At 37.6% G+C, this 72089-nt stretch overlaps 2 long non-coding RNA genes across 2 annotated transcripts; one reads left to right on the forward strand and one right to left on the reverse strand.

Moving 5' to 3' along the window:
• The first annotated feature begins 25130 nt into the window (after window positions 1–25130).
• LOC144984104 (uncharacterized) lies at window positions 25131–27278 on the forward strand. Its single transcript, XR_013647761.1, has 4 exons — window positions 25131–25283; window positions 26007–26196; window positions 26276–26405; window positions 26581–27278. It is a non-coding gene; the product is annotated as an uncharacterized LOC144984104 (long non-coding RNA).
• A 9092-nt stretch (window positions 27279–36370) lies between these two features.
• On the reverse strand, window positions 36371–42907 carry LOC144984045 (uncharacterized). The gene is made up of 2 exons (XR_013647655.1): window positions 42313–42907; window positions 36371–38815 (listed from the first exon to the last, which is right to left on the reverse strand). It is a non-coding gene; the product is annotated as an uncharacterized LOC144984045 (long non-coding RNA).
• Window positions 42908–72089: the final 29182 nt, after the last annotated feature.

Consider the following 72089-nt stretch of genomic DNA (forward strand, 5'->3'; position numbering starts at 1 on the left):
TCTCACCAGAATATGACGAAACTACAGGACTTCTGCGTATCGGAGGTAGACTGCGACATGCAACTGATCTAGAAGTGGACACAATCCATCCAGTTATTCTGGACCCAGTGCACCAGATAACTAAGCTACTGATCCAGGACTTCGATCACAAGCTTCTCCATCCAGGACCAGAAAGGGTGTTAGCTGAAATGCGACGCCAGTACTGGGTACTGCGAGGCCGAGAGGCAATTCGTAGACATCAGCGCACCTGCAGAGATTGCCAGTTCTGGCGGGCCAAGCCAGAAGTTCCCAAGATGGCAGATCTCCCACCGTCTAGACTGCGCATTTATAAGCCACCATTCTATTCCACAGGGGTGGACTGTTTTGGCCCTTTCAGCATTCGAATTGGCCGTAGAAACGAGAGGCGATGGGGGATTTTGTACAAATGCCTAACTACTAGGTGTGTCCACCTAGACCTACTTGAAAGCCTTGACAAAGATGCCTTCCTGCTGTCCTTACGTCGATTCATAGCCAGGCGGGGCACGCCATTTGAGCTCCTGTGTGATAACGGTACCAACTTTGTTGGAGGAGAACGGGAATTACGGGAAGCCTTCAATATCATGGCACCAGAATTGCAAGAGCAGCTGGCAAAACAGAAGATATCCTTTCGGTTCAACCCCCCAAGTGCTCCACATTTTGGTGGGGCATGGGAGCGAGAGATCAAATCAGTGAAAACAGCACTCAGAGTCATCCTCAAAGAGCAGTCAGTGCCAGAACCTGTTCTGGCAACCGTTCTCGCTGAGGTAGAGGGGATTTTAAATGCAAAACCACTCGGATATGTTTCAGCCGACGCAGCCGACCCTGACCCAATTACACCTCATATCTTGCTTATGGGACGCCATGACTCCTCACTGCCACAAGCCTTGTATGATTCCAGCAGTATTTTGGGGACACGGCGTTGGAGGCACAGCCAGGTGCTAGCTGACAACTTCTGGTCAACCTTCATCCGACGCTACCTGCCAAGCCTCCAGAGGCGGACAAAATGGCAAACCGATGGACATCAGATTACGGTGGACCAGGTGGTGCTAATAGTCGATCCTCAACTTCCACGAGCGCTCTGGCCAGTTGGCAAAGTAATTGATGTTTACCCTGGAGCGGATGGACGCATCCGGTCAGCATCTGTCAAGGTCAAAAACAAAACCTATGTCCGGCCTGTGGCCCGACTAATCCGACTACCCAAGATCAGTGATTCAGAGGATAATGCCAACTGATGGTCTTTCTCCGATGTTTCAAATGTCAGTGCTGACATTTGGGGGCGGCTATGTGAGAAAGCCCTAGTGGTCAAGGCAGAAGAGCACCATCTACTGGCGTACAGAAGAAAAGCGACATCTGTTGAACTTGCCTGGACATGCCCCTTACACTCACAAGCAGCAGAGAAGCAGTTGCCAGAGGTGTGAAGCTGTAAGGATTCACTGTGTGTTTTTCCTCTCTTTGTGTGCGTTCTTGAGGAAATGTAAGTTGTTTCTGCTTCTCATTTATCAATAATTTTTGTGATTTGTTTCATATTATAAGATTTATATGGCAACATGCTGTGGGGAAGTTTGAGTTAGTTAAATATCTGTCTTTAGTTCTGCTTCTATGAACAATTCAGCTAAATTTGAGTGTTTAAAGAGGATTATTGGCTTTATTAATGTTTATGTTACTTACCTCATTGGTGAATTTATGTTATGTGCTCATACAGCAGTTTTGTTTAGTAAATGTGTAAGCTTTGCTCACTGTCATACAGACTTTGTGGTAACACATTTCATATCTTTGTTTCGTTTCCAGACCACACACACACACACACATACACACACAGAGACACACATCATCCTACACACACGGATGAAGGCAACAGCTGCTGTAGTTCATCATCTTCCAACGTTGTTCAATAAAGAAGAAACTTCAGTCTCTCTCTCCAAGTGCCGTGATTCTCTGACCGGAATCCTAGTCCATAATCTGCCGCCTCAACCAGAAATCTTTCAGCGAGGCTCAACCCCCCTCGCACAGTAGAACCACATGTTCCTGTTTCTCTCAGCTCTGATGATTTTCTTACATTTTTCGACAGTAAAATCTCAAATATTAGACATAAGTTAAATCAAGTTATTCCTTCTATCAGCCCAGAGCAGGCTGAAGCGGTAGAAGTGGAGGCATCCATAGAAACCTCTGTAACATTGGACTGCTTCACTGCTGTGGATCAAGCGGAAATAACATCAATTATTACGTCCTCCAAATCCTCAACGTGTCTGTTAGACCCAATTCCCACTAGACTTTTTAAAGAAACTTTTCCCCTAATTAATGATCCCATATTAACAATGATAAATACCTCTCTGGAAACGGGTTACGTGCCACAGTCTTTTAAATATGCAGTTGTTAAACCTCTTCTGAAAAAGCCCAGTTTGGATCCTAGCATCTTGGCCAACTATAGACCGATATCAAACCTGCCCTTTATTTCTAAAATCCTAGAAAGAGTTGTAGTTAAGCAGCTTTACTGCCACCTACAGGACAACAGCCACTTTGAAGACTTTCAGTCGGGGTTTAGACCTCACCACAGTACGGAAACTGCACTAGTTAGAGTCTCTAATGACTTGTTATTGGCCTCAGAAAAGGGACTACTTTCTATTCTGGTCCTGTTGGACCTCAGTGCAGCCTTTGACACTATCGACCACGGTATTTTACTCCATAGATTAGAGCAGGACATAAGGATCAGGGGCCTCATTTATAAAACTTTGCGTAGGATTTGCGTCAGAAGTGGCGTACGGATGAAACATAGGATGTGCGTACGCACAGAAATATTCGGATTTAATAAACCGTGCGCACGCACATCCTACGCATCTTTCCCTTTATAAATCACAACCGATTCTAAATGCAGCGCAGCTTTTGCGGCTACATGACACGCCCATAGTTGCCCATAAATAGTCCGTGAAACGCCCACAAATTAATATTCATGGCTTGCTAAATCATGGCAAACACAGAGGGGAAATCAAAAAAACGTAACTTCACTCAATGTGAAGTAGAAGTTATCGTTGGCGAGGTGGAAAAGAGGAGAAAAGTGTTGTTTGGAGGGCACAGTGTGGGCATTACTAATGCCAAAAAGGCACGTGAGCGGCAAACGGTGGCAGACGCCGAAAATGCTGTAGCCTCACAACCTCGGACGTGGCCGAAATAAAAAAGAAATGATCGGACATCAAAGTCGAGGCAAAAAAACGTCTAGCGCTGCATCGGCAGAGTGTGTCCGCCACGTGGGGGGGTGGGGGGGGACCGGAGCTGACCCCTCTTGATGAGAAACTGGCCGCTGTTATTGGGGAATCCCTATTAAGTCCCCCTTATCGGCGTCCTCCTCCGCCTCAGTCACCTGACTGAGACGGAGGGGACGCCGACGCGCCAGGGTCAGGGTGACACAGGTAAGAGAAATAATTAAAATGAATGCAGTCAAGTCACATGTATGCAGGCTACACAATTACAGATTATTAATATAGAACAATTTTATTTTAGTTGCTGGGTGTTCCAGCGGGGCCAGTGGTTACGATGCTGCAGCTGAGCAGCCGTCTGCCCCCAGCGTCTCCACGGCACGCGGCTCTCAACCCTCCAGCAGTGGACGTTTCCTCACCGATGCAGTCCTTGAAATGCAGAGGGAAGTCAGTAGTTCAATCAGAGAGGTGGCCAAGGAGTTGGGCGAAATCAAGATCGCCCTGACTGAAATAAACTGCACGATGAGGGAATTCTTAAATAAATAATATTTTCCACACCTCTTTTTCTTTACAAGCGACGCATCACTTCCAAACGCTGGCGCACAGCAGCAGCAAATGGCTCAAATGCGTGGGGATGGGGTTCAGGGTCGGGGCCAACACAGCAATCAGCGCCAGGGGGTAGAGGCACGTTTTTAAGCTGTGCCACATTGTGTAGCACAGCACATGCCAGCACGATTTGGCACACACTGTCACTTTCACGTGTTTCTTCCATCTGCCGACGGTGTCGCCGTTTCTCATTTCACCCGTTTTTGTGCGTACGCCTGGGTCAGAGCTTGCGTGAAGGACCGCACATTTTCCCGTCAAGTTTGCTTTTTATAAATCTCAACTATTGCGTAGAGAGTGGCGTACGCCTTCTTTTGTGCGTACGCAACGTTTATAAATGAGGCCCCAGAGGATCTGCTCTCCAGTGGTTTAAATCCTATCTGTCCGATAGGTATCAGTTCGTTAATGTAAATGGCCATTCCTCTCAGTGCACTCGAGTCAACTATGGAGTCCCACAGGGCTCAGTCTTGGGACCGATCCTGTTTACGCTTTATATGCTACCCCTAGGAAACATAATCAGGAAACACAGCATTAATTTTCATTGTTATGCCGACGATACGCAGTTGTATTTATACATTAAGCCTGACCAGAATGACCAGATAGAGAAACTGAACGCCTGCATCAGTGACATCAAGACCTGGATGACAATTAATTACCTCCTCTTGAACCCAGAAAAAACTGAGGTCATTATACTTGGTCCTAAAAACCTCAGAGATACTCTGTCTGCTCAGATAGTCTCCCTGGATGGCATAAGTATAGCCCCCAATTCCACAGTTAGAAACCTTGGGGTTTTACTTGACCAGGATTTATCATTTAAGGCTCACATATCTCAGGCGTGCAGAACTGCCTTTTTTCACCTGCGGAATATTGCTAAGATCAGAAATATACTTTCTAAGAGTGATGCTGAAAAACTCATCCATGCATTTGTTACGTCGAGGCTGGATTACTGTAACTCCTTGTTAGCAGCGTGTCCTAAGAGTTCCTTAAGAAGTCTCCAGCTTGTTCAGAACGCAGCTGCTAGATTGTTAGCTGGAACTAGCAGAAGAGATCACATCACTCCTGTGTTAGTTTCGCTCCATTGGCTCCCAGTTGATTCCAGAATCAAGTTCAAGATCCTCCTGTTAACCTATAAGGCCTTACATGGAATGGCCCCGTCCTATATTAAGGACCTCATAGTCCTTTACCATCCAATGAGAACACTTCGCTCGCAAAATGCAGGACTGCTTGTGGTTCCTAGAATTAGTAAAAGTACGGTTGGAGGTAGAGCGTTTAGTCACCAAGCCCCTGTCTTATGGAATAAACTCCCAGCTCATGTAAGAGAGGCCGACTCAGTTTTTACATTCAAAGCTAGACTGAAAACATTCCTCTTTGGACAGGCTTATTGTCAGACTAGTTAGTATTCAGAGATTATTTAACTTAATGTTAATTTGTTTAAATTAAACTTAATAATAACTATTTCTTTTAAAAGGCTGCTAGAAGTTGAAGCTGGGGTAACTATGGTGCACTGGAGTTCTGTCCTCTTTTCTCTTCTACTTCTACCCTTCCTCTCCTCTATTCTTGATCATAATTTATCATTTAGTTCTCCATGCCTCTGTTTGGTGCAGTGCGATTCATGTATTGTCCCTCTTTTCCTCTCCCCTCCTGGGGAGTGGGAGTGCTTCCAGACTCCAGTTGGCTCATCCGTGCTCCAGTTCCTGACCATTTACCTCGCCTTTGTTCCCGCTCCTACACCTGGCTGTGGATCCTGCCTCTGGCTCATCTCTGGCTCGTCTCTGCTCTGTACCTGACCGAGTACCTCGCCTCTGCTCCTGCTCCTACACCTGGCTGTGGTTCCTGTCTCCGGCTCGACTCGCGCCTTTGACTGTCCCCCCAACCACGGCTGGATGAAGCTCGTCTGCTGGACTTTTATATATGTAGTTGTAGATTTAGATAAGTTAATTCTTCTCTAAGATTTCTGGTAAATCGCCTGTCCGTCCTGGGGGAGGATCCCTCCTTCATGTGGGCACCCCTGAGGTTTCTTCGTTTTTTCCGGAATCCGGTTTTTTTGGGAGTTTTTCCTTACCGCGAAGGGGGGTCTAAGGGCAGGGATGCCAGTATAGCTTAGTCAGTTTGTTAGTTCATTTTAGTATTTTTCTATTGAACTCTTTGTATTCGTGATACTTTTGATTTCATGTTTTACTTCGAAGCCCATCGAGACGACTGTTGTTGTGATTTTGGGCTATACAAATAAAATTGAATTGAATTGAATTGAATTGTCCAAGTTCATGCCTTCTGATTTCTATCCAGATGCAGCTTCTGGGTCAATGTCAATGAGTGAAAGCTAGAAGAAATATCTATGCCACCACAAGACATTTGATAGACAGATGTGGTTTTTTTTTGTGCAGTGAAGGATGTGTCATTTGGAACAGAAATGTAATAAAATGTATGCTAGCTGCAGATGTTAGGATGTTAGGATGGTTGCTTGGAAAAACAGGGAACGAAAACATTAACAAACAAGCTCCATCCAATCATCTTTTTACATTTAAACAGCCTCTGTGGTCAGACAGGCTAACCCCCAAACTAGTGTAGAGGAGTTAGTCCATGTGATATTATTCAAAAAATTCAGTCTAAAGGGTTCTTGAATTGAAGTTAGAAGCAGTGGTTGGGAGGTTCTGGTGGCAGATTCTGGGAAAGCTGACCGAGCTCTGAGATTTCAAAAGAAATGAATAGCAGTACACAGTGGAAAAAGTGACCTCATTAGTCAATACATCTAATTATCATTCATAGAGTCCATATTGATGTGATAATCCTCCTACTTGAAGACAGATTTAAAATCTGTTTTTGGTTTGAGTTCATCTTGGGCATCTTCACCGAAACCATTGTGTTAAGAAACAAACTTAACAATGAAGCAAGACGTTCAAATAATAAGTTCTGGAAACATTGTTAACAGTCCGTTTAAACCTTTTAACAGATCTGGAGCATAGTTTGGCTGAAAATCAGGATAAATTATGTGGAATATCTCAAACCCAACGGGAACATGGAACATGGAACATGTAATTGGAGTAATTAACGTATCAACTAATTAGAGTAAGTTATGCATTCACACCAGAGCTGTTGGATGCAGGTCAAAGGTTATTTTGTTCAAGCAGATGTGAAAGATCACCGGAAATCGGGTGCAGACCCCAAAAAGTCAACTCTGAGCTGCATAAAAATGATCCTGGCTTGTTGAATGTAAAACCTGCTATGGTTACTATGATTTGACCACAAGTAGACAATCCAATAAACAAAGAAACCAAATAATGCAAGGAAAGCAGCTGTTGTATGCATTTGTATAAAACAAAAAAAAGTGCAATCTTTATAAGACTAGAAAAAGTTAAAAAAAAAAAAAGGCAGAGGAGTGACACATTTAATATCAGGGTGTACTTAAAAAATGAAAAATATTTTTCAAGCATGTGCTCATAAAAGTAACTATAACTGTATTTTTGTCAATAATTTTTGTTCTCAAACAAAATCTAGGTCCAACAAAAGTCCCTGACTCCAGAATAATAAACACAATATATTTAAACTGAGAGGGCTCTTTGAGCACTTTCATTATAACAATGACAAAAAAACATCAAACTGGGAATTAAGTAATCATTCATGCTTTTGTGAGTTAACCCCTTAGGAGACTTTTTTTAGCTCCATAATGTTACTGAATAAAAGCACAACAATAATGGAAGAAAAAGTTACGGCGTACATAAAAATTGAAAGTTTCCATTTACCTTTCAGTTCAGGATTTTTCAGAAAGCAGGCTTTACGTTTACCATGTCACTTTTACAAAATTGATTTGGATCCTTTTTGCAGCTGGAGTTTGCAACAGTGCTGTTAAACAGGAAAGATGCTGTCTTCTTGTTCTTCCTTTCTTTTCATAAAACACTTTTTGGATCTCAGTGATTGAAGCACAGACACAATACCAACCCTGCACAATGTTATCATGCATCTATAACGCGATATGAGTTTCAGCAGGTCCCACATATACAGAAAAGCAGGGCGGAATGTCTGAAAGGACAAAACTGTCATTCCTCTGCTGTATTTTCTTCAGCCAGAGGTAGCTTTGCAAGATATGAAATGAAACTCCCTCTCTCTTGCATCAATATAGCACAATTACTGGCAATGGAGAAATTGCTCATGCAACCAGGCAATCCATATTTCTGTCACTTGCCACAACTCAAATGCAATCAGAGAGACAATAGAGAGGCTTGTCACCCGCTAATACATTGTGACTTTGTTGAAGAAGAATTCAATACCCACACTCTGTATATGCCACAAAGGAGCTGATGTCCTTCGCCTTACGTGAACAGCCATGGCTGCACGATACTCATAACTAATGGCATTAATTCAATGGGCAGTAATGCTGGAAACAAATGTGATGTAAGGAGTTAGATGGAGTGAATGAAAGTGCTGCTGGCAGCTTCTCTTTTCATGGTTCCTCAAAAATCATACACAAGAGTGTAATGAAGTCAAGGCTTCATCAAAAATTTGGAGAGAGGTGAAATGGAGCAGAACTAAGCATCTGGAAACAGCGAAGAATAGTTCTCTCAAGGTGCTCTGTATATCCACCAGAGAGCAGGGCCAGTTTGCATGATCTCTCCCTGGGAAAGTATCTATGATTAATGTCCGCTATTTAAGGGCCTGTTTGTTTTGTTTGTGAGCACACCCATGTGACCGCACAATGTGTTGGAAAATCTGGTATGTTTATTAGTGTTTGTTACAAAGTTTTAAAAGACACAACCCCTATGTAGATGAAATGCCAAAATGAGGATTGTTTTTGTTTCCTTACTTTATATTTCATTTATTCACATCACTAAATCCCTGGGTCTAAAAATAATCGCCAAATTATTACTAGAAATAACACTAAATAAACACAGGCATCTTAGGAGACACAAAAGAATGCTTTATAATAACAAAAAGGTAGATTTCTTTTTCCAATCTGCAGTTCCATTTCCAATAAAATAAACATGTACGAAGTTTTAAATAAGCATTATAATCAAATCCTTTTTTTTTTACCTGTATTGTGGAGCAACCACTCACCACCAATTAGGTCTTGATGTTTTAATTTTATTTCTTTAAGATTTATTTTTATTAATAAAAAATACACAATAATAAAAATAAATATCAATATCACAAATAAACCACAAATAAACCACAGTAAACTAAGCACATTGGGAGTTGGGTCATCTTGACCCACTAGACAGAGCGCTGAACCTTTTTTCTTCAATGATTTGTGATCTTCACTGGTGTCCATGGATTACTTGAAATCTTTCCACCTTTATCCACCTTTGTCATGGTAGGGAGAACACATCATTGTAAGGGTGGGGTCATCTAAAATAGCACAAGGGTTAAAACCACAGAAGTACGCATAAACCACAATAATATATATATATATATATATATATAATTTTAACATATATACATATGTATAATTTTAACATATATACATATATATAATTTTAACATATATACATATATATAATTTTAACATAAAGTGTGCGCTGTATACATGTTATAAAAGTTCTCCATTAGTTCTGGGCGCGTGAAAAGTCAGTTAGACATACGTGGACATTGAGGCACTGCCGTGGTAAGTCAAACATTTGCATATGCATCGTACTAAAAAGAAAAAAAATCACACAATCACGTAAGATTTACGCAATATACTATGTAAAATACACGTAAACTGTGTATCACTCAACCGACAAAAATTTTTAAACAGCTTGAAACCAAATTCAATAAATAACTGTCTAGCAAAACTCTCGACGGACATTTTTGCCCATCGACAGATGAGGAACCCAAGAAACACACGAATTAAGTATATCACGCATGTTTCATGAACAATTGAAATTTCATACCTGAAAAGTGTGGAAAATGTACGTTGTGGCTGTGTGACACGGCCGTAACCACTTTAAGAATATGACTGCGGGTGTCATCATTCACTCAAAGAACCTAGCCAAACATAATGAGAAATAAAGCGAATCTGAACAACACATTTGAATTGATTTTTTGCTAGAAAAAATATGTTTATTTGCTTGCCTAAAGCATGCCACCCACATAATTTCCTCATCGAAAATAATCGATTGTTGAAGCAACTTATTATGAACTAAGCTGCAGTTCTGCAAGGAGTACAATAAATAGATAAAGCATTTATAGTCCTGGTTAGATTGCATGTGTTTTTTGAAATTTTCAGTCCCACATGAGGAGAAAAAGGAAAGGTTATCCATTTAACAACTGATAAAAAGATGAAAAAAGCACTTGATTATTTATCTGCTCGTCAATACTAATTGTGATCTAATTTGTCAGCAGTAAAACAGTCACTTCGTTAGAATCACAACCAATCCACTCTCAACTTGGTTGTCAAATTTTCCTTGTGGTGTAAAGATCCACTCCAAGGAAAATGGGGTTTCCGTTGTTTTTAACATGTTTGTGTGGCCTTTAGCTGATGATGGAGGACACATTTATAAAGAACTGCTGGTGGTGGTGTTGCTTCATGTCAACTATCAGTGGTGAATTTCCAATGAACGCCTGTCGCTCTGCAGAAACTATTCTAGAAAATAACAGGTTTTTTGATTTAGGCTAAAAACGGCTTAATCACAATTAAAAGTCCGCTGGGAACACTTTTACAATAGATCAAAAGATGAATGGAATAGGTCTTTGAACAAAAATAAAAGGATTACCTGCCGTGTCTGTAGGAACTCCACTGGTTTTCAGTATTTCATAGTACAAAGAATTATCGGTTAACTTTTTTAACCCTTATCTGATTTATTTTCTTTAATAATCCCAAATCCAGTTGAAGGTATCCCCTCTTGGAAAACTCCTTTTTACCAGGAGCACTTTATTTACAACTACAAACTCAAGTGTTATTGGCACACTGCACAAAGCTGAGCATCATTCCTGTGGCTCTGTGTTGCTTAAATGTAAGTGTGAGTCAACGGCAGGGAAATGTGGAGGAGTAGCGTGGGGCCTTTGATGTCTGTTCCATGGAGGGATGCTGTGAGAGACAGGACCTGGTGCCGTTTCACAGTGTCTGCTTGCTGGCTTGCTTTCCAAGGCAGGTGTTTCCTCTCTCCTGTCTCGCTCATCAATGTCTTGGCGGCTTGTTTGATGCTAATCTCTGCTAATTTGCTGCTGGCTAAAGCATTTAACAGGCAGACATGAGAGTGATACCAATCTACTCATTAGCTTTATACTTGTAAGCCGTATAATTAAGTTCTAAAAAATGTGCAATTTCTTTAAAATGAAGCTTTAACCTGTGGATTGCAGTTTTATTGGGGGGCTGAGTTAAAGCATGGAGCAAATTTAAAAGCAGATCCAAACTCACTTGAAGTCTTTCTAGTGTGACATCCGTGAATGACAGCTGGCAAGAGCAGATATGCCTGCATAAATCTTGCCTGAAGAGCAGAATTTGAGCCCATAACACTGGCTTGTCATTACATTCAAGTGTTAATTATTAATTTTCCTTTCCTCATCCATTTTAACTGCAAGCTTTTGTGATTAAAATAAAATATCTCCACAGGAGAGTCCTTCGGGAGCTGGCATCCCTTTAAGAATGGTGAGTAATGATGGTGTTCTCATAAAAATGATCCCCGGAGGATCCCATCTATTTTTTACTCTTTCCTGAAACTCTCAGATGAACTGTTGTGTTAAACCGAAACCCATTTGGGCCAAGGAAGAAGGAACAAACAATCTGTGGGCTCACCAAATGAACAGCAACTGAACTGTCATAAAATATGCTGCTGCCTCTGGGAGCTCTAATTGCCTAATGAACAAGTTAGTCTACATTATATGGGCTCCATCAGGTGGAGGCGTACATACTGCAATTTCCCCTTAATTAGTTTTGAGGATAGCTAATTTGATGGTTATTCAAAGACACTAATAATGGAATGTTTCACACTGCTTAGCTCCAAACGAGAAAAAAAAAAAAATCTTTCTACTTTCTGTGTCACAAACCTTCAAACTTTTCAAATTTCATAATCTTATGTATGTCCGTAAAGACTTCTGTAAATAAGTGGCTGCAACTAGATGTCACAGTCTTAACATCATGCAACGTTTACTTTTCTGCAGGATAAATTACCAATTTCTAAAGTTTAATTCTACATTGTGTATTTTTTTTCAAAGAAAGACTATTTATATGTCCTTATCTCCATTTTTTTTCCTTTTAACACAGATTTTTTGTTGTTGTTATATTAAATGTGGAGCCACAAGTTTTTCGTTAAAAACAGAATGGAATAAGTGCGACAAAGCACATCCTTGATTCATTTACAGCCACCACATAAAATGTCAGTCGCTTGAAGCCGGTTTGATGAATGACTCAATGATAATTCTGTGCTGCTGTTTTAACAGCAGCTGAATCTATCCAGAAACGAACCCCCTTTTGGTTAAATACATGCTTGAAATAGAAACATAGCCAGCTTTCCTTTTTGGAGCCTATGCACAGAGGAAAAAGAGATGCCTTTTTGTCAGCGTGAGTTTGAGGTGACTATCCTGCGCTGAATTCCATGCCGTCAAAGCTTTCCCTCTGCACTACAGGGGTTTCTGAGAGGTTATATGGAGCCATGTGGGAGATAACACACTGGTCTAAGTCTTTTTTGTGTGCAAGATGTTAGTGAAATGTTCCTTTTTAAATAAATAAACGAAGACTGGATCATTGCTGGATAGAAATTTAGAATGTTTCTGTCAGATGTGCAGACGGCATAATTATCTAAAGATTTAATGCACCTCTGAATCATATTTCAAAATAAAAACTCTGTGATCTGACAGGCTGCATACGCTTTATGGTATTTGTGAGCCAGTAAACTTCCAGCAGTGAAATGCCTCTAACCTAATTTCTCCATTTGATTTTCACAGTTGAGATCTTGGTCAGGACATAACAACCATGCTGCTGCTGCGTGCCTGAGGGAAATTATTTAAATTTCTCATTTTATACATTCTTCTAAATCTCCTCACATTGTGCCTTTCTTTTCCTTGTACCCACTCCAGGTCTGCCTCTCTGTCCGATTGATGTGACCTAAGAAAAAACAGATGCATGGATTTCTAAAACAAAGATGTGAATTCTGTATAATCTTACGTGTTAACTGACATCTTTCTAATGAGAGACTATCTTCTTGGTTTGACTGAAGGAAACAAAAATTACTGCAAATCTGCTGCTGTGAGAAAATTCACAAAAAGGATTAGACCACATCCTGCTGTGCACAATCCATGACACATCATACATTACCATTGCGTCTTAGCAGTGTACAATAGAACTACATTAATCCATGTCAGCAGTAACAAAAAAAAGCTTAAAAAACCCTTTTTGTTCAAAGACCCACTCCAATGAAAATCATGTTTTGGGTGTTTTTAACATGCTCTTGTAGGATTTTCTCAAAAGAATTCAGGATTAAAACTGCATTTTTGAGTATTTCTTCATTCAAAGCATAATGATCAAAGGAGCAGTTAAAAATCCACCTAACTAAAAGGGGCGGGGCCAAAGCCTCCCTGCTCTGCTCTATTTTGATGCATCCACTTGGAGTAAAAAAAAATCCACGTACGTCTTTGTTTTCCTCGTCCGAGCTGGCATCTGGCTCAAAAATATAAAGCTTTAGCTACAATGTTGATCGCCTTTTTTGTTTCACTTCTAATGTTAGCTCGGGGTTGTGAGGGGCTGTAAACTAACGGGAGAGAGTGTAAACAAAGGAATGATGGGAAAGCGGCAGAGGTTTACAACACTCCTGCCAAAAACCCAAAGGCGAATTTCTGATGACAACTGGCACTCTGCAGAAAATATATCTTGAAACGACACAGGCTGTTTGATTTTGGATAAAAACTGCATAATCATCATTAAAAGACCACTGGGAACACTTTTACAATACATAAGATACAGTTAGAATATGACTTAAAGTGAAATTTATATTTTTTAGACTCTTTTCTTGACCAAAAAAAAAGATAAACCTAAATAAAAATGCCTAAACATTTCAGCGCATGTTTAAAAACAGGAAATCTGTGACAGTGTGCTTAATTAGAGTTGAGTAAATTGTATCTAAGGCACTTGTCATTCAGCTTCTCATTTACTAATCTGATGTGCAAACTGCAGCTCCTGTGTTTGTAGATACTCCTACATAATTAATTATAAAGCACTGATAATCACATTCATGTCTCAATACATCACCAGGAAGCACAGGTCACCTGAACTCACTCTAATTTTAATATCTGTATTACTAATGGAAAGGTATTCTCCATGATATAGCTTTGTAAATGGACCTGACTGAATAGTAAATGAACCACATCCATCTCTGTGACACCGCGTTGCAGAGCACTTCCCCGCAGAATCATCTCTTGATGACCTTGCTATTTAAAGTTTTCTGTTGATACAGTGCTTCGTGTTACGAGGGAAGCTCATTTGATCACCCATATTTCATTCACTTCATATATTTCTGCAGCATAAATACAGCTTCTAATGGAGTGAAATCGTAAAACAGACATTAATGAAATTAGTCTTTTTTTCTAACTTCTAGTCAAATTAACTTATTTCTCTTGCTATAAGATGGAATAACAATCACTCATTGATGACAAAATAATCTTAATTTTTAGGACAAACTGCATCACTGTCAAGAACAGAGGGCTGCTCACTATTAATTTTTTTTTTCCAGAGGAACTGAATGCTGTTGATAGATTCATATACAGTCTTTAGCACATAAATATTCATACTTTTAATAAGAAATGATCCCCTTCAGCTGCTCAGAAATTATGAGATATCAGTCAGTTTCTGAAATGGGCCTCAGAATGTTTTTCTATCGCTTCTCGACAAAATACCAGGTTTCCACAAGAGACTCATGTCCTTAAGGGACATGCATTTCCCCCAACCGCTTTGGTTAGTTTGCTATAAAATCAGAAGACGCATCAAAGGCACAACTGTAAATAACACTGCAGAGTACTTTTTCCCAAAGAGGGTTTGACTCTGTGCATATACAGTATGCAACTTTACTGATACACAACATCTAGGCGCGTATTTACTTAATATCATAACTATTTTTTTTCTATAATTTCTGCAGCACACTTATGGAATAAAAAGTAGGTCATTCTGAGTGTCAGAGCACCCGCAAATTCTGAATTAGAAAAAAACATCTTTGAAAACAAAAAAGCAAATAATATTTGATAATGCAAGGATTGAAATGTAAGTTTTGTGTCATTGAACTGCAACCTATTCTCAGTTTTAGTATTAAATGGTTTAAGTGATAAACACAGACTTTTGTAATCACTGACATGCAAAAAAAAAAAATCTGTTTCCATGAGGTAATTAAATGCACACTTTACATTTTCTATTAATATCATTGCAATTCCCACTTTCATAGGCTCATAGATCTCTCCCTGGGCTGTACTCTCTGCTGTATTTTGCCATAAAATGTTTTAACTGTTATTAAGTGTAAATTGAGTCCAAGACTGTGTTCATATGTTTCTGCAAAGCTGTCGCACTGATCCCTAAAGTGGCTCATGCCACCTGAAATCAGACGCTCTGACCTGTCAAGCTGTCAAGAGGGGCATAAGAAAAATGTTGCATTTGTTTATGTCTGCAGTAGTTTGACCAGAACATGACTCAATACGTCAAACTCGTGTCAGGCTGTTAAAATAAATAAGACATTGTAGAGTAGGAATCTTTAGACAGTGGGTAATCTTTGCTACGTTCACACCAAATGCAATTTGTGGGTCAAAATCTCCTCTGTTGCTTCCTTTTTGAATTCGCTGATGAACCCTCCAAAAATGTATTCATAAACTTGACACATAAGTAGCGTGTGGGAGGAGCTACCATCAAAAGTTTAAGGCCTCATTGCTACATGGAAGCATTGACAATATCTCAATAACGGTCAATGCATGGAGGACACAGATGCTGTTGAAGGATCAGAGGTACTTCTGTCTCTCTGTGACCCAGATTGATGACTTCCTGTTCAGCATTAGTCCGAGGAGGAGTTTAGATATATGAACTCTGAAAACATTGCGCAGGACACTCAAAACCAACCGCTCTAATTGCATCTGTACATTGACCTAAAAAACATTGCACCAATCATGGTTGGTGTGATCGCAGCTTCAGGCATCGCTGTATTCCAAGTCTGCATTGATGGTTTCCTTATTAATTTCATGGCCTTGAATCCTGTGTGATTCCTCCACTTATTACAAAAAAACATTAATCATAAGCTCTGCACTTTCAGGATTTTTTTTTAGCTCCAACAACAGCAATACATAAGATTCACATCAGTTATGTATGGACTTGATGCAGTGTCAATAAGAGCTGCATCACAGGTCACAGATGCTTTCCTGATAAAGTGCTTATCCATGTAAGACAGACTAAAGAAAAGCAGGTCAGGTCAGCAACTTCCCAGCAGAGGAGTTTATTTTTTAGCTCCAAAAACTAGTACAAACAGCAAGTGAACATAGTGCTAGCCTGCTCACCATTTTCTAAAACAATATTTATCAAAAACTTAGATGTTTAGAGCCTCAAACCAGCATTTTTATTTCTACATGTTTGCCACACATTAAAATATCATTTTTTTGTTAAGGGTTTAAATTCATTTCACTAGGGCATCAAGATATGATAAGTATTGTAATAATTAGGACGTGAATGGTGGCTTCATTCAAAACATGGGACCCAGGTCTGCCCCTTTCTACTTTGTCTTCAAAGCTCAAAACAGTGATGGCTAATAATACTAATAACCTCTAAATGATCTTTATTTCACTTTAAACATTCAGCTTATTGTAGTGCAGACAAATGAAAACACTCATTTACACTTCTTTGAAATTCTACACATATTAAATTACAAGCATTCATTAGAAACTAGCATAAAAGTCTGTGTACTGATCAAATCTGCTTCGTTTGTCTTACTGCATCGTCCTCACTTTGCCTTTATTACAAAATGAATTCTTATCTTGCTTACATGCTTCAAATGTAAATCAGACTCACAGCAAATCAGACTTTGCCCGACACCAACGAGGTCTGACAATTAACATTTGATAAGACCGTTAAAAAGCAGGAGACCATGGCAAGCAACTAATCTTAACAGGAAATTGCAGGTGTCAAAAAACAAAGAGATATTTTAATAAGCTATGAAGCGTAAGTTCACTTCCTCACACATTTTGTCTCCATAATTAAAAAGGGTCAGTCCATGATACAGATACTGCTAAAGTGAAATTGCATTATGGTCCAATACTCAATTAGGCATGATGAAATTTTAGTTCATTAGGGAATGAGCGCAGAAAGCTGTTTTAATATAAAGTGACCCCTTTGGCATTGATCACACAGACATTAGAAAGACACCATTTTTTAAAATGTCCTTAGTTATCAATGATGAGTAAATACTGAGCTTTTATCAAGAATGGCACCAAACTTGTGAAATATTTAACATGTAAGAAACCAACTCAAATTTCTCAGATACATTATCACAATGTTGCAATTCATTTGCACCCCAGTAAATTAAGGCTGTTCAATGCTGCTTTTTAAATTATTTTTATCCAATTTTTTAATCAATTTCTTTATCCATCAATCCATCCATCTATCCATCCATGATTTTTTTAATCTAGTGAGCATTATAGTGATACATGACAATGCTACTGTTAATTAGCTAAAGAAAAGAAAAAAACAACTAAAAACATTTTAACAAAGACGGCAACATATATCACAGGTAATGCTGACATAAACCGGCGATCCTGTGAAAGCATTGGTACTGGGATATTCAAATCAGGTTTTATTGCCCCCCCGATCCAGCTGTGAGACTTTCCATTTTTAGTATCTGTTGGTGTTGAGTCCTGATCTAATACTTTCCCATCACATTAAAAGCATTGAGCAGCAGCAATTCTCATTGAAAAGGGAAACAATTCTTTTTCTTGTGAAATGTCTTTGTGGGTGATTGTGTTAAGACAAACCAATATAGACAATTGGGTAGCGTTTAAATTCCCTCAGCACTAAAAAGGGCTTTTGCCATTTTGAATCTATGATTCCAAAATCCAGTGCTCTAGAAATTTCTTTATATTATTGACATATATTAGTTGTCAAAATTTTCATCATCAAAACACACTGGATTCATCAATTGTCTCTATAAAAATTGTTGATATTTATTAGGTTTTCATTTTGGCAAAGTGGTGAGTAGTAGTTGTTGTCGTCCGAATTATTAGGGGTGTCAAATTATTGCTTTAGTTGTGGTTAGTGACAGACAAATTAATGGAATATTTTTGATTGCGCTAATCTCATTGTAATTCTTTAACTATTCTCACATTCTTAAATATAAAAAAAAAGGTCCAAAACACATTTTAGATCGTTAGATCTAGGTGCATGTCTCCATGTTCCTGCACGCATGCTGTTGGTTCATTGGTACTGTGACATCATCAGTGTGTGGACTATGTAGTTCTTAACAGAAATAACCTAAAACAAAGCCACAACACCATAACTATCATCTATTGTATAAAGGATAAAATCCAACGAGGTGCTCGACATCATAAATTAATGGGGTAAGTGGCAAGCTGATTGCATATATAAATATATAAAATTTGGAATAAGGTATGTCAACATGTATTATGGTATTAAATAAGTTTGTGGTCAATTTCTTTTTGGATTGCTCAGAAAAGTGGTCCTACTTTTTATGTGTTAAGTTATAGCAATCTGGATGTTTTGTTCTCATATTTGTGTATGTTATTTATTTATTTTTTTCTTACTCGTTGGAGATCTTAGGAGGTGATCTTTCACTGTGCCACAATGTCCCAAAGTTAAATGGAAATATCTCAAAATTAGGCTTTTTAACAGCAATTATTATGTTAGATTAAAATAGATTAACTGGTTTGAATAATTAAAGATCATGATTCATTAATCACACCAACAAATGTAGTACATGACACCACTATGAATTATGTTAAAATAATGGATTGGACTTATCCAGGACACTGAATATTCCCGCACTATATAGTCTTTCAGGGGTTAGAGAGACGTGAGGGAATTTCGAACACAGCCTTGCTGTCACTTTTAAACATTTTTTACAAGAGTATTTGAGCCCAGAAGTCAGAATCTGTGAATATCTTGCTAACTCTACCGAACGGAGTGGTGTTGATTTAGTAAACACTGTTTAGTGTGCAGGCGTTTGTTTTTGAGATGCGTAATGAGGTTTATGTATTAAACACACCTTTGTATTCACCCCCACTCAAAATGCCAATCTTATACGCAAGGCAGTTTGCTATTGGAGTGTCATTCTCACCTTATCTCCGCACAGTAGACACGTTTTTGTGTGCCTCCAGCTCAAACTGGAGGTGTATTCTGCTGGGCGTTATGGCAATGAAATTTTGTGAATGATATGGATAATAAGCTTGAAATATCTAGCAATGATCAAGACAATGAGAATAAAATATATATTCAATCCCTGATTGGGATGGAACATCCAATTTCGATTAAGTCTGAAACTATGTGATCAAACCAGTATAGCTTAGTCAGTTTGTTAGTTCATTTTAGTATTTTCCTATTGAACTCTTTGTATTCGTTATCCTTTTGAGTTCATGTTTTACTTCGAAGCCCATCGAGACGACTGTTGTTGTGATTTTGGGCTATACAAATAAAATTGAATTGAATTGAATTGAAACCCGGTTTCCGATCAAGTGATCAGATCTTCAATTGCTACATCCTTTCAGTACCAATAATGAAGCCTTTAGATTTCATATAAATGTAAATATTCAAAATTGTAGTGCCGGTTTTCATGGCTGTACTCTCACATCAAACTGAAATTTTTATACCTCTTGTTTAACCGCAATCATCCTGCGCTGCCGTACACCCCCTTTATTTATCCAACAATGGATATGTCTGACTTTATAATACTTTATTATCCTATAAAGTAGCAGTTTCTTAGGCATCTGTCACTGGTTTGTATGTATGGTGGCCTCTGGGGTTTTTACCAGTAACATCCAGCACTTTTCATCATATTTTTATAAAGAGTAACCACAGTCATTCACATACGGAAGCAGCTGATTGCTTTCAAAGGCAAAAGTAATGCTCTGAGTGAAAAACCCAACCCCAGATGTGTTATAAAGATGATGATGTTCGGCGGAGGCAAAAAGCAAAGGACTTTCAAGCAGTTTTGTGCATTTTAAGGACAGACTGCAGGAACACGGTCCAGCCCCCATCATCCCTTTATGTATTCCAAATAATCTTAGGTACAAAAGAGAGAGTTCAGCTCCACAGATGCAGGATGTGCCATCATCAGCTATTGCCAGGTTTTAGACATCACCCCAATCCATTCAGGGACCAAATGTTTAATTTAAAAAAAGATATTTCAGCCACAGCTCTTTATCAACTTTTTCTTCCAGCTTTCAACTTGATTTTTCTTTTGGAATCATCTAGGATTTTCATTTATTAAAAAGGTACTTTTTTACTTTCTCAAATCTGTAATATGTGTCATTTTTTTGTGTCTTTTCCTTCAGTATCTAACAATTTGAGAGAGTATCTGAATGAAAAAAAAAACGCAATGATGACAACATTGATCTTTCATAATTCACTAGGTGATACACAAATAAAGATACACTCAAAGCCTAAATTTTTAAAGTTTTAATTGTTTTTGTATTACAGTCTAAGCACACCTCATGCTCATTAGCAGTAACTTGTGGTGAGAGGGCTTTAAAGACCCACTCCAATAAAAATTGTATTTTTGGTGTTTTAATTGTTCTTGTGGCCTTATTCTCATGATGGACACATTAAAAAAGGTAAGCTTAGAAAAAATTTCATTTCTGAGTAATGGGTTGAATGCTTTATAGCATTCAACCCATTACTCAGAAATGAAAGGTAAGCTTAAAAAAAATGTAATTTTTAAAAAAAAAATTAAGATTTCCTTTGCTTTATAGCATTCAACCCATTGTTTTCCTGTTGGTTTCCTGTTTCTCTTTCTTTCTTTATTATAGTATCTTCCGCCATTTTTTGGCGCTTAACTTCTTCTACAATTGTTCAGCCATTTTAACCATTCAACTATTAAAATGTTCAGCTCTTTCAGGTTTTTCAAGCTATGACTTTTGGTTCTTCAAATACTTGAACTTTCAAGATATTCCAGGATTTTTGCCTCCATTGAAATACATGGGGAATCTTCTGGTTCGATGACCGACGCTCGAATTTTTCACAAAATTTGTTTTTACTTATTTATGGTCTAGTTGGATCATTTCCTTACTTAGTTTTTTTGTGCCAATTGTTACCCTTTAAGTTTCATTTTCCTTCCTCAATATCGCATTCAACCCTGCATTTTCTTCTGGAAATGCAGCTCCTTCTAGTACTAGTTCTCTTCAAATCGTGGAATCAGGAGCAGTCGAAAAAAGGCAGTTTGAAAAAGAGCTTATTTGTGACGTAGAAAATATGCTGGGCGGGCCACAAGCTCCTTGCTCCGCTCCATTCTGGTGCATCCACTTGTAGACGACTGGATTCACATGTCTTCGTTTTCCTCGTCCGAGCTTGCATCTGGCTCCAAACTGTACGGCTGGTTAGCTCTAATACAACTCGCCATTTTGCAACAATGTCAGGTTGGGGGTGTGAGGGGCTGTGAGCTAGTGAGAGAGCGTAAACTGATATTGTTCAGTTATTGGTGATGGGTAGAGGAGTGGGATTGCTGCGTGCCAACGGTCCCGCCCACATCTAAGAGGGGTATTTCTAATAAACTACTGCCGCTTTACAGACACTATGTTAGGAAATGACAGGTTTTTAGATTGTGGCTAAAAATTGCATAATCATAATAAAAAGAACACTGGGAACGATTTTAAAATAGATCAAAAGATGAGGGGGACTTTAAAGTAAGAAAACAATGAGTGTAAATACTAGACAAATTTAAGGTATGGTAAGGTTCAATCTGATTAATTTCCATAATTACATAGAGAAAAGATCCCAGATTTGCAAATTTAATATTTAAATTTCTCTCTATTGTTTTTAAGTTGCTATAAAGATTCACTATCCCTAAATATAAAATAATTATGCTTCCTATCTTGTTTTCTTTCTGTTATTAATGATAACAATTTATGTTGACATGCAGGATTTATTAAAGATAAATAAACCTAGGAGCAAGTGTTATGTTGCCAGGTAATTTTGGGTTGAATTTCCAAGCTGAAAAAGCATGGAGACACAATAAGGAGCTAAGGAGATTTGGGAGGGTAATGCAGTCTCTGTGGTTTGAAGTATTTGGGGCTACAACTCAAAAACTGGAAGAATAACTCCTGAAAATTTTAGAAACAAGATTTAAGATCTCCAGAGAACCAGGGCTCATGGAAGATGATCAGGTAAGATGTGGAAGGTGAAGGCAAAGATGGTCCCTGTCATAGCTGGAGCAAATGGGGCATTTGGGACCTTGGCACCAGCACATGCTGGCTCCAAAACCAACGTTTAGGATCTCAGTCCAGACAAGTGATAAAAGAAATTGCACAGGGAATAAGATTATGTTTTCATCTTCAAATCTCTTTCTGCCCAGAGGCCAAAATACTTAGTTATCTTTCAGCACCACCATCAGTCCCAGTGCCCAAGTCTGTTGGGGTTTTTACTTAATTCCCATATCTGGTTGCCAGCTGTTTATATATTCAACAATGCACAATAATTTATACTCAACCAGCCTGTGTGGAACATCAGCCAGCCATGAATTAATTAAGGCTTTCTGCTCTGATAAGTAGCAGTCAGGAGGAGAGGCTGCTGTGTGAAGTCTTGCTACAGTGAGTAACTGTTGACACTGTGCTGATGGGAATTTCACTCATACGGTTGACCCTCTCAAAAACACTTCAGTGGCTGTCAAAGAATACATGCATATCACATCTGAACTGTAAATAACTGTTTGATAGGTTGATTGGAAAAATGAAAGTATAATTTATGCTGCATCTGTTGGAGAGAACGTCATTTTTAACAAGTCTCCTATGAGCAGCAGTACATCAATGAATAATCTGAATCTATGAGGTGCCGTGTAGGACATTATTCAGAATTAGCATTCACATACACATGTGAAATCTCTCACACACACTAGTGAAATGCTTGTATACATACAACTGAAAATGTATTCATTCACATACACATGTGAAATCTCTCACATACACATGTGAAATGCTCTCACACACACTACTGAAAATGCTCTCACATACACATGTGAAATGCTCTCACACACACTACTGAAATCCTCTCACATACACTAATGAAAATGCTCTCACACACACTACTGAAAATGCTCTCACATACACATGTGAAATGCTCTCACACACACTACTGAAAATGCTCTCACACACACTACTGAAAATGCTCTCACACACACTACTGAAAATGCTCTCACATACACATGTGAAATGCTCTCACACACACTACTGAAAATGCTCTCACACACACTACTGAAAATGCTCTCACACACACTACTGAAAATGCTCTTATTGTTTACATCATTATTCTGGTGTTACTGACTTTCAAAGTGGTACTGTGGTAAAACAACCACTGAGAACACAATAGTGGGAATTTTGTGTTGACTCACAAACAAAAACATAGTAGAAATTTGAAGTTTGTTAGATCTGACATTGATATCTTTAAGGTAACAACAACAGAACATTTTTACATGTCCCTAAATTTAATTGTAGATTTGTAATCACTGGAGTTTAAAAAATATGTTTTCAAAATTTGAATCCTGTGAGGAACAGATGTGCACCAGTTACTGGGGAACCATTTCAATTCCCAATCCCTGGGATTAACGAAGCAGATGTGTCTGGTAAAAGACAGACTGGCGCTGAAAACATTCATACTGGTGGCAGTATAAAGTATAGTATAGTGTAGTGTTGCCTGTAAATGTCAGTCAAGTGGAACTTTCTTCACAATTAGCTACCTGTATATTTTTATTCTCAGACACAGCACAGCACAACACCGACAAATCTCATTTGACTAAAAGTAGGATAGCACAACAAACTGCTTAATTGGCAAGGGCAATCTGAAAGATTTCAAAAGGCTTTAGGTTGTTTTTAATTTATTACAGACTTGAGCATTAACCAAAGAATGAAGCGGACCAAACCATGTTTCAAAAAACACATCTACAGTAGAGAAGGCCATTTTATTGGTATAACACCTTTCATACATGTAAGCAATCACAAATTTTTTAAGAAATGCAAAATATTTGGCAGCGTACAGGAAAAGGAAAATGAAAATATTCAATACCAAAGTAAGTTAAACAAAACTGTGAGAGTTCAGGCGTATGTTTTTAAACATGTAAAGAGTTGGGGTACTTCTGAGTTAATCGTTCCATCTGTGTGCTGTATGGTAGCAGATTGGTGCTTTGGGTGCATTAAAAAGTTCTGACTGGGGTAATAAAAAATCCTACTTTGATGAGCAAGAACTGGCTAGTCACAGTTATTCTTTCACTATCATAATTTTGCATTCATCCCTTATTACACCAACAATGAAATACTTCTTTGATGCTTCTTCCAAGAAAACTAAGATCTTTGGCTTTAGGGAGGTAAAGGGTTGCTTGTTTGGCCTCCATCAGAGAACAGATAAGCTTTTATGCTTAAAATGAAGCAACTTATAACACTTTAAAATGCAACCACTTTCTTCCAACTTCTATATTTAGGAGTTTTGCAAAGTGCCTAGCGATTTTTTTTTAATGTCCATCCATCCATCCTTCCGTTTTCTTAACAAATTATATCCCTTTCGGGGTCACAGGGTTGCCAGAGCCAGTCTCGACCACTGAAGGCAATTCTCTTGTCATTTTGAGAAATATCTGGCAAACCTGGTCTTATAGAAGGTTTTTATTTATTGTAGCTTCAAAACTATACTGTTTCATAAATATTATTCCACTGACAGAGACATATTACAAAGCACAGTGGTTTTAAAATCTAAGAAATTCTAATGTGTGAGTTTTAAGTTAGGGCATTTATCTATGAGGTGCCGTGTAGGACATTATTCAGAATTAGCATTCACATACACATGTGAAATCTCTCACACACACTAGTGAAATGCTTGTATACATACAACTGAAAATGTATTCATTCACATACACATGTGAAATCTCTCACATACACATGTGAAATCTCTCACATACACATGTGAAATGCTCTCACACACACTACTGAAAATGCTCTCACATACACATGTGAAATGCTCTCACACACACTACTGAAAATGCTCTCACACACACTACTGAAATCCTCTCACACACACTACTGAAATCCTCTCACACACACACTACTGAAATCCTCTCACACACACTACTGAAATCCTCTCACACACACTACTGAAATCCTCTCACATACACATATGAAAATCCTCTCACATACACATGTGAAAATCCTCTCACATACACATGTGAAAATGCTCTCACATACACTAGCCAAAATGCTCTCACACACACTACTGAAATTTTCGACAGAAACGGAAGGCATTTCAGTAGAAACGGAAGTTGGCTGATTATCGCGAGATAATCATTCGTCTGAATCATTCGAAAATGGCAGCCGGTTGCGCAAGGAAAACCACCGAAACGTGTAAGTATATTAAAAAATATCCAGTATCTGTTGTAAAATATATTTGTAAATACTTAGGATGATGTGTTTAATATGTTATATTCCTCAATCAACAACCTAGATTGTTTTGAAGCTCATCAATTTCAGTAATGCTAAAGCTAACGCTAACGCGAATTAGCGCCGAAGGCTAAAAACAAACGCTAGATATTACATCAAAAAGCAGTGACTTCTAACCGTAGTCACAAGTTATTAACACATGTTTTAAATGTGTTCATATATGTAGGGACAGACGAGGATGAGGAAAATCCGATCCATTTGCGGATGGAGAAAGATAGCCTGTTTGTTTTCAAGCTAGCTCGTGCCAGATGGGTAGAGACACATGATCAGATTTGACTTCATTTTAATAAACGGTTAATCGTTGTCGTACTGGGTTAAAGGTTTATGTTAAAGACCCAGAAGAGAGAGGGGGAAAGGGCTAGAAGGGAGGAACAGCGACAGGAGAGTCTGTTAAGTTTACTTGAGTTGAAATTATTGTTCTAAAATGTAATGCAGCCATTGTTTTTCCAATTTGTTTAATAAATGTATGAACAAAAATGAATAATTTACATGTATTATTTAAATCTGAGCTATTTTTAACAATCTTAAAAGGATTTTCATATAAATATCAGATGTACATATTTAGAATTTCGTTTTATATGTTAATATTTATTTTTATACATGTTAACAATAATCCTGGTCTTCTAGAGTCATGTGTGTCACAGTTGGAGCTGAAAGGAAAGCAAAGATTTGTCCTTGCAGACAGACGTGACTCTGCTCGTCCTGCATGTTCCTGGTGTTGTCCTGCTGTGGCTCAACATCTGTGGCTAAGCAGTCGCCTTTGCTGATGCACAGAATGTGCAGAATTGAGCTGCAGGCAATGATTTTCATTGCAAAGGTTGGTTTTACTTCCAGTGCCCCCAGAAATATTGCTCTCTTCCTCATCTTTATCATGCCAAATGCTCTCTTCACAACAGAGCGTGTTCTGGAGTGGTTCTGGTTGTAACTGCCTCAATGGCATTCCTCATGGGTTCCCTGTAGGGTGTCAGCAGCATGATGGGATGTGCAATGCAGGGATACCCACCATCACCCAAAAGGATCCTTCAGGTGGGTTTGTTTGATTTACATAAATTGGGCTTTTACGTAGAACCTGTGAATCATGGATTGATCCTGGATTCTCAACAAAAATATCTATAAATTTGGCATTAGAGTCACATACAGCATGCATTTTAATGGAATAAAAAAGCTTCCTGTTAAAATAACAAGCTGCATTTTCTTTTAGGGCCTTTATTCTTATGTGGCAGCCATCAATGCTCCTTGTGACCCTTTGGAAGGAGAAAGACCAAGCGAGCTGCTAAAATCCAGAGGCGACTTATGGTAGTTCATTCCCACTGGGAAGCTGGGTGACCCTGCTCATCAGCTGGAGGATGCGGTCTGCCGTCCTGTGGACAACATCGCTCACGGTGGACCGTGTCATGTCAAAGACTCTGGCTACCACACTGTAAGATGTGCCACATGCCAGCCAGAAAAGAAACACCAGGACGTCAGTCTCCTGTGACCCCCCAGAGTGTGAGGAACCCGAAGCTGATGCTTCAGGACCATCGACCCAGATGCTCGATGGTCCTGCGGGTCAACCGAAAATCCAGTCTTGTGTCGGACTGACCGTCAGCGTAAAGGGCCAGGACAGACACCTTTGTGTTGGTAAAGCAGTAGAGACGTGGAAGACCCTGGAAAATGCAACATTAATTATTTCATTGAGGAAATTAAATCACATTTTTTTAATGTTTCTATTTATTTTGATGTCTTACATTTTAGATTATGAAGTATTTATTAATTCTGGAAAATCTCGTGGTTTTTATTTGGCTGGGTTTTTGGATTTTCATTTAAACTTTTAAAAATGAAAGTTTTTGTTTTGTTTTTGTTTAAAACAAGTGATATGGTTTGACTCTTAATAAAAAATTCTAAACTTTGAACTCACAAGTGTTTCATGTAATTGGACTACACAACTCACTTGAAAAAGAATGTTAAACTCTTACCCAGCAGACTGTGTAACCTTGAGCATGATTAGTAACAAAGTTTAAGTTAAAGTTTAGGTTTAACTAAAAAAAAAGCTTTAAGTTTAACTCACAAGTTATTCTGTCTGGTCAGGGCATCCAGAGGAAATCTTCTGAGATGTTTGCTTCTCCTTGCCGTCCTGTGATGCTGCATATCTGCTCGTTTTCAGTTTGATCTCACGAAAAACGGTTGAATTATTGCCAGGAACACGGACAGATTCATTTTCAAAGCCATTTTCAGTAAGGTGTAAGAAAACTACAGAAAAAAATGCCTCCTTGCAAGAGCCCGTTAATCGTTCAGTGGCACAAAAACAAAATAAATATTGGCATGAAAAAATAACTTGGGGGGTTTATTTATGAACAAATACATTAAATCAACACCAAAGTGTTTGTAATTTAATTATTTATAAATCAGTCACGTTTTCCATGATCAGAACACAGCAGATTCATAAATAGTCTCTGTAAAATGTTCATATTTATTATGTTTTTACTCTGACAAATAAGTGTCATTCTCCGCGTTAAATAGGAGTAGTTCGCCTCCAGACCAGGTGGTGGCGGTAATGCGCCACTTTGTTTCCGTGTCAAGCGCGTTATGAACAACACCCAAAAGAAAAAAGTACTGAGCACGGGTGTCTGAATTGCTTTTAAATTCAGAGAACTATATAGAACTATATAGTTCTGCACTATATAGGGTTTTAGTAGTTAGGGATCAGGGCAGGAATTCGGACACAGGTTCATTTCCACTGAAATGCCTTCAGTCGAGCAACTTCGTTTCTAAAAATAAAGTAAAAAAAAAAAAACGTTGTTTCTACTGAAATGCCTTCCGTTTTTATTGAAATTTTCACATGTGTATGTGAGAGGATTTTGGATAGTGTGTGTGAGAGCATTTTCACATGTGTATGTGAGAGGATTTTCACATGTGTATGTGAGAGGATTTTCACATGTGTATGTGAGAGGATTTCAGTAGTGTGTGTGAGAGGATTTCAGTAGTGTGTGTGAGAGGATTTCAGTAGTGTGTGTGAGAGGATTTCAGTAGTGTGTGTGAGAGGATTTCAGTAGTGTGTGTGAGAGGATTTCAGTAGTGTGTGTGAGAGGATTTCAGTAGTGTGTGTGAGAGCATTTTCAGTAGTGTGTGTGAGAGCATTTCACATGTGTATGTGAGAGCATTTTCAGTAGTGTGTGTGAGAGCATTTCACATGTGTATGTGAGAGATTTCACATGTGTATGTGAGAGATTTCACATGTGTATGTGAGAGATTTCACATGTGTATGTGAGAGATTTCACATGTGTATGTGAATGAATACATTTTCAGTTGTATGTATACAAGCATTTCACTAGTGTGTGTGAGAGATTTCACATGTGTATGTGAATGCTAATTCTGAATAATGTCCTACACGGCACCTCATATGAATCTCTTGCTTGGTTTACACAGTGGTTAAACAGAATTATTCCAGATAAAAGTGCAATCTGTAATCTTTTCTAATCCCTTGTAAAATGAAAAAAAAAGTTTTCTAACTGTAAATTGGCTTTGCATAAATGCTCTGCAGCTTTCTTAGAGGAAGTCAGTTTGAAATGCGTAAATCTTTTGTTACAAGTTCTCTTATTTTAAACATTGAGTTAATGGTATCGAGGAATGCTCAACCTTGGATTGAAACAATGTGCCGACACACATGCTTTCTGTAAATACAAAAAAAATTAAAATTAAAATTGGGTCAATTTTTAGCAATTTGTGTTAGTTTGATTGCATTTTTTTCCCACTTTAAATTAGAAAGCGGCTGATGCAAGAATATTCCTTTCTTACAACGAGGACTCCTGTTTACACAAATTATACACCTAGCATCATTGCTAAATTAATTAACTAACTTTATTACTCAACACCCAACAAAGAAATGAGTGACAAATGTCCTCCAAGCAGGTAAACTAATTAAGTCCACAACACATATTTCTGTCCCTGCACCAAAAAAACTGCCCAAAAATGCTTATATCAAGTAATAACTGTAATAAGAAAGTAAGAAATGGTGCTTTCAAGTACCTACATTATTTTACCACAATTTGCAAACTTTCCATTGAGGCTGTGTATGTGACACAATTGGGATATCAGTAAGAGGCATGCACAATGGTCTCTTTCCTCCATCTGTAATGAATATGTTTGTGTGCGTATCTGTACGGCTTACAAGTCAAACAGAAGTCAGTGTAATCTCTGTCCTTGAAAGTAATCTTGCCTGTGTACAAAATGGCTCACTTTATCAACTTGGTGGCAGTCTGCCCTGCCTGAAGTCTGGAGGCAGCAGGGGCCGTGGCAGCGACGCTTTTCTCATGATAGTTTAGGAGGAGCAACAAGGCAATCTCCTTCTCTAGAGGCCCACAGAATACACCGAAGGACAAAGTAAAGGGAAAATGAGCAATTGTTTTACTATTTTGATTCTTTGTAGGAATGACTTGAATTCTGTGTAAAGCTGTCAAGGTTACTTTTGTTCGAAAGACTCCTAAGATTTAGCAAAAGTTGGAAACAGTCAAAGAGAGACCGAAAAGCAGGAAATTTAGTCATGACACATTACTGACAATAAATTAGGCAAAAAGTGAGAACACAAGTGCAATCAAACAATAAACTCAAAACTGCTGAGAAAAATAGAAGTTTAAACAATGAAGGGACTGGGAAAAAATCTGATAAACCAAAACAAAAAACAAAAAAAAACAAGTGAAGGGTTGGAGTTGCAGGCATTTTGTCAGAAACTACTGGATTAAGGACCCAAAATGCAGGCGACCGGACTATACAGTAGAAATAAAAACATTTGTTAATTAACTTAAATGTGACAAAACCGAGGGAGCAACACAACAGTGACGAAACAGATGATCTGTCAAGCTAGAACAAAAAAACCCCCCCAAAAAACAGAAACTTGAATACACTAAAGACCATTAACAAAAATCAAGACAGGTGTGTATGATTGACAACCTGAACCTGGCGTGAGTGACAGGGGACAACTTGAACACAACATGACGAGAACTAAAGACAAACCAAAGGGCACCGTCATCGCACATTCCCACAACTAATGGTCCAGCATGAGACAGGATGTAACAGCATAATTCCTGAAGTTTAAGTTTTAATCAATACTTCAAACAAGCTTATAGTTTACCTCCAGATCGTTCAGCCCTTTATTATGTATGTAATTTTAGAGAAGAAAAGTTTTATTGTTTTTTTAACCATTTTCAAAGCCTTTTCCAGTGGTCTTTCAAATATGATAACACCGTTTTTAAACAAAATCCAAACTCTGTCATTTTTTAGAATAGTTTTTGCAGAAAAGCAATTTTAAGATTAATTTTCAGAAAAATGCCACAAGAACATGTTAAAGAAAAATAAAATCCTGAGTTTATTTGAGGGATTGTTTAAGGACTAAAAACTGTTCGGCTCCTCCTTCAGACATAAAGTGTACAGTTTCAATTCAATTCAATTCAATTCAATTTTATTTGTATAGCCCAAAATCACAACAACAGTCGTCTCGATGGGCTTCGAAGTAAAACGTGAAATCAAAAGGATCACGAATACAAAGAGTTCAATAGAAAAATACTAAAATGAACTAACAAACTGACTAAGCTATACTGGCATCCCTGCCCTTAGACCCCCCTTCGCGGTAAGGAAAAACTCCCCAAAAAACCGGATTCCGGAAAAAACGAAGAAACCTCAGGGGTGCCCACATGAAGGAGGGATCCTCCCCCAGGACGGACAGGCGATTTACCAGACTCTTAGAGAAGAATTAACTTATCTAAATCTACAACTACATATTTAAAGTCCAGCAGACGAGCTTCATCCAGCCGTGGTTGTGGGGACAGTCAAAGGCGCGAGTCGAGCCGGAGACAGGAACCACAGCCAGGTGTAGGAGCAGGAGCAGAGACGAGGTACTCGGTCAGGTACAGAGCAGAGACGAGCCAGAGATGAGCCAGAGGCAGGATCCACAGTATTCACAATACTAAAAATGCATAAAGCCTTGTATGTCATCCAACTTAAACAAATCCCGCTCGTGTGCAAAGATAGGTCTCAAAAACATCATTTCGTACAGTTTCTGAGAAAATCTAATATTCCTTTGCAGTATTCATTAAATGCAAATGCATTAGTCACACATTTCTAGCATGTTACCGTCAAATTTGTGTTCCCAATGACAATGTCTTTAAATCATGCTTGAGACAAAAAGGTTTTTCGAAAAAAAAATCTTTTTTAACTATTTATTTAAGCCATAGTAGCGACCTGAAACACCAATAGAACATTCTAACAATGTATTTTTTGCATTTTTTTGCAGTTTAATAAAATAAATGTTAGTATGTAATTCTTACACACAGCAAGCACTTCCTATTCATTGTTATTCTTTTTTATATTGATTATTGTTAATATTATTGTCTCGTAATTTACTTTGAAAGAATAAACGAGGCATTTGAATGATATACTAAGCAATTATTTTTGCTCGCCTAAAAGTTAAGACACTAATAATGAGGTCTGTTTGCCTGCAGCATAGGTTCGTCATTAAACTCTATGCTGTGAGCCTAAACTGGGCTAAAGAAAACACACAAGCAGGTTGAAAAACAGAGGAGGGAAACATATAAATCAGGTCATCACGGTGGAGGAATGTGTGTGAGGCGCCTCACTGGAACAGATTGCTCTCCTCTGGCCTTTATCCCATAACAACCACCATCAAGGCTGCGGTCAAGAGCTCAACACGGACACCCCCGCGGTCACTCCTCATCCCCTCTTTTTGAGTTAAAAGGGGTTTGATCATGGGATCTGCCACCTCCATGACCTCAAGTCAAACACAGAAGGTGTGCTTCTACATTTCTTTGAGTTCCCCGGGTTCTTTTTGAAGACGGTTCCCAATTACCCAGCACTGAGACTGCAGAGATGGTTTGTAGCTGCTTACGGATCAAAGGATTTTCATGTATACTCTGAACCCCCTGATTATGTCATTGCTGCATTTAAATAAAAAAACAATACTTTGATACAAGATGACCTACATGTTTTTTTTAATTGTATTCAAGAAAGCAATGGCAAAGTTTCTGACCAGGATCACATTTTCTGACACGTAATTAAAAACACAAATCAATAATTAAATGTCATAATGAGATTTGATTCATAAAGCATGCTACTTATGGTGTTAGTCAGGTTGACATTTATCTTGTGTTTACTGAGCAGATACTGTTGAAAGAACAGGATCATCACTCTGCGGATTGAACATCTGTGGGAAATTAATCAGTTTGATTGCTGTCTTTGATTTGTTAAATGCATATTTTTTCTAATCATCAGGGTGTCCATGCTGCAATTTTTGTTTTTCTGCAAAAAAAAAAGAAAGTTATTGGTGAATCCCAATCAAACTAAAACTGTGAAAATGTTCCTGCACAGTTGCTACTCAGAAATTACTGTTCTATCTTCAAAACTAAATCCATACAAATATATACTTTAAATCAAAATGTACAATTTTTTTAAGCACTTGCCGTAATGCAGATGAAGAGTTAAAGTCAAACCAGCTCAGACAGCTGGCACAGCTGCAGGCTCCAAGCTTTGCCTCTCACCTGACCTTAGCAGACAAGACAGCGCAGAGGAACTGCACATGTCACATGGAGTCACATAAAAGTAGGGTGATCTTTAGAAAGGAGAGGCAAAAGGAGACAATAATACGAAATAAGGATCATTTTAAACAAAAAAGTGCTGAGTATAGAACATTTGTGAGGAAAGCTGTTAAGAATGAGCAAAGCTTATTAAAGGATAATGCGTTTTGTTTATTATGACTTTTCATACCAAGCTGATACTTAAAATGAGACACATTAGTAGTTTGCAACACATTTCCCCTTGATTATTATTACTATTATTACTATGCTTTTGTATATTAAAAAACTGTTGAAAACTGAATTATACCCCCCCAAAAAAAAAAAGAAATCTGTTCCGTCTCATTTCACGGTGGGTTTGTGCTTCAGGGAGGGTGATCATTAGAAAAATGGGAAAATAGGTGCAGGATGCTGGCTGAGAGATGGATAACTCCGTTAGGCATGGCAGACAGAGCTGCAGTGAAGGTAGAAAACAGGTCAGACCCTTGTGGGTATCTTGAACAGAGAGAGCTGCAGTTATTGTTCCACTCCCTCACTAATCATGATTAATGAAAACTTTGATAGGAAACAAACTGCAGAAGTGCTTGAGTTTGTGTCGAAATTTGATCTTACATCACACGATTTGTTTCATTTATCTTTTCTCAAAGGAAGGACCTAATCTTTTTTATTACGAGTGAAAGTTTTTGGAGGTGTAGCAACAGAAAACATGCAAGGGAAGTTTTTCCAAACGTCCAGAAGGTACAGAGTTGACTTTCTGGATTTTTTTTAGAGTAACTATCCTTATGCTCCTTACTTATTATCACTCATTTGCAGAAGAAGAAAAAAATGATACAGAGGGGAAGGAATAAAATAAAAATAAAAAAGGCAAACAACATGTGGATCAAATTTGTTTTATTATAATCATTTGTAGCCAAAGTAAATGTTGATTAAACATGGGGAATCATAAAAAAAATGTTTATTAGGCTTCCCTGTGAATAGTTTCTGCCTTTTGTTTAACTTAAAGCAAACTAGCATTGATTTAAGCCTCATTGTAAAACTGTTATTGATATAATAATTAATGTAGCTGTTCAATTGTTTTGTAAGGAAACAAAATGCCTTCAAATACTAGAAATATTGTATTAATTTGGCTGTGTTTTTTGGCAGCACAATAGAAATTTAGTAAATGTATTTTTTATTTAAAGGTTTTTTATTTTTCAAAATAAAATATAATTTTTATTGATTCCACAAGGGGAAAATTATCGGTACATTTGTACCATAGCTCTATTAAAAGACAAATAGATAATAACACTAAAAATACACTTAAAAAAACAGTAATAGATATTATCCAGTGTCTATTGTCAGTGTCTTGCTGTAAATTAGTGGGTTTTTAATGGATTATATCAGTTTGTATTCGTTCTTTTGCATTATAGTTTCCTTTTGTTGAGACAAACCACACATGCTTACACAAGCTTCCGTGGTCAAATTGGAGCTGCTGAGAAACTCAACAAGAATGCTATGTCTGTGTCAGGCAGCCAGCAGAGCAGGACAAAAACCAGCACAGAGACAACATGCTGAGAGAAGCTAGTTCAGACTGGCAATTGTGTAGATGATAGTATCATCTGCATATGAATGGTACTCAACACTTGGCTATTGACTACCCATGTTGTTTATAAAAATAGTGAAAAGCACAGCGGCCAAAATCAACCCTTGTGGAACTCCTCTGCTGATGTTCAAGAAGTCTTATTTATCACCTTCCACAAACACACATTGGGATCTTTCTGAGAGATAGTCCTTAAACCACTCGATAGCAGAAAACCAACACCAATGTTACTTAGTCTGTGTACAAGTAACTGATGATCAATAGAAGGCTTTAGATAGATCAACAAAGAGAGCAACACAATGCAGTTTTCTCTCTAAAGACATTGATAAGGTCATTTGTTACAGGCCCTGCAGTTGTTATTGTACTGTGGCACTGAAACCCGATTGAGTTTCACAAAGAACACTGTTGGATGTTAGAAAAGGTTTTAGCTGAGAATAAACATGGGATTCAAGAATCTATACAAGGACTGATAAATCAAAGGGTGTTGCAGGAATTAAAGCAGGTTAGAACTTCTAGAAAAGCCACCAGGTTCAGATGTAAGAACCACACAGCATTAGAAATTGCTGGTCATAAACTGGTCATATGTATTATTTTTGAATAGAATAGAACATAAACTTATTTAATCACATTTATTGAACTTTCAAAAAGGTAATAATTAAAAACATAGACGAAGATGAAGGATTATGGCACAGAAAAATCACTTCAGGCTAAATGTTGAGATATTAAAGACAACTATTAAATGCACAATAATCACTTTGCCCAAATAAAATTTGTCATGCCTTAAATTAGTCTTTTAGGAAAATAGTTAACCACAGAAAGAATTGTTGAGTATGTTGAGGCTCTTTCAGTGTGCTTTGAAACCTCCAGCTGCCATTTTGATTTCCCACACAAGATGGGCTTTATGAGGACATTCAAATTCAAAAACATGTCGCGCTAAAAATGCCTGCTATTCTTTGAGTCGGTCTAGATTTTGAGTTTTTTTGCTAAGTGGTTTTAGATGGCTGCACATTTGATCTTTAAGAACATTTAAGACACCTTAAAAAAGTAAAATAAAAAGATTTAAAATGCCATTTTGAGTGCCATTTCTTGATATATGGCGATTGATCAACCTATACAAGCCATTTAGAAATGTACTGACAAAATCTTTACTTTACTAAAGGAAAAAGGGAAATGAGGGTAGATCAAGGTAAAAGTGGATCTGAGATCTACCTTTCTTGTGCAGAAGAACCATTAGCTGCATCCCATAAAGTTGTCTAGGGTCAGAACTCACAGAGTAAAGCAAACCCTGTTGTCTTCATAAAAAAAGACAGTTCTGCTGTGAATGTGTGATAGGATTGCTGCAGTGTCTGTCCATAGGTCTTTACAGTCATGGGGAAAAACCAGTGTCAACCCAAAAGGCTTTACCTTGAGCATTTCAACATCTCCTTTTTGTTTTTTTGGTTTGTAAGCTGAACTTAATTTCTTAATTTCTTGGACATGGTTGGGCTGCAATGACATGTCCCAAGGCTAATTACACATTCCATTTTCTTGCCAAATTTAAGAGAATACTTTAAGAATTAAAGTATTAAGTGCAATCCCAGTCTGTGTTTTCATCCAGTCCTCAAAAACTACATTTAGACATTCCTTATACAGGGTGTAAATGCTGTAGATCAACAGTTTCAAGAGGGGTTGAATCCATTATCCATAAAGAAAAGCCCCAAATGTGTTTAAATCCCCAACTTGAAAGGATGGCATAAAACGCTTAAAAATGAATAATTTAGACTTTTTTTTATTCAAGACTTTTAAAAGTGTCAGATAAATGCATCTAGACATTAAAGAAAAACACAATTATAAACAACAAACCACAACAAGAATCAAGTTTCTCATGCACGAGGGAGAGGAGCAAATGTGTTGGAAAAGGTCCACCACGTTTCTCTTCTCAAAGGTCTGCCTCTCCTCGTGATGCTTTTATTAAGAACACAAGAAGGAGGTAACATTTTCAAGACAAAGACAAAAAGTTCATTAGGGGGTGTCGTCAAATGACCCTTTTGGTTGGATTCTAACTTCAAACAGTATCCCTTATCAGCTCAGGACAGTGTGTCGTAAACCCCCCTCTCTTCCTTGCTGGGATGAGAAGCAGATGAACAAACACACAACTGTTTTCAGAAGAGGTAAAAAGGTCAATCTAAGTTAACATTTAAACATACATTGAACCAAATACATTTAGGCAATGATAATAATAAAACAAATTCCTTCACATACTCCCTCCTTTTTATCATTGATAAATGTCAAAATCTCACATCCAATATCACATCTCTTTTCAGTTTTCTGTGACATCTTCATTTTCATAACACTTTCAATTTACACTCAGATGAGAAGTTCTTTTTTTTCTCTCTCTCAAGTCATTTCAGTTTCAAAATCATTACAGTCATCTTGTTCTCCCTTTAATAACAAGTTGTATTCTTGACTCATAAGAACACTTTGTACTCAACCATTCACTGCTCTGGAAATCATAGATTGGATACAAGGAAAAATGCACATAGTAAACACACAACATATGATCAGTACCATAAGAATAGGTGTCACTATTTTTAACAAAAGTTGCCACCAGGAACCAAAAGCAAACCAGGAGAAGAAATCCCAAGATTGGGGTTTCCTGTCATCCTGCATTGCCTGCTGAACCTTTTCAAGTTGATGTAATGCTTCAGTGACGATGTGACCTTCATCGTTGTTGTCAGGAATAAATGTACAACAGGTATCATTTAACATTTTACAAACACCTCCCTCCTGAGCAACCAATAAGTCCAAAACCAATCTGTTCTGTAGAACCATAAGTTTCATGCTTGACATTTCTTCATTAAAGCCTTTAAATGCTTTAATTGTAGCGTTCAAAAATAAACCTAATCGATAATCAATGGTCTTAATTCTGAGAGCGTTTTTAGCATTTCCCACCTAGGGAAACAATGCCATAGTTACCTTTTCCCCAGTATTCCAGTGTTTATGGTCTCCAGGAACATCTGATCCCCAAATGGAATCGTGTGGCTTGACATCAATAAGGTTACGTCTATGGTTCAGGTGAGGCTCATGGACTGCAGAAACTATGAAAGTGTGACCTGTGACCTTTACAGAAACACAAATCCCACTCCAGTCTCTAGGCAGACTGAGGTAGAGGGCCTGCCCACATAACCAAAACATTTGATCAACCACATAAGTACCATTGTTACCTGGCATTAAATCTGGATTAGATTCAACACAACGTCCTCTGGGGCAGGGAACAGCATAACCATGGGAAACTCTGTCATTGATTATCTGGACTGTGAAGGGAACAAGAAGTTCATGACACATCTTCGTCTGCAAAGTTCCTAAAAACTTTGTGCCATTGTTAGTTATGCAATGTGAAAACACAGTTCCTGGTTCCACACTAGCATATGGAGCTAATGGTTTTTTCAATTTCAGTTTTTTAAACTGATACAAACTCTTACAACTCGGTCTTACAAGAGTACCATTTGAAGTGGTGACGGCTCCAGTACTACTATACCCTCTGGTACGATATTCAATAACACAGTCGCTCTTCCACTCAGAAAATTGCTTTGCCTGTAAATTGGGATGTAGGGATGTAGTTGGGATTACAGAACAACATAGCAATCAGATCTATTCTTTTCCTTAGCCAGTAACATAACATACCTATACCAAGAATTTGTCATATACAGGTGAGTTATGTTCATTTTTGGACTATTCAAAACATCATGTTCATCAATACTCAGCCATCGTCGAGAAATGTTTAGTCTTTCCTCGCTGGTGAGTCTTCTTGTAGGTGGATAACGATTCCAAAAGAATCAAATCCTTTTGGTGGCTCCTGCTGAGAGTAGCAGGAACATTAAACAAAATAAACTGTCTCTTAGCCCAGTTGGACACGCCATGGATATGTACCTATCTTCGGGAGGGAGAGGTTACTAGCACATCACCTCCTCAAGTCCTCTAACAGTGTAGGATCCGTGTAGTGCAAAAGAGTTCTGGTGTGCTTTCTTCCCTAAGACTAGGTGGATGTCTCGGCTTCGCTGACGTTGAGACAAGCAGCTTCTATACAGCTGCCTCCCTTTGTAGTCAGACTTCCCCACCTAGCAGTTGGAATTAGCCTCACCCAGATGCTTTTTCTTGCAGTGTGACAGGTGGATCCAAAACGTCCTTTCAGCAATCTTTACAGCTGTTGGTGTAGTCAGCAGGACTTGGAATGGGCCTTCCCGCCGTGGGCTGGACCAACACTTCCTTTTTATGGCCTCCACAAACACCCAGTCACCAACCTGCACTGGTGAGGTGTCCTGTGGAGATAAGAAGGAATCTGGCACTTGATTTGTCCTTTGCACATCTTTAGTGGTAAACATTTTTCTCAAATAATCCACTAAATTTGCATCATCATCTGGAGAATGTTGCTGTGTAGGATCAAGGTCTGGTAACCTATAAGAACGTCCATACAACATTTCAAAAGGCGTTAAAGGTTGACCTGCTGTGCGTGTGATACGCATACTTAGCTGAACTAAGTCTATGCAGTCAGGCCACTGTCTGTTTGTCTCTTCCATGCATTTCTTTAACTTTGATTTGATGGTGCCATTAGTTCTCTCAACTAATCTTGCACTCTGTGGGTGATAACTACAATGTCTCTTTAAATCAATACAAAGATGTTGAGCCATTTTGTCTATCACTTGATTTACAAAATGTGTACCATTATCACTCCTTATCACTTGTGGTATGCCAAAAGTTGGGATTATTCTTTAATAAATAGCTTTAGCTACTGTAATAGCATCCTGTGTTGCACATGGAAAAATTTCAACCCATTTGGAAAATGCATTAATAATCACTAAACAATATTTCAATCCTTTACTTTAATTCAATTCAATAAAATCCATATGGATTGTATGGAAAAGAAAAGGTGGTTCAGGAAATTTTCCTCTCTTAGGTCTAACATTGCCTTGGGGATTATGACGCATACATGTTACACATTGTTTACAAAAATTTTTTTGAATAGAGAATAAATCCATAAGTTGTATAATATTTCTCTAATAAATTCATCCTCCCTGTTGAATCATGGCAAGGCCCATGACTCAAAATTGCTGCCTATTTGTACATGGATTTTGGTAAAATAGGTTCCCCTTCTGTGCTGACATAAAGACCTTGTTCAACTTTGCTCCTTTTTCAACCAAATTCTTTTTCTTGTTTTGGTGCACTGGGTGGCATTTCTGTTAAAACATCAGCGGTTGCATCTGCAGTCACATCCTCATTCGTGCATATTTCTACATCTTTTGTTGCAGCTTGCTTTGCTGTTGCATCTGCAAAGGCATTTCCTTTAGAAATATGATCTGTTCTTTGTGTGTGTCCCTCACATTTACATATTGCCACTTTAGATGGTAACATTACAGCAGTCAATAATTCTTTCAGTAAGTCTACATGCGTTACTGGTTTTCCTGTTGATGTTTTAAACCCTCAGTTCTTCCACTGTTGACAAAATAAATGCACTGTAGCAAACGCATATTGGCTATCAGTAGATTGTAACTGGCTTATCTTTAAACAGTTTGCATGCTTCAGTTAAGGCTGTCAACTCTGCTGATTGTGCTGAGGAATTTCCACACAGGGGTCCTGCCTTCAAAACCTTATCTTCAGTTACAACAGCAAAACCCACTTTGTTTCTGCCTGTTTCATCTTTCTTTGCTGACCCATCAACAAAAACTATTTCTCCTTCAGTGAGATCTAAAAATTCATCACTAATTGGTTGAATTTCTAGTTCTGATTCATCTTTTATCTTGTCATTTCTTTTACCATCTAATCAATCTGATTTCTTCCTTTCAGGACAATCTCTCTCTCCCAATGATCTCTCTGTCCACAAATCCAACATCCATCATCAACTTGCTCTGACCCTCTGTTGCTACTTCCTCTAAACCTTCTTCAAAAATTTTCTTTAAAATTTCCTTTTCCACGACCACGATTTCTTCCTCTGTTCACATTCCTTCCAAAAAACACATCACTACTTTCCTCCTGCCAAAATGTATGTTCTCTTTGATTCCTAAATTTCTTTCTATTCACCATCACTTTTTCTGCATGAACAGCAAAATACATAAACTGTTGTAGTGCTCCTGTTGGTAGATCAACGTAAAGTTTCCTTATCTACTCTGCAATCTCTGGTCTCATAGCTTGCAGTAAAGCTTGTTTCAGCTGCTGCCTATAGGCACCATCATCATTATCATCATCTCTGAGTCCACTGTTAGCTTTAAAACTTCTTCAAATCTGACTCTAAAATCAGACACTAACTCTCCATCTTTTTGTTTAGTTTGACCAATCTTTCCATAATCAGGTCTCATTGGAAAGGCTTCTCTAATTCTTTGTCCTAAAAGTGTAAGACTTTGAATTAACTCTTAAACTGTTATGCGGAAGAGGTCTGGGTGGATCATCATCATTCATAGGATTCCTTTTTCCCTTTACTTTTGTCCAGTCTGCTTTCATAGCAGTCATACATACTTCCTGACATTTAATGCCATTCAAATGATAAGCTCTCTGAACTTCCATCATTTGCCCGTGAGAGATAACTCCCCTCACTGCCTTCCTAACATCCTCTAATGTCCAGGTCCTAAACACAAGAAGTGTAGGCCTCTGGCCACCTTTCTCCAGCTCTAGGATTGGGCACTTCAATGATCGGAAATGTCTCTGCAACTTTAGATGACTCTCCAGCTTCTTCCAAACCAACCCCCATAGTTTTACTCCATTCAAGTTTTTCCCTTTTCCTCCTAAAATCATTTTTTTCTTTTTCTGGTTTATTTAAATCAGTCAGTGGTGGGTAAAAACCCGTCAACAGAGGAGCATTTGTCCCCTGGTAGGGAGGAGGTGAGAAATCAGCTGGTTTCTGCTCTCTCCCCCTTTCATCCCGCCCCTGCTCGGTCTGCAGCCTGCTGCAGCCTGCTGTTGCAGGGGTCTGAGTCTCACAACTGATTTATCCTCCTTTTTTTAGCAATCAGACATGCTTCTCTAGTTTTACTTTTCTGAATGGCATTCTTTATTTTTCGTTGCTTCATTTAAGCACAGTTTTGCACAAATTAATTCTTCACTATTTTTTTGTTTCTTTTTTAGTTTTTATTCTGTTTTTAATTTATAACCTTTGAACTAATTCAGTACATTCCCCTTAAAATCGTAGTTTTATCCCATTTTATCAAGAATGTAGTTGAACCTGGATGAACCTCTTTCCATATATTTTTAATCTCATTTTAATTCAACTTTTTTATTTGAATTCCCCCATTTTTTTTTTTTATTTACGTTAGTCACAGAGTGTGATCAGAACCAACAGAGAATTTCTCTCAGGACCGAATTTCACTCCCCGTGCAACAAGCTTCTAGGTCAGACCTATTGTCTGATCCGGTCACACGTTTAGGGTCCTCCCAGGAGCAAAACCCGTTTTAGACTCTGGGTTCTTTTCACCTAAAGCCTAATGAGATGAAATCTTGTTCTACTTCAGCAAGCAGCCTTGTGTTAACACCGCAAGGTTTCCAGCTGCTCACTGCTTCGAACAAGTTCACTCCTTTCACACATGCACACACATTCACACCAAAAAAAACGTTATTTTTTATTTATTTTTAAATTTTAATAGGCCTTTTAGGGACTTGAACCCTCTTACGCGTTTTAGGCTGCAGGACTCGAACCTACACCCTTATTTAGAATTCTGGACTTTTCCGGGACTCCAAACCCACACGTGTTTTAGGCAACAGGACTTGAACCTGTCCCTCAGAATTCTGGGCCACTTCGGGGACTCGAACCCCTGAAAAAGCGCTTTACTTGCCTTGTCGTTGTGGTCTGACTGGTTAACGAATAACGTCAATCCGGACCCAGGGATCAGACCAGTCGATTGGCCGGCGTAGAATTCACTACGACGGACTTTCCTCCGGAGACCTAGTCTCACGGGCTGTGCACAGACTTCAATCGGCATGATCCTCCCCCAAGGACGCAGATATGTTGTCATCCGGCTCGAAGGACCAAAGAATGTCAGATAAATGCATCTAGACATTAAAGAAAAACACAATTATAAACAACAAACCACAACAAGAATCAAGTTTCTCATGCACGAGGGAGAGGAGCAAATGTGTTGGAAAAGGTCCACCACGTTTCTCTTCTCAAAGGTCTGCCTCTCCTCGTGATGCTTTTATTAAGAACACAAGAAGGAGGTAACATTTTCAAGACAAAGACAAAAAGTTCATTAGGGGGTGTCGTCAAATGACCCTTTTGGTTGGATTCTAACTTCAAACAGTATCCCTTATCAGCTCAGGACAGTGTGTCGTAAACCCCCCTCTCTTCCTTGCTGGGATGAGAAGCAGATGAACAAACACACAACTGTTTTCAGAAGAGGTAAAAAGGTCAATCTAAGTTAACATTTAAACATACATTGAACCAAATACATTTAGGCAATGATAATAATAAAACAAATTCCTTCACAAAAAGCAAAGTCTCAAAAAAGTCCATAATTTTCCAAATTATGCCTGTTATAGAGCCATCCTGGATGCAGGATGAGAGAGTCTTCACGGATGTGAATAGCAGCAGAGTTTATGACAAACACTACACCTGGCTAATTTGTCAGAAGGGAAAACAACTGGCGTTAAAACCTTTTTCCTCTGCCGTGTTTTGTTTTCACCTCAACTACTTGGTAAAATTGTGAATAGTACACCTTTCAGTTAGCTTTGCCATCAATTCTCTGACTTGCATTAGAAAAAACAAAACAAACAAACATCAAAAGTACCTGAAGGAAAATATTACAAGGGTGACTGTAAAATGTACATTAAATTGGAAAAACAGACATTGAAGGGCACAGAATTCTCATTAAGATGAATCAGGGTTATATCGAGTAATAAAAAGGAAAAGAAACTACATCAGATCTTTGAAAATCGATGTGTTAATGTCTCCAGACAGAGGCCGTCCATGTCAGGTGCCACCGTCTACCCGCCGTCTGGGGGTAAATAAAAAGAAGACCAATGAACTAAATGTTAGACAGCAGGCCTCATCGGATGAGGAGCGTCAATGCCGGCTCCTCATTCATATGCAGGACTCACTGTGGCCGGGATCGGCAGGTTGACGACCGGTCATTGCTGTCAACAACCCTTGTCGAGTGCCCGCACTGCTACCGTCCGATTTCTAACAATTGGACGGGCAAGTCGGGGGCAGGAGGGGTGTCAGTCTCAAATTAGCTGATCATCAGATAATTTTGGGGACCTTGGACCTCCTACCAGTCAGTTATTGAGCTGCCGCCTTCCTGTTACCCGCCTGTCACCGGACTGCCACCACACAACCTCCAAATGTGCCTGGACAGCCACTGATCAATGTCAAATCGATCAAATCAATCGATGTAAAATTTTAACTTCTTTCTAAAACATCTGCATCCAAATAACGCGACCGATGCTTCTTAATTACAAATGCCGCCGCACAGCCACTTCCCCAATTTGCTGAAAACTTAGCATTTATGTCGCAGCGTGGTGGAATTTGGGGATGTGTGACCGTAGCCCTGTAAGGAAATGATAGAAAAACCCCACATACAAAAACAAATAGCTTTTTATAGTCTTTTAAAAAAACGGACTTAAAAATGCAATTTAAATTAAATATTGGTTTTTAAACGGTAATCTGATTATTTACTGTGTTGCTGTATTAACATTCTTTCTGCAGCTTTTTATTGACTTTATCAATGTTGTTGGATTGTTTTCCCGGGTACTCTTCTTTTTTTTAAACCTCCAATCTCCATCTTGTGGCTTATCTGGTCGTAGTGAGTTTTGTTGCATTTGATATTTTCTCAACGCTATCTTTGCTAACCTCTGAAGACAATCCACTTCAAGTTGGCTGTGCCGTCTAACTCCAGAGAAAGACAAAGATAAGGGGTAATCAGCTCCTTCCACTGTATTCAATCTCTTCCCTCCTTTTGCTCCCTGATACACTTTATTGTTTACCGAGAAGAGTGATCCATCAAAGCCTTGGAAAGATGACGTGTGTGGAACGAAGATCTAAAAAGAAGTCCCTGAAGTCCACGGGAAAGCCTTTCGCCTGGAGTGAGAATACTTTAAAAAGATATTTGTTTGACATCAAATGTGTTTTATTTGTATGCCGACCTCATTACATTACACATGATCTGACATTAAAATATTCTTAAGTCTGTGAAGAAATTAATAATTTTGAATGTTTATGCAAACAAATTAGCCTTTTTTATTTAAAAAAAACACGTATTGCTGAGAAATTTTAGCTCCTTATTATGTGTATTTACCACAAATATGATAGGTGTGCACACAGGTTTTGTAGTAAATAAACAAGATAGTTCCTAAATTGTTTTAAACAACTAACATTTCTTGTTTACTGCTACCTGCAGATTCACTGTTTTAGTGTAATTCTTTTGTAGATTTACACAAACAAAATATTAATCATTTGTACGCCAAAACTGTAAAGGTTTAATATATTAATTTGCATACTATCAATGTATGCATCGCATTTGCTAAATACGCTGAAAACCATTTTCTCGTTATGTATTATTTGTTCAGATTCAAATACAAATACCAATTTTGCAACTTCTATCGAGCCGTTTATCTAACAAAGGTCTCATGAAACATAAATTGAAAACACAAAAAACAGATTATATTATATGGATAATAATTACATTTTATTTCATGTAGCTCTGGGATGTGAGCCTTTTGTATCAAAATTTGGCAATAATCATATTTAAAGAAAAAATGAATCAACTTATGCACAGGTTATCCATTCATTTCCTAGTTTCGTGGCTTTGGGATAGTCTAAAATTCCCTCCTATCTAATTTTAGAGTAAAAACATTAGCTCAAACGCATTGGTGTCCAGTGATTTGGTTCAATTTGGGAATTGCAAGGTTGACCGCAGTTGCTTTGAGTCTTTTTCAAACTCAACTTCAACTTTAAAGTCATTAATGAGTTGTGGGTAACGCCAGGGGAATACCACTAAGATTATGTGCAGAGAAGTCATCCCCATTAAATTCACTCTAATTATTTGTCTGTCTTAATTGACTCTGTCCAGCGCCTGTCAGAATGTCACCTCTTCAACAGAGTACGCACGGCTTCGAGAATGTGCAACTTTGAATCTGTGCCAGTTATTCACATGATTTTATTTTGCTTTAGGAGACATATTTGGTGTCTGTTGTCTAAACACATTTCTTTGGTGCTAAATTTGCTGTTGACAAGACAGAGAAAATCTTCACTGAAAGATTTATGACGGCATAACTGTGTGATGGTTTCTGAGGAATCTAAACTATAGGAAGACTCATGAGGACCTCATTTTGAACATAAGACCAAAGCTTTAGACTCCAAATGTAAAAAAGTCTATTAATATAATAGTTTGACAAAGATAAGGATGAGTTGATTTGTTAAAAAGAAAATGTGAGAAAAGTAAGATTATTTAGTGTAAATGTTAAATAACATCCATTTTAGGAATGTAAATATAAACTCTGGGTCTTTTAGAGTAATATGTAGTAAGTTTTAAATAATGTATTTATGAAGACGATACATAACTTTTACATTATTTTAATACAATTGCAATGCTAACATCCTTTGCAGATGCTTCCTTATATTCACCCAACATACAGAAATAATGATTATTTATCATATTTTTCCAAAAATCACTACAGTGTAAACTCATTGAGCTAGAAGTCAAATGTTCACGATCCTGTCGGACCGTAATCGCTGCTGCTTTTAGGAATTGTAGTCCTTTTTTATTATATTAGTTTTTCTTTTCAGTGCCTTTACTTTTAGTTTATATTATGCTTAATAAAAAAAATCTGACTTTGAAAAGGAAAAAGAGAAAATCAAATGGCACAAAAACAGATTTAACCAAGGCAGCTCTAACATTTAATATGTCTTTTTGTCTTTTACCCTTTCCTGTGACCAAAAATCACAGTCAGACTGCTGTATTTCAGCTGGATGAGGCTGATATTATTATCTCGACAGGAAAGTGCCCCTGCAGACTTTCAGGGGAACCAAACTCTTAAGTAATTAAGTAATTAGATAGAATGCGTTCCATTATGCAGTTCTTAAACAGAGCCATTAGAATAATTACAATAATAAATAAACAGGAAGCTAAAATGATTTTTAGGGGTTTCCAAAATCAATTTTAACTTAAGACCAACAAAGCAAATGCAACAAAGACACTGCGTGACGACGCTATGGAGTACTTTATGATATATTCAAATATATAAAATCATTTCAGGAAAATGCATTTATTTAAACTCGTCTCTCCACAGTCCTGCCCTACTTATACTTTAAAGTTTGATATATTTTGTTTACAGCTCTTATAAAGTTGCTGTAATTAAAAGTAAAAGATTGTCCCTGGAGGCTAAAGCTAAGTGGATTCCTTGTTAGTTAAAAAAGGCTGCGAGCAAAAATGAAAAGAAAGAGGGGCTTCCTCAACAATGGAAGATGAACTTCCTTGCAGCCAGAGACTGAATAGCTGACAGTTAAAGTGTGTCTGAGTTTCGGGCGATAAGTGGTAACTTTAATTGTTGTAATTAAAGTAAAAGCATTCCATCATATTTCTCAGTTTTCTTTTCATTTGCAGCGTAGTGAGATGAGAAAACAATTTAATTTAAACGTTTGTGCGGGAGGAACCAAAAATGAAAAAAAATCTTATATATGTTTTAACATTTTCTATAACATTTATGGTACAGAAGAAATAAAAGTTAACTACTCTACTACTTTTGTGTACATGTTCCATTTGTGTAAATTTCATAAAAATGTTTTTTTTTTAAATAATTTGACTGTATTTACTTAAAATTAATCAATTTTAATATATCATCGCAGAAATGAAAGAAAAATATGTTTTTTTAATCAAATTTCATTGGGAATTATCCACAAAAAACAGTAATGTAACAGCAGAAAAATGTTTGTCAAATCTATTCGAATGTCTCTACTGTTACTTTTTTAATCTGCTGTTGTCAAAAAATGTGACAAAATGCAAATTATTGTTTCATTTTTAGTTTTATCATTAGAACAAGATGATACGATAATTTAAATGTAAAAACTTTATGAAAAAAAGCTGAAACCTTTTTTATATTTATCATAACAAAATGTTTAGGATTGCCTTTGTTTACTGATTAATGACAAGGATTTACGTTCCTTCCGTGCGTATGGTGTGAAATAACGCCTGCTCACCTGGTATTAGCTTGCTGCTGATCTATCACGCTGTGAAATGAACAGACAGGCTGACCTTTCAGTCACTCTGCTGCTGGGAGCCAAAAGAGCCTTGCAGAGGTGTACAGAAAACATTTTGTGCAGAAAGCTGTTGCACAAAAATGAAACACTCTTGCTGTGCTGCCTCCTGAAATCATATAAAAGGAAAAAAAAATCTCCCAATAAAGCCTGATCAAAGGAATTTATAAATATTTTTGATCAATTGAATTTGGTAGAAATGGTAAAAAAAAAGAAAAGAAAAAAAAGAAACATGAAGTGGAAAATTTTGGTTTAACGCCTTACTGCAATATTCTGATACCAAACACATTTATGCCAAAAATGTTTTTTTTTGTGAATTTATGAGTATTCTATTAAATCTTATGTATTTATTTTACCATATCTTAGGTAATTTAAAAAAAAATAGTAATTATTGGTGAAAAAAAGGTAAAAAAAATAAACTGCATCTTCATTTATCTGGTTTTTAAACATTACATTACATCAGGGGACATTGGTCTGTTTTGAAGTTCCCAGTTCAATCTTAATATGAATATCAGAATCAGCTTTATTGGCCAGGTGCACTTATAGGAAATTGCACTCTTCACTCTAACTTCTGCTCTCATGTGACAAATGAGAGCTTAAATAAATGTTAAAAAAAAATCTACGCATGCAGCATTCACAACAGTTGACAAATAGGAAAGGTTTTCATGTTTCATCATAATTGAAGATTTTAAACGTAATAATATAAACTAAACTAAGTTTAGTAAAAGCAGAAAGTAAAACTTCTTTTTCCCTTTTTTTCTGGAGTTAAGTAGTTTTACAGTTGCTACGTCTGGCTGCTAAACAATATTTAAAACTACATTTGTGATAAATCTGATGTAATAACTGCATCTGAATCTCCCGCAAAGCATCTAGAAGCTTTTTAAAGCATTCAATTGAATATTTTCCATTTCCCATAAAGTTTGCATTTGAAATTGCAGTGTTTACGTTATTTTGACTTCTGTAGCTCACCAATCCTTTACGCAATTAATTCCAGCGGATTGTGAGTGAAGAAAAGCGGCCTTGCACTGACGTGCAATACAGTTGTGAAGTGTTTGCACAATCAGCTGATAAAACACTCTTAAGTTATGTGTTGCATATTGGTGCAAAGCCAATAGCAAAAAAAAAAATTTCTATGGGGTCAGAATTAGCTGATATGCGTTAATCGCGTATAAACAGTTGAAGAGTTGATGGAACATTTTCCCATCGTTACTTTTTGAGCTGCTCGGTTGATTCTATTTTTAAAAAATGCAGAGCAAAGGTTAAAAGGCCTTTACTGCTTGTATCTCAAGGTCTGCTTAAAGCAAATGAAAGCAATTCAACTCAAATTCTTTGGGCTACAGCAAAATGATGGCAAATGCTGATAAAAGTTTTAGTGAATCTTTGAAAACTGCTGAATAAAAAACTTTTTTGTCATATCCAAACCACATATCTTCCAGATTTGCTTTTCTTTAGATTCTTAAAATTGAAAGGTTTCTTTCATGAAGGTGTTTGATGTCACTTAAAAAGAAAAAATTATGCACACAACCGTGAGAACTTTAGACACAGAAAAGCATGACTGTAAGTCCTAAGAAATTAATTATATCTATTTTATCATTGTGTTTTTGTCTGAACTGATCACTTAAGAAATATTCTGGTATTGAGGTAAAGTCCTGTGTTGCACCGCTCATATTTACATTGTTGCTCCTCAACAGCAGACCGTTGGGGATGTAAATTAGAATTTAACTAGACATTTTGACACTGGAGATGAGCCAAAAGTGAGAGGGTTGAGCTAATAGATGCCCTGGGTTCATTTTCATGTATAGTGCTCTCTCAAGGTCATGTAAAATGGGCTTTAGAACAGTGATATGCGGCTTATCTTCTCCTCTGGCGAGACTGGATACTTCCATTAATCAAGCAGTGTTAGTTACTGATTCAAAGCTCCAAGAAAACGTGAAAGTCAAGGTTTAGATTTGCAGTCAGACACGTGCGCATACATTTTATCTTCAATGTAGTTTCAAGGCTTGTATGTTTTGTCATTTATTAAACAAAACTGAGATAACTTTTCTATTAAAAATATAAGTGGCAATTACTATTGATCTCACATGCAGATAACACATAAATATATTTGGAACAAGTAAGAAAGCAAGTCCCAAGTTTTTTCAAAAGAATTCATACATGTAGATTACTTCCCTGTTCATCATCACCTGCTTGACTAAGGCTTTTACAACATGTGGATGAATCTTCAGTTGCTGGTGCAAACTGCTGGTGCAGAGGTTGGAAATCATTTGAAAGAAGATAAATGATGAAGTAAGAAAAGTTGGGTACATTCATCGACGACACAATTGCCTTACTCTGTGCTATCTCCCCTACTCTCTCTGTCAATGTCTCAGTGTGTAATGTACTGTAAAATGGATCCTGCTTCACTAAGCCCCTTTTATTAGTTTTCCTCCTTTATAGAGTGCAATTTGCACAAATAATTTCCTGGTGTCCATATGTTTGCCATGGGCCAGCACTCTGGGTTTTCCTGCTAAAATTGGCACTTATGCTGGAAGCCAGACCTTTGTTATGCTGTCATGTGCTGTGGATTGTACACGCTCACAATAAGGCTGTAATTTCAGAAAAAAAGCATTAAACTACTTCTACGATAATGATTCTCCAGATTTTTACAAAATAAAACTATTCAACAACAAAATAGTAATATTCTTATTTTAGACTTCAAACTAAAAGGACTTAAAACCTAGTTTAATATATAGTTTAAAAGTGATTTAAAATATATTCTTTTTAGAAATTCTTAAGATAGTTTATGATTATGAATAGAATTTGCTTTGTATCTAAACAGTTATTTAGATATGTGAACACTGTTACGAAAAATACTCCGCTCTTTTGTATTAGTACATAAATAAAATAAAATAAAGCAAAATAGGCTTTTTCAAATACACTAAATAATAACTTTGAAATAAACTGTTTTGCAACTAAGCATGCACATGTTTGGCTCCTGAGAGTTAAGATCATAAATGAAAATATTATGAAGTAATTAGAAAGTATTATTTTATTGGTTCTTATGAACAAATATGATGTGGAAGTAAAACCCCCAGAGAGTTCTGTTGTCGTAAAGGGGTACACACCAAAACAAATCACAAAAGCCTTAAAAGAATCCTGATGTGATGTGGCAGAATACTGGACTGGAATTTGTGTTTTGGCAAAAATATTGTGGGCAATCACCCATCGGTGGCCAAAAAATCATCACAATAATAGTATGAATGCCCATTCACAGTTTCCCACAGTCCTGTGGCTTCTCTGGTTAATTTTTGAAATGATGAGACAAACTTTCTGTCATCATTCTGATCTTTTTCTGACTTTAGTTAAATTGATCCCAAGTACAGCTGAAAGGTTTAATCAATTGTCCATAAAGAAATATTTATATTTAAATGAACAGCAAATACAAAACTATTTTAGGGGAATTCAAATAAAAGAATTCCCTTTGTCTTTGTGTCTGGCCAAGATGATGATAACAGGTGATTTTCTTGTTACAATTGTTGGCAATTCTAGCAAAAGAGAGGCCCGTCTAATGCCATTTCTTTTGGTTTATTTGTCAGGGACTGTGAACAAATACAATAAATTCACAGGAGAAAAAAATGGTTTGTAGCAGGTTTAGCTGCATGTGACTTTCCATCTTCATTCCCCCAACATGTCAACACAACAGAACAAACAAACACTAAGACACACAAACATATGCAAAATAATTTGCTTTTTCTGTGTTGTTCGAAGTTTCCATTTTGGTTTGGATCAGTTTGTAAACTGCCTATTTGTAGGTGGATAATGAAAGCAGCGATATTTGTTCAGGGGGTAGGCTGTCAAGTTGTTTGCTCAGGGTGTCATTCAAACTGGAAATGCCACTTTTTAAAACGTGGATTGTTGAACATCTCAGATCTTGTTCATGCATTTCTAATGTAGCACGGTCACACTCTACACAAGTGACCAAGCACAGTTAAATACTTCTTCTCCTATGCCAAATAATATTGCATTGTTCATGTTTACAAATGGATGAGAATCTTGGACAAAGCAAAAAAAAAAAAACACTCTGAAACCATCACCTGCAGGATTTGTCATGGCTAAGGTTCTCATAGGTGTACTTTGATATGGACATACTGGGCTATTGTCAGAGCATGATGTAAGACTTCACAGCACATGCAATTCTACCTTGTTAATTAATATTATTCAAATTTGTTAATAATTTGTTTTTAAATAAAACAAATCAGCTGTTTGCAAAGAGAGAATTCTGCAAATTGTTAAAAAGTGTTCCCAACACTAAAAGTTAAATAAAGACACTCAAGACTTAATAAGACTCAAGACTCAAAACATAAAAAAAAAGTTACCAAATGCATCAAACTAATTTGATGTGTGGACAAATCAAAGAAACAAGTTTGATCCAGTCCAAGAAATGTAATAAAAATAAAGTTTAGCCTCAAATACAAAAGGGCTTCATACAAATATACACCTTGTGTGTCTGAAGATTCATTGTAACAGTAAAATCTGTCCAACTCAAGAGGCCTTCAGCTCTTATCTGTTTGCTCAGCTGCTGGACAGGACAAGTAAAAAAAAGAGGTTGGTTTAATGATTTTAAGCTATTTCTGCAATGAAAACAAAGGAAAACGATAATGAAAATACACAGCTAAATTCAATCTTGTTCAAGATATGATTTCAAAAATTGATTAAAAATGATGCGTTATTCTTGATGTTATAAATGTTGCCAATTATAAACAGACTTATAGACTTACACTTATACACATCACACCTCAAGCAATTAATGTGTTATACTCATTGATCATAACCAGAAAATGTTCATTTACAACTCCCCAAGTGCACACATCCATATATTAACTCCAGGGAGGCTTTTAAAAAGTGGAAGAATATTAAGGAAGAGGCCAATGAGCACTTCTTTTGAATGACTTTTTACAAGAATGGACCCCAAAGATCCGACTCCCTACATAGAGCCTTATCAGGCGGGCGTCGATAATGTCTTTGTACCAAGACACAGCATGCATTTGACTCAAATGTTTTTCTCTTTTGTTTCAATAGAAAATGAAATAGTGCAAATATTTCCAGCCTGAAAAGGCTACCTTCGTCGCTAGATTTGCTATGGCTGCCACTTCCTGTAGTTTTGATCCAGACTGCTGCACAGTGTGGATATTGCGCGAGTATGCACACGCCCACTTTACTCCTTAACCAATAATAATAATAATGCTCTGTTACCTTATAACGCCATAAGTAACGTTGTCATACTTAAACATGGTTTAAGCTCAGTGCTTCACGTATTCTAGATATTAGGGTTGCACACTGACACACAAAATTATTTTCTTTGTGCGTCATATCATTTTAGTTTGAAAGGTCCTATATCTCCTTAGTTTGTAGCCTCCTTCATTCATCTCATTCATCTTCCGTTTATCCCTGTCGGGTTCACGGGGCTGCCGGAGCCTATCCTGGCCGCTTGTGGGCGAAAGTAGGGTACACCCTGGACAGTTCGCCAGTCTATCACAGGGCCCGCAATAACACACCCATTCACACTCACACTCACACCTAGGGACAATTTAGAGTTGCCAATTGACCTAAGAAGCATGTTTTTGAACGGTGGGAAGAAGCCGGAGCCTCCATTACTCTCCAAAAGCTGATAATGAGCTAGAAGAAAGATGGTAACTTCTCGGTGATTTCATCTTGAGTATCACTCACAAATATTTCAATGCCATCCACAACAGTTTTGCTCAGTACATTTGTCTACATGTCTAAGGGTCTTACCTACTTATTCGGGCTCTCTTTAAACATGAATGTAAGCTATCAAAATGTACTTATTTTCTTTTTTTTTTTTAGCTAAAACATGGAATGTACATTTATATTTGATAACATTTTAAGATCAGCTTATGGTATAAGTCCAGTTTTGCTTCTGTACCATATAGAACCTGCCAGCATGAGAAGATCCGCAGGCGGCTGCATGTTGAGAACCCCTCTGTATTATGAATGAGTAAGATTTGGCATTCCTCTGCTGTTATTCACTCCAAAGTAATGCAAGTTCTTATTTTGGCACGGCACATATGGCCCTGATGCAGGCTGCTTTGATCACATCTGCGCAATGACAGTCTCGTGTGATCCTTTTTTAAGCTGACAGTGGATATCTTAGGCTTGAATGTGGCTGCAGGAAAAAAGACCATGAGGGGAGGGGAGGGCACTTTAGTGCAAAGAGGAACATTGCTAAAGGTCGTGAGTGTAATCTTAAAACTACTGCACTGAAGATGCTTTCATGTGACACAAAATGTAGCTTCTTTAAAGAAATAAGGTGCATAGTAACTTTACATCAGTATTTTACTTTTTTATCCATTTTAGCCCGATAATTGAAGGCATATTATATTTAGGTCTTCATAAACAATTGGCAGTCCAAAATTTTTGGGAAAAAATTTCAAATATTTGCAAAAACAATGTTGATTGTCTGAATGTGTCCTCAAGGGAAGTCATGCTCACAATTGAAAGCAAATGCATTGGTCCCCGTAAAAGCCTTTACTTCATCTAAGCAGAAGGAGCCTCTTAAACTATTTACACGGCAGTTTCACAGCTCTGCATGCAGGAATTTAAAGAAAAAACATTTTAGTGGATAACTTCAGAAAATGATTAACTAATCTTAAAAAGTTTCAAACATTCCTGTGTCAGATTATTCAGTGAAGGTTAATGCCAGACGAGGTGTCCATGGTCAGAAATAAATGGACTATACAGAGGCATGAAACTTGTACTTACAAAATAAATAAATATTACATAGATTATCAGTACTTAAAATTGTTTTTTTTAATGATTAAATGTTTTTTTTACAACATTTGTGACCTCGTATCAAGGTAATGGATACCGAACCATTTTGTTTCAGTCCAGATGATGAAGCAAACATTTATTTCAAAGAAACAAACTTCACAAGTAATTTAGCAGATTGCATTTATTGTAAAACAATAATTTGCTGCGTTTACCTCGTCCTCAACCTAAGTTCTGGACTTCTGTTGTTCCTGTTACCAACAGCTGTTTTGGCCAGCATTAAGGGCCGCGTGACAAACTTTTTTTAGGTGTACAAAATCCCTTTCAATAGTAGAAAGAGAAGCAGTATAAGGGCAATTTATGAACCTAGTTCATTTAGTTCGGCCAATTGGAATCGAGTAAATTAAAGATTTACAATTTTGTTTTAAATGAAAAAAAACAACAATAGTCTTTGTAATCAACAGTGATGACAAAAAACACCAAAAGCCACTAAATCTTACTGTAAAAATGTCTGAGTCAGGTGTTCTGCAGAAATGCACCGCACATTTTTGATTACTAAGGTGTTCTACTACCCAAAGAGAATAAATGAGGCTTTATTTAACCGTCAACTTAAACAGGACAATTTAGCAGTAAAGAAAGCTTATGGCAGTGAGCATAGTCCCAGTCAAGCGCAATTAATGCTCGAAATCCATTTTCACGTGCCCTTTGTTTGTTTCTACAATATGAAAAAAAATCACATTAACTACAGAAATACGTTAACTGTGGATTGTTTTGATCCCTCGCCTGCAGTTTAAGGATTCAGGGGAGCCATGAGAGTCTGAAATGTACCGCAGCAAACAGCGGTAAAGCACTTGGCAGTATTGGACAGGGAGCCTGTTGTCATGAGAACACAGTGCAAGACAGGGAGGAAATGAGAAAACTGCCTGGCTTCATTAGATGAAATAGCAGGAGGGTTTTATGTGGATATAACTGAGATTAATTGGATTCTGGTGATCTGCTCAAAATGTGACACTGTCAGGCAGATTTATGAGCCCAGAACAGCTGCCAAACTATTATGAGTTTATTTTAAAGAAAACATACTCGTTTACTGAACATCCATCCTTGTCAGAATTGTAAACATCTCTTTTGCAGAATCACAGCTTTTGTGTAATTACTTTTTGGAACAAAGAATTCTGATTTAGCATTTAAACAAATGCTCGACTAAAAACATGTTATGTCACACATTGTGACAAAGAGATTAGAAATGCAGTCACACGCACCCACACAATTATCATGTTTTTCTTGTTTCTGCTGAAGTCAAATAAGATTCATTGTGGTTGCATGTGCAGCAACACTTTCTAAATTTTAAATATACATTAGCAAAATGAAAATAAAAAAACAGTATTCCTTAGTAAAAAAGAAAGTAAAAATAATTTTCATCTAAGAAACTCAAAACAAGCATGAATATTCAGCCCGTGGGACTATTTTTTTCTATTCGAGACTTTTATTGTACTTCTATGGCATAGTGCTTTATTTACTTCATTTATTTTCATACTCGTATGGACGGTGGTCATTCTTTTATAGGATTTTGATCCCACAAGACATCAGGACTGTAACTTCATTAAGTCTATTCAAAAGAACATCCATTCTACGCTTAATGGACAGTTAGAAGTGTAAACACTGAACTAACTTCATTAATTCCTCTGATACTGCTTCTCTTTGTACTGTTATGATTACACAATTGCTCAGTTTTGTCATGTATGTTGCATGTCTGAGTTATATGTTTTGCAGGGCAGTAACCTGCTGAGAAACCGTTTCAGACTGAGTCAGGCCTGGTTATTTTTTTTTAAATACTTTCCTGCTTAATAAATTAAATTAAGGAAAAAAATGAATTTAGTATTTTGAGACTTTAAAAGTCCTTCAGGCATCGTGCATCCACCATTTCAAATAGTAAAAATCCTCCTAGCTTTAGATAAGACAAATTACTTAAATGGAACTATTAAAAAAAATGAAAACAAGTAATGTTTAAATCAAAAGAAATCCAAATTAATTTTTATTTTATTTTAATTTTTTATTTTTTTTTAAGAATACATATTCTATATTCTACCATACTTTCAGTATTGTAATGAAGTTTGGAGAAACAAAAATGATCCAATAAATAAACTTTAAAAAAGAGCAGTTAGAGAAATAAATACAATTGTTTTCTGTGAATCTACAAATGCAGAAAAACTTGTAAGAATTTTGGAAATTTTGTTTTAAAAGGTAGTTTGAGAGTGCAGTCATTTGTTTAAAAGAAGAAAGAAACAGTTAATTCGTATTTGAATCATGCAAAGCAAGAACAAATGTAAAACAAAGTTGCTGTGTTTTTGGGACATTTGTGTGGATAAAGAACTTAAATTAGTTCGTACTGTAAATAAAATAGGTTTCTACTAAAATGTTAAACAGTTGGACAATACAAGTGAAATTCAATGACGTATTGTAAACATGGATGTATGCATTTGTGTATACATACCGGTAAAAAGCCCATTGCCCATAGTATTGGGCTATATAAAAAAAATTCAATTGAATTGAAATGAATGGAATTACACGTATTTGCATGTGTAAATGTATTATGTATGTGAAAATGTATTTGGCTAAGTATTTTGTTTTTGTCTTTGCAGCATATTTATTTGTCAAGTTGATGTTAAGTTTTGTTTTTGTGTGAATTCTATCCTTGTTTTTTTATGGGTTTTGATAGGCATGATGCTTAAGTCCAGGCCTGTCTAGTTAATTTTAACTATTGCCTAAAAGTAGTAAAAATGTCATGTCATGTTTGAAGAACCAAATAAATGTTCACAAACATATATATTTTTTAATCTGCAAAAATAGCTGCCAAAACTGTTAAAACGCTTTTTTTGTGTCATATTCGCCAATGCTTCAGGTGTCTCCGCTGCACTTCTAACAGCATCCATTTGTTTATCTTGGAAACTTTAGAAATATGTCGCACCTGCATGCAAAAGGGATCTTTTAAAAAATTCAGGAGGCAGTGCCTACTGAATTTCCTATCCCTCTGATAACAATAATCTAAACAGACTACAACCACTGAAGCAAATAAAAGCAATTAACCTCAATAATCAACTACAAGCTTTTGCACTCCCATCTGTTCTCAGACTGTTATGATATATTCATTTTCTCCCCAACTTCCACCTCCTGCATTCTAGTCCTTCTCATTTTTAAGACAAACATCTCTCACCGAGTCACTCATGGTTTAATCCAGTTTGTGATTAAACTGCATCCTGACCACAGATTGCAGAGGTAAAATGCAATTAGATGACAGGTGTTTAGATGACTCGCCACTCAAGATTGATCACACTTGATAGGAGTGATGTGACTTAACCCCAAAGTCAGTTTGCGCTGCAAAGGATATAGAAGTTTCCAACTAAGAATAGATATATATAATTTGAGGGCCAGGAACGTTTTTGGCCGACAGAGCCATAAACGCCACATATTTCTAAATGTAATTTCGTGAGAGCCATACAATATGTTTAAAACTAAAAATACAAGTGAATGTGCGCATTTTATGTAATTTTAACACTTTTAAAGTACAATAAGTCTGTGGATTCTTTTTTAATAACATTATTATTGAGTTGAATTGGGCGGCTGTTGGTCGCGTTCTAAGTTCCGGAGTTCATTGAACGCATCAAGCAGAGATGTTGATTGGCCCTCATTTCTGTCGCTCAGCCTGTCGTTGGAGAGTTTCGACCAATGGGGTTCAGCTATGGGCCGAATAAGGGAAATAGGAGGGCTGGTGCAGCAGCGGGGGAATATAAAGTATGGGGGGGGGATTCTCGGTGGGCTGGGAGACATTCAGGAGTTGCTGAATAAGTTGGACGGCGTTGGTTACGGCCTGCAGTAGCCAGAATAAAGAACCTTAAAAGAGGTTAAGTCTCAGTGCCTCAGTGTGGGAAAGGGACGCTACATTATGCTGTTGCTAATAAATCAGTATTTCTTAGCATTAAGGAGACTTCTGGTGCTGCATGGTGGTTTTGGTGATGGTCTAGTCTTGCTGATACGTGGTGAGTTTAAGCTTCATGCAGGTGTTGAGATTTCCATCCGTTAAACGTGATCGTAGGTTAATGTTCTTTAGATGTGAGAAAGACTGCTCACATACAGACGTGGAGCCAAATATTGTCAGTACAGTGATACTCACACGCTGCAGTGTGTGGTATGTGACGCGCAGTGTGTTCTAATCAGTGCTCCTTTCACCTTGCTGCCTGGGCCCACTACCCCTCCCCTATTCAAAGACGGGAGCGCGCATCTGCCGGGACGGCAATTCACAGGTTTCAGGCCGTTACAGATTTGGGGTTTTGATGCGCGCTTTTACTGTTTGATGCTCAGTACATTAGGCGCTGGATTGACACCATGCGTTACAAACTGGGAATCGCATCGCACCTGAGGAGGACTGGTCTAAAGAAACCTTTTTTTTTTTTTTTTTTTTTTAATAATAAAAGATTTGTCTGCGAGCCAGAGGTGGCCATCAAAAGAGCCAGATATAGTTCCCGAGCCATAGGTTCCCGACCCCTGGTCTAAGAGGATGGGGTTTAAGATGGACCAGGAGCAGTAATTTCAAATGCAGTTATTTGGCTGTGCGGTTCTTTATTTCTCTAAGAGCATCAACTCAGGAACAAAGAAACACAACAAACCAGTGGGGTGAAGTTTACTATAGGTGTTTTATCATGTAGGGCTGTTCAAAGGTGATCAATTTGCCCCAATGCCTTCAAACACAAGCAGTCCTATTAACAAAGGCAAGAGGGTTAGATGAGGGTGTAGCTGGAGGCAGTAACCCTTAAACACTCAAAATATAGAGAAGAGAAGGTTGAAGTGATGCTTGAATAACAGGGCAGGACAGTCAGGCAATAGATGGCAGATGAGTAAAACACAAGATAATATTTACATGGCATCTGTATAGCAAAAGAAGTGGGTTTATAGACATGTTTTAAAAGTTAAACACTTGTTTAATATTCATATAGCTCTCGTCACGAATGAGCTACCTAATTTGTTGAACAGCAAGGGGGCATTTTGAAAGACGAAGAGCAGTGTTTATAAATAGATGCCGGCAAAACTTACCGATGCATGTCCAAATGAGCTGGCTAATTATAAAAACTGTAAGCCTTGCAGTTATAACTGCCCTGGCACACGCTCTAGGAGTCCTCTGGTTTGAGAAGACTTTGCAGGTTGGAGGAAACACACACCTCCCTGCCCATTTTATGTTCTCCAAGACAGCAAGAGATGGATAACAAGTTTTATTTTGATCACAGGTGAATAGTTTTCATAATTGCATAGTTCTTGGGGGAAAACACCAGCTGTAGGCACCTCTTCTTCAGCGTGGTTAAATTATACCGTCATGGGAGAAAACCGCATCACAACTAATTTTTCTCTGTGAGTAATATCCTGGTGATTTTCTCCACAAATTGGATCTTTGCTGTAATCTTTGCACAGCCTGACTGTTTTCTGATTGGGAAATCCTTTATGGCATCCAGCAAAAGTTTCAACTTTCCATCAAAATGGAAATCCACCACTGTGTTTGGTGGGACACTCATTTTGTGTACTGATCATGTGCAATGGGCCAAAAATAAACCACGGATCAGCTGTAACAATGTATTATTGTAGGAGGAGACAGTTGTGAATAATTCAACTGTCTGCCCCCCCCCAATGGAGATGTCAGAGCTTATCCAAATAATGCAGAAAGCTGCTCAGTTTCCCTTTCATATGAATAACATGTTAACAGTGATGTGGTTTACTTTACAGTGAGTGTGCCCCACAGCAGGAACCTCCACGCTGGAAGCGTACGACGGGCTGCTGCAACAGGACAGAGGAAATTCTTTAGCGTTTGCTGCCAAGGTAATTAGTCCCTCACTGAATTATGCATCAGCAGAAGTGTCAAGCAGCTTTAGACTCAAGAACATACAGAGTCGACAGAAGAGCTCTCACTAAAAGCCCATACAACTTTGTGTGGCAACAACTTTTTCTGGAATGGCGCAACGGTGACCATCAATACAGCCTCGTCTGCATGAAAATGCAGTTTCCTGGACATCACAGCATCGGTGAAAGTAAGTGGGGGCGGGGTTGCTCCATGCCAAACAATCCCACCGACAACTCAGAGATGGAATTCTGATGAACTTCTGCCACTACTACTGCAGAAACCATGTTCAAAAAATGACACACGCTTTAGGATTTTGACTTAAAATGGAATAATCCGAAATAAAAGTCCACTGGAAATGAATTGAAAATCGTTTCAAAGATGGTTGGAGTGGGTCTTTAAAAATACAACTTGTTCCTTAGCTTACACTTTTGCTAAATAACTTCAGTACTGGAAGATTTACATCAGACAAAAGTATGTTAAAGGAAATGGAAAATCTCTTTCTACCTAAATCTGGTCCTAAATTTCATTAAAAGCCTTTAATGCAGGAATAAATGTAAATTCCAAGAAATTTATAAAGATTATTGAAAAGGCAAGATAGAATATAGAGAAGCTGCCAGAATATTTTGGTAGCAGCAACAATTAGGACCATAAGTATGAAAAGTTACCTTTTTTAAGCTATACCATATTTATAATTGAGAAAATATTTTTCCCCCCACCAAACTTGTTTTTTCTTTCGGATTGTTTAAAATTATCACAGAAGAGTTCATTTTTTGCAGGCCACTTTAGTAACCCAACATTTTGTAAGGTTTTACTTTAAATAGTGCAGGCTTTCAGACAGCAGAAAATGGATTTTAAATAAATTCATGGGCAAACATTGAAATTGAAATAAAAGCAGGGTTGTTTTGGACAAATAAAAATGAATTTTAAAAAGGTTAGGTTTGTAGTTGGAATTCAGTTTGAATAATAATAGAAAAGAATTCTAGTGGGGCTGACCAAACATGAGGCAATAAAATTGTAGAAAAGTTTTATTTGATTCTTAGTGCATAACTGACAAGTTTTTGGTTAGGTAACATTTTAGAATCATCAGAAAGGTTTTTTAATGGTAAAATAATCTTAGTTTAAGAACAGATGTCTTATCAACTAGAATATCTTTCTAAAATTAGAATTCTTGGTAAGACCATTTATCTTATCCTATTTGTTTAAAGAAAATGTTTCCAATTATTAGATTTTTTTCTTATTTCTAGAGGGCCTCTTATGCACTGTAGTGTAAACCAATCTTATGCAGTTTAATGCATGACATTTTACTGATATGGTTTCAAAGTACTAACTTTTAAATATATTTATAATAGAATGTTTTTATAATTAAAAAATTTATATTTTATATATGTTTGGCAAAAAAGATAAGATAAACAGAAGGTCCCAATCCAAAGGCCACATTCAAACTGCAGGCTGAAACGACCCAATTCTGATTTTCATGCCCCTATGCAACCTGTATCTGATCTTTTAATGACAGTCTGAACGACACAGATCTGATCTTTTAAAATCTGACCCAGGCCACTTGGCTATCTGGTCCTGAATCCGATACGTGTCCGATCTTTTGAAATGCTTCCTCCGTCTGAACGGCCAGGCCACATGTATCCGACCCGTACGTCATTGATACGCTACAAACGTCATAATTCAGCGTTGAAGTAGGCGGGAACGAGAACATAAACATCAACCATGGCGGACGATGCTGCTGAGACCAGTCAGTGGAAGGGTTAGCGAGGTCACCGATTTGATTAATATTTGGGGTGACAGCTCTATTCAGGCTAAACTCGACTGTCTTATCGCAACTGGGCGTTTTTTGAAAAACTTTTAAGCGAAATGGCCGAGCGTGGGTACAGATGATCCTGGCTCCAATGCCAGAGAAAAATAAATAGCCTCCGAGCCAAATACAAGGAGGTTAAAGACTAGAACAAACGAAGTGGCCTTCAACATATAGCCTTTCTATTTTACGAAGCGCTGGACCGCATTTTGGGGAATTAGCCCAGCGTTCAGCCATAGAACTGTTGGACAGCTCCTTTGGCCAAGAGGACCCCGAGGAGGAGAGCCCAGGTCCCACAGCTGTCGCGGCCAGCCTGGCTTGACTAAAAACCTTGCTATTCTCCTTTTTAATTTTCTTCTTAAAATAAGATTGTAATTGTGCTGGCTCCTTTTTGAAAATAAATTGTGTACTGCTAAAAGAGCTCCACTGTCGACAACACTGTCGTTGACATCCATTGTTAACGTTAGCTACTTCCGCAAACAACGAGTGATGTCGTTCACCATTGATAATAATAATAATGCGGGTTACTTTTGGGTCATTTCACGTTCACACAGGAGATCACAAAAGTTCGCATTTAATTGGAAATGTGAACGGCCTTGCAAAAAAAAAAATCAAATTTTTTCTAAAAAATCGGATTTGAGCATTGAGCCCTACAGCGTCAACATATCCAAAATGGAAAAGCTGTGGCAGATTAAAACACAATAGCTGTTTTTTTAGCACTTGTTTCAGTTTTAGATAGACCTAAACCTGGATGTTAAAACTGACAAAAGAAGCTTAAAGGAGTGGATTGTGCTCCCATTTGCATGTTTTAGTTTAAAGATCAGTGTTTTGTTTTTTGGTTCCTTGGTTCATTTATTGAATCAGTTAAGGAACTGAATTATGTATAAATTCCACAAAAAAAAAACTTAACACAGTTAGTTCAATAATTAAGTTTTGTGCATAAAGAAGGATCAAGTTTAACCCAGCCTGATTAACTGGAGTTTGAAAGCTTGTAGTTTTTTTATGATTTGTGGGGCCAAATAAACCCAAGTTACTTAAGTCAGGCAATAGAGTATTACTTCCATAATCTGACTCGTAATTATCTTATAATATGTAAAACAATTTGTTTTTTCAAAAAGCTATTCATCATAAAGTTTGCTTAAACTCCACAGATTTTGAATTAAATTGCATTAGAAAGGTCATGTCAGTATCGTTCTTGATTTATAACAGCTGGCTAGTTGCCTGAGAAATAGTGCTAAAGCCCAGTAAATGAGAGGCAAAATAAAGAAATGTGTGCTGCATCCTATGTCAAACGCTGATAGCATGCTGGCAGTTGTTTTGTAGAGTATCAAGCAGCAGCACCATCAGGAACCAATATCACAAAAGAACATGAGATGAGTGATTTATGTCTTCTCCTGCAGACTGAAACTAGAAACACATTTTCATTTCAGTTAGACTTGGATGTTATGAGAAGAAAAATTCCTGCATCTCTCCTTCATGATTCTGCATTTTGATTCAAATAGTAATGCGTGATCGGTTTACAAATCTTGGAAAACGGGGGAAAATCATAAATAAGAAAAAAAGCAAGCAATAAATGAAATGTTTAATTGGTTTACCAAGTTATTCATCTCTTATTGGAGGTTGAAAATCTTTTTCTGACCGTAAAACATGGCTATAAACATATTCTCACTTGGGTTTTGTCTTGTCAAAATCTCTATGCCTACTGTCAGAGACTATGCCATGGCTCTCTGAACATGCAACACTGCCACAGTGTAGGTGTCATCTGCATTGACTGGGATGCATTAGGATGCACAGAGGTGTGAATAGCTGAAGCCTCCCTTTGGCGCAATCCACAGATGGCACAACACTGGAGCCTGCCCTCTGTATGTTTCATTTTCTTGTTTTCACTCTTTCATAGAACATGTAAATATTCAGAGCCTTAAATCATTAATTTAAAGTATCCAGATCCAGTTCAGCAGGGTTATACGTTAAGGTCTGAACACACAAGCACAGGAAATACATTCTGGTGCTTGCCATCATATATAACCAGGGTTTCTCTGCAGCCTGTAATATGTTTACTGAAGGGGAAAGGAGTGATTGAATGAGATAACCTTAAAACTCAAGGACTATGTGCTACTAGCCTTTATATTCTCAGAGGAAAGCTGTTTCAGTCATTGTCATTTCAAGTACACACAAGTGTACACACAGAAATACACACCGGTTGTTTGTTGCAAACAGCAACAAACAATTGTCAGTAAACAGTTAATTCTGCATCAAAAAGAAAGTGAATGAATGTTGGCTGATAACTGCACTCCCACTGTATCTGCTTCCCATGGGTCAAGGTTGTTGATCTATGGCTAACCAGATTTGAGTTTAAGATTATTTTATTCATGACTTCATTTCAATGCATGCCTCCCATTTGAAGTCATTAATTATTTAAAATATCAATCTGGTGTCTGTAAATGTTGTGTCAGTAATATTGAACATTTGAACTAAGGTCTAAACCGTACTCGCTAGTCAGTACTTACATATTTCCTTATTCTAATGTTGTAAAAAAAATGTATTGAGTTCATGTGAAGCCCTTAAACTTAAATAAGGCGCTTCCAGCAAATCCTTTTTCTGTAAAACATTTTCTATGGGAGATTTCTTTTCCTTAATCTCATTCCAATAAATTAAACTATTTTAATTGATGGTTTGTGTCAAAGAATCATTAGAAATAGAATACTATTTGTGCTCTAATCCATCCATGCATCTATCTGTTACATGTCTGGTTTAAGGTGGCTTTAGCTTTTGGCTTTGAAGAGAAATCTACCAAAACAGGTCTACTGTTTATTAACCCTTTGACATTCTTTGGACTACCGTAACTCTTCAAATGCTTATGCTGTTTCCAGCGGGTTCTGAAGTGGAGAAAAGCAGCCATGCGCTAATATGCAACACTTTACCTTTGTGAAGCAGTTAGGGCCAGTTTATTATTCATCAGGCATCACATCAGTCCTGTCCAGAATCGTGTGATCTTGTTCATACTAATCTTGGCTGGTTTTGCTTGCAACTGCCCACGATAAGTGTGAAGAATTTCGGAGTGGTGTTTGTACGTTCTTAAGCGAAGCGATTGTCTCCAGGGTTTATTCTTAAAATGAAGGACATTTTGCACATGCACTTGCTGCGTCTGCTAACACTCAGGCACATGAGAGGAGGAAGTGGTGTGTTTGTCCACTAAATGTAGCAGGTAAAAAAGAGGCAAAATAAATAAATGAATAAAAACAGGGCAGTTTGCATTCTCTAGTGCTGCATGATATGAGATACAAGATATATCTATATGAGACATAGGTTATATCTTTCCATTAACTTGCTGTATTTACTATTTAATTGTCCGCTTTCACTGTGTGTGAACTTAGGTGTTTCCTCTATAACGTCTTTTATTAAATTTTCATCATCATCAGTGTTAAAAAGACGTGTTTCTGGACAGAGTTTGCTCTGTCATCGCCTTCTCAAATTGCTTGAAACAAACTCAGGCTACATGATGTAATTTGCACGTGATTGCACCACAGGTGTAAAATTCATGTCGCAGATGTCATCAGCAGGTGTCACATTTCCCAGAGACTGGGGCGATTCCACTCTGATCACCGTGCGACCAATGCACAAAAATCTCCTGGTTCTGTCGCGAAGAAAAGTAGCTTTACATCATTATGCAAAAAAAAAAAATTGTTGTAAAGCTGATATTAAAAGCTGCTTTTCTCCATCCAGGTCAGAATCAGCTAATTCACGTTGATCGGGTTAAAGGACCAAATTTTGACATTTTTTCCTCAAAGAAAAAAAAAGCACCAAAAGCATTTTCAACATTTTGAAGTTGAAGGGTAACGTTATGTCAAAGAGCTTGTGTAGTGTAGGTGTTGCTTGTGACACCTCCAGTGTTAAAGGACCAAATTTGGACCTTTTTCATTAAAAAAAACAAACACAGAAAGCATTTTCACTTTGGTTTAGATCAGCGTTTCCTTACCCTGATCTTCGGGGTACCCGTACCTGCTCAAGCACACCCGCCTCTGATGACTGTCATCATCAGACTTCTGCAGAGCCTGATGATGAGTTGAATCAGGTATGCATAAGCAGGGCAACATGGAAAACATGAAGGACAGTGTGCAGGAAGCACTGAGGGTTAGGAAGCACTGGTTTAGAGAATAAAGATGGAAAGGAGAGTTACCTCTCAAATGTCCAGTTTTATCTTTGTCTCACTGAAGGATTTCGGTTTTGTCTGCTAACACACAGTGGCTGTTTCTTATCAGGATGTTCAGTGACTTGCTGAGCTGCTGTAGGCCTTGCTGAAACTTACACAAACTGAAGTGTGACTGTCAGGTAGTCAATAATTGCATCCACCTGTATTTTCTAAAACCTCTCACAGAGCAGCGCTGGATTAGTCTGTTAAAGGCAATCAAGAAATGAAACAGATATTTCTTGGAGTTTGGAAATAAACTTCAGCTTTGAATGTACACAGTTAGAAAATCCAAAAATCTCTTTCATGACGTGGGATGTTCAGGTTTTAGCTGCTCCAAGCAGATAAATGAATTCTTTAGGGATGGAAAAAAAATAGATCTTATTTTCAGCTCACAAATTTTCCACTGACTGTGGTTAAAAATTTAAGAGGTGTGAGTCAGTAGGACTAAATGTAATATATAAGCCCTGAGAATCAATAGAATGTGTTTCCTTGAAGATGAAAACCATCACTTGGTGTCTTGAATTGTATCCTAGTCAAGCTGTGATCAGTGTTAGACCGGGCTTATTTAACTAATGGTTTACTGGAGAGTGCAGAGCCTGCAGAATGGCGAACGCCTGCCAACAACCACTGCCATCAGTTACACCACTATTATTAAGCAATGTGTTTTAGGTCAACTCGTCAGCCGAGGTTACCGATCTGTGCGAGTGGGTTCAAAGAGGTGGCAGTAATCTAGTTGGTACCTCCACCGTGAGGTAAAGGAAACTCACCCAAAGGTTGAGAAATTGCCTGACATATGAAAAGGATCTGTTGAGAGCGGGGATTTTGCGGATCCGTTGTTGAAAATGTGAAATAGACAGCAATCAGCAGTCTATGAACCACAAAGTTTCTGAATCGCAGACGCTCCTTGTTGCTGGTTTATTTCAGGTCGAAAGAAAAGCACAGGAGGAGAAAACTCAGGTTCAACAGCACTGTTCTCACCCACAATGTGGCAATGACAAGAATGTCACATTTGCTTTGCACTCTCTGTCACTCACATGTCACATACACACACTCTTCTGTGTCTCCTCGTGGTGTTTCAGTGAATGAATACTCAGATAATTCAGAAATAGGCCATATTAAAAGAAAACATTAGCCACATTGCTCCAATGTACCATAACACTAGCAGTGTGGAGCATTGTTCTCGACGAATTCATTTTATCTTCATAGTTTCATGTTATAACAGCCAAAATAACCTTTGGCAGCTATTAACAATACAGCTCTTTGTTGCTTGGTGAGCATGTAAACCAGATTATCTAATAATTCAGTCATCACTGGACAGGCAGCTTAACCTCTACTGTGTGCTCCTGTGGAGATCTCAGTCTGGCACTGGAAGTCCCAGAAAAACCTAAATGCCAGAATTAATCCCCACCTCAGCCAGCAGAACCATCACTGGGCCTGTAATTTAGCCGCTCGTCATTTTCTTTAGTGAGGGGAAGATCTACATTTCTGTCATTTACTAATAATCTTCTGCACATTTTCTCAACTATTCCACGTATAGTACCATAATATTTTCTCTTAATGAATTGCTTCCAGATGATACTGCTGCACATCTTTCAAAAAGAACATGAATCTTGTGAATTTTTTTGTATTGCTTTAATTTTTTTTTTTTTTTTGCGTGTTTACATGATTGTACAGCACTTTGGGTCTGCACTGTCAATTTAAGTGTTCTATAAATAAAGTTGGTATGGTATTCAGGTGAACCATTTTATCGCAGTGACAGAGTGAAGGATGAAAGGGCAGTCTGCAAAGACACTGCTGCTTAAAACATGTATACAATAATAACTGTTGTATTCATTTGCCTTGGTGTTTGTTTAAAAAAGAAAAGGGAGTGAATCATGAATCTACAGTTGGGAGAGAAATGATGACAATTCCCTTTAGACAGACAACTGTGAGCCTGAATAGAGACTCAAAGGTCAAAGTGTTATACTTTAAGTCTGTCACCTTCCCCCCCCCCCATCACACAAGAGACTCTCCATCATCAGTGAAGAGCCATTAAGGCGCCTCTTGCTTAATGGACTTGTCGGGAACCCAAAGACGGCCTAAAGATGGATGATAAATACCAAAAATGAAGATGGTTAGGTGTGGGAAGATGGTGCGAGAGGGAAGGGCTTTTCTGGGCCTGCATTGATTCACCTGTCAGAAAGTGGACTTTAATCTCCTGTCCAACAACAAATTACTTTCCCATCATCACTTCCATCACAACAGTACCTAAAGCACAGAAGAATAGAATAAGCAGTGAACTTGTTACGTAGTATTTTAAAAATAACATTGAACCAAATGACAAATCTTTGACGGCTGTTGACTCAATGCAATTAAACTGAGACTTTGGCAGGTTTAACAGTGAATATGGAAGCAGAATTATGCAGGCTCTGTTCGTCAGCGTGGGCGCTTAATCTTTTTTATCACATTAAAGTAAACCACTTCTCAGCAAGTATTGGAATGTGTTATTGCGCTACAAGAAATGATTTAATAATGTATTTTTCAGTGCACCCTGCAGAAAGTCTTAACTCAGTCTTTCTTTATTTGTAAAGACACAACAGCACAACTACAAAGATATGTGTGAAGTATTGAGGGAAAGACTACCGCTCTTTCCTAAGACACCTGTGGTCATCCACGTAGTAAGCTCAAGCAGATAAATCAATAAAGCATGTGAGAACTGGTACTGTTTTTGCAGAAAGGTGTTAGATATGCCAGTCCTTCCCCGCTGCTCTTTCTTGGGGATCTCAGTGGCATTAGTATACATAGCTGCACAACTCTAGTCTGCTCTGTCTGCACACAGCATCCTACTGTGCATTTCAACAGGCCTTTCAATCTAATCTCTATTCAGCTCTAACTCATCTCTGTTGAGACATGGCCACGCAGAATTCATATTTGATCATTTAGAAAATCATTACACTGTATTGCAACAGATCCAATACATTTATTACAAGAGTACAAGCAAGATGTCAAAGCCTCTCTTGGTGTCACAGTGCATAACAAATGTTCTGTATGGCTTAATTAATAAAACTGGGCACTTCAAAACGTCTGTGCTGTGGCTGGCAGAGATGCAAGCCATTTAAAACGTTTATGCTTGTGATGTGGAAAGCTTACATCAACCTGAGGTGTGTGTGGTTGCTCATTTGTCACCTAAAACTAAAGATGACGGTTCTAATACAGAAGATCGTTAATGCAGCAGTTCCAATCCATAATCTTTTTCACTGTGACTTAATGACTTGTTAGTCGTTAATGCACTTCTGCAGTAATTAAGTGTATTTCAAGGTACGTATAAAAATTGAGGAACTTGAATTAGGTTTGTGCAAAAAATTATTCATGTGAGAACGTGATTCACACTTAACCGAAAAAATACAAAAATACTTCGTTGTACATCAACTTTTGACTTCACTTTAAGTCTTTCAACCTTAACACAACCCAATATTTAAACCCAAACTTAAGATTTAACCCTTTAAAACCATGGGTTTACATTCTTTTAACTACAGTAATTTTTCAACTGTTTACGCAATCTACATATGTCCTGGTGATTCTGTAGTGAAAAAAGTGGCTGTGTACCGTTAAGCAACACATTTCATTAGTAATGTGCTGCATATCGGTGCAAAGCCCAAAAGAAAAATCCACCAATTCATATTGATCGTTTATACTTGCTGAATTTGCAACACTTGTTTTTTTTTTCATGAAATCATGTTGTCAAATATGCCTTAAAAATTTTTTTTGTAGTTTTTCTCAGGGTTTTCACATTTAAATGCCATGGTTGTTGTGTTCAGCATCATTTTAATAAATACAACAAGCACAAGTGTCCCGTAACCCGTGCATACGTGGGTTTTCTCCAGGGACTCCGGCTTCCTCCCACTGTCCAAAAACATGCTTCATAGGTTAATTGGTCAATCTAAATTGTCCCTAGGTGTGAGTGTGAGAATGCATGGGTGTGATTGTGGACACTCTACCCTGCGACAGACTGACGACCTGTCCAGGATGTCCCCTGCCTTCGCCCACAAGTGGCCGGGATAGGCTCCGGCAGCCCCGTGAGGGAAAAACGGATTCGAAGATGAATGAATGAACAAGCACAAGTTAGAGTGGCTGAGATCGACTGATTTTAGTACCAATTGATTAATGCAAACTTGTAAAAGATCTCAGTATTGGAAGTGGATTTCAAATCAGCATGAGCTGTTTAGCCCACTTTTGTTTCTTCATTGTGAAAAAAATTGAAGTCTTTATAGCTACCAGGGCCCTTGTGTTTATCACAGTGGACACTGAGCAGAATTTGACACCACAGAAGCAACAACATAATTTAAATGCACAAAAGTATGCACACTTTTATAGTAACCCTCATAATGGCCTTATTATATTTGAAATGATTAAATTATTTGTAGCTGCAAAAAAGAAATCAATAAAACTGAAACATCATTCTGAATTTAACCATGTTAACACTAACATGCAGTTCAAAACTTAACAAATGCCTGAGATTAAAAAATGTGCAGATGTTTGTGACGGTATCATAGATATCATGCTTTAGGTATGGTATGTTTCACAGTCACTCTGCCTATCCCCCTTATGACACAATACCAAAAATGGTAAACTCACCTAAACTTTGGAATTTTGTTGATTTGCAGGGTGATAGACTCAATGCTGCAAACATTACCCACAACAACAATGAATTTTGAATCAAAGATGAAAGTTGGAACGGTTTGCTTTGGCGGTTTCCTGGTGTAAACTTTTTGCCAGCTGTTTTGTGTAAAAACAGAGTTGGAGGCATTTAGAATATGATGACACTCTGGTGAAATCTGGGACTGTTCGAATTATCCGTGCTATTTTTGCAGACTGTCAGAAATAACCAACAGTCAAGGTGAATTGGTTAGCAGTTTGTGGAACCTACTAGTTTCCTCATAAAACTTCATTGGCAAATTGCCTAAAAATCTCACATTTGGCTTGTTAATGTGTCATCTTCCATGAACCAGACAGCTCTAAGTATCTATTCTCCAAGTTTAGGGAGGTGTCTAAGCAATGATAATAAGACAAAATTCCTGTTCCTTAAACAAAGGATCCACTTTAATTGTAGTTGTTCTTGTTTGATATGCCTTTTATGTGATTGCTGATCTTTTTTTGTTTGATATGAACAGATTTGAGTCAGCCATCTGCTGTCTGGTGGAGTAGAGAGGCACAACGGAGATGCAGCAGCTGTACCTTGAGCGGGTGGTGTCCATCGTGCAAACTGCCATGCTGTGTGCCCTGGGTCACCCTGGATACAACCCTAAATCAAGAAGTTCTGGTCTTTTATATTTTTCTTACTATTGTGAACATCAGTGCAGATATTTTTAACTGAATGGCAGTCTTTCCTTTAAAGACCCAATTTTTATCTTTTTGAAAAAGTTCCCAGTGGTCTTTTAATTATGATTATGCTGTTTTTTAGCTAAAAATAAAAAGTGTTGTTTTCTAGGACAAAGTTTCTGCAAAGCGGCAGTAGTTCATTGTAAATTTGCATGTATAATAATCCTTTTATTTCTATCCCCCCCTTTCTTTATGCCCTGAGCCCTCCAAAATCTCTCTTTCCTTCTTATTCTTTTCCGTCATATCCCAGAAAAACAGACACAAATATAATCAATATGAATAAAGTTTAGCCTATTTTACAAAATAGGTTATTCAAATATACACCATGTGTGTCAGAAGATTCATAACCCCCTGTTGTGACTGTAA

This window comes from Oryzias latipes, chromosome 15 (assembly GCF_053564925.1).
Source record: "Oryzias latipes strain Hd-rR chromosome 15, Olatipes_Hd-rR_3.1".
Taxonomy (NCBI): domain Eukaryota; kingdom Metazoa; phylum Chordata; class Actinopteri; order Beloniformes; family Adrianichthyidae; genus Oryzias; species Oryzias latipes.